This window comes from Phoenix dactylifera, unplaced genomic scaffold (assembly GCF_009389715.1).
Source record: "Phoenix dactylifera cultivar Barhee BC4 unplaced genomic scaffold, palm_55x_up_171113_PBpolish2nd_filt_p 000141F, whole genome shotgun sequence".
Taxonomy (NCBI): Eukaryota; Viridiplantae; Streptophyta; class Magnoliopsida; order Arecales; family Arecaceae; genus Phoenix; species Phoenix dactylifera.
In genome coordinates, this window is record NW_024067697.1 from 921,150 (window position 1) to 993,238 (window position 72,089).

Here is a 72,089-nt window from a genome sequence, read left to right on the forward strand (position 1 = left end):
GATGGGGTTGAACATCGGCCTTTGTGCACATAGTAGCCTTCTGGATGGGCGGAGCCCAGTCCCTTTCTAGGGGGGACACGGCCCTAGGCATAGGATCGGCCGGTCCTACGACTTATATTCTGCTTGCCGCCGAGCATAGTAAGATCCCGCGAGGTGCAGTATGGCTTTCCGCGGATGTAGAATTCCCGCGAGGTGCCGTTTAGTATATAGATGTGAGATGAATTTCTATTCTGGATACTGGCCAGCATTTACATGATCAGTATGGTATCTTATCCTGCATATACATATGACAGTAGGGAGTTGTTACTGGTTCGCCTGGTGCGTAAAACCCACCTCCCGACAGCTGTCTAGCATTTACATTATCAGTATGGTGTCTTATCCTGCATATGCATGTGACAGTGGGGAGTTGTTGCTGGTTCGCCTAGGGCGTAAAACCCACCTCCCGACGGCTGTCTAGTGATGATTTACATATTGGTGTGGTGTCATATTCGATGTATGCATATGACAGTAGGGAGTTGTTGCTGGTTCGCCTAGGGCGTAAAACCCACCTTCCGATAGCTGTCTTGTTGATAATTCAACCTATTGACACCTGATTTATATGATTCAATACTATGACCTGTTGAGCATATTCATGTTATCATACATACTTATTTGATTATTCTATATATGCTCCAGATGAGTTGATTAGGATTGTGATGATTTACTCCTTATTTCTTATGTTGAGTTATGTGTACCCTGTTCTTGACGACTGCTCATATGCTCTTGAGATTTCACCTCGAGCCATGATTATATATTGTCTCATGTGTATAGTACTCTCTACTCCACTCACTGAGTATTCATATACTCACTCCCCAGTTTGGTGTTTTTGATTGCAGGGCAGGTATTGTATAGAGAGGAGCAGGATTAGTGGTTGCGTGCTAGCTGTGCCGCTCCATAGTATAGTATAATGTAGATAGAGGTTTATACCTTTTGGTGTATTATAAACCTTCTATTGTATATAGTGCATAGTTACAGTCATAGATCCTGTTGTGGATATGGGTTTGACCATGGATGGATTGGGAAGTAGGTATATATATGTGTGCAGATCAGTTGTGTGCCTGTGATAATGTATTGCTATATATAGTCCAGGTTTATTATGTGACAGATTATGTGATTGCTGCTCTGACAGGTAGTGTGTTGTATGTATTGAGATAATCCTGACAGGTCACTATAGGAAAAGTGATCATTTTGTGCATGCATCATGCCAAATTTTTCAAGATTTATTGATGATTGATAGGTAGTAGGGTTCTACGCGGTGGCTGGTGGCCTTATGCCTACCCGCACCCTAGGACCGTTGCGACGGCCCGCCGGGAACGGGGCGGGGGTCGTGACAAAGCTTGGTATCAGAGCAAAGATTAAGAAGAGTCTTGTCAGAGCAATAGGGTGAGTCAGGATTAAGTATAGGATTATACTATGGAGCATAGGATTTTTCTGTATGTAAATTTATGAGTCATTTATAATTCAGTAAAATATATTATGACTCGGTGTGTAATAACTGCCCTCTCTCTTGATTCTTTTAGAGACATATAAAGAATACCTCCAAGGAGAGGACCTGCTCATCCTGGAAGGAGGATGGAGCCAGATATAGCATTGGATGCGGGTTCTGCACATGTCGAGCCCCAAAGAGAAAAATCTCCTCCTGCTGATAGATAGAGGGTTGATGATCAAGGAGAGGTAGGAAGTAGAGATGTATTGATGGAACGGTTACTGGCGGAGAATCAAGCTCTGAGGGAGCAGATTGCTCGGGGAAAATCTCCTGCCCCGTCAGTAGTATCCATCCCACCTCCTGTACCTGTGCCAAGAAGTTTGGCCAGGCGGACTCTAGATGATGAGGGGATTACTGTATAGGAATTTCTTAGGCTCAAAACCCCAGAGTTTAAGGGGGAAGAAGGTGAAGATCCTTAGAGATTTCTGGAGGAGACTGAAAAGATGATATGGAGACTGCCCTGTTCTGATGCAAGAGCTATAGAACTTGTAGGGCTTACAATGAAGGAAGATGCCTGGGACTGGTACCAGAGACAAGTGGAGGACAAATTGTACAGTAGGAATCCTCCAACCTGGGAAGAGTTCAGGCAAGCAGTGATGGATGAGTTTTTGTCTCCGGCTGAGAGGCAAAATCGGGCTCTTCAGTTTGAGAGGCTGAAGCAGATGCCCGGAATGAGTGTATCTGAGTACGCTCGTGAGTTCACTAGATTGGGGAAGTATGCTCCTTACATCATCCCCACTGAAGCTGCCAGGATAGAAAGATTCAGGCGGGGTTTGATTTCCCCGCTTTATAATGCAGTACTGGCAGTAGAGGTCCCCACCTTGTCTAGGCTGATAGATAAAGCAAAACAGTGGGAGACCAGAAACAAAGAAGAAAGAGCTGAAAGAGAACAGAGGAAAATAAGTATGGAGAAAGGGCAAAGCAACAGAGGTAGATCTGAGGAAGTAGATCTCTCGGAGGGCCCGACGGAGCAGTCTGTACGCTCAGCTCCACCTGCCCCACGTAAGAGGAAATGGAGGGAAAGAGGTCAATCACAAGATACTTTTCTACCATCAGTACCTCGTCCTCCAGTCACTATGGCCAGAACTGAATCTAGGTTCCAATCATGGCCACTATGTGGCATATGTGGGAAGCAGCACCCTGGCAGATGCAGAATGGGTCAGAGAGTGTGCTACAGATGTGGACAGCCGGGTCATTTTGCCGGAGAATGCCCGCAGGGTGCCATCCAGTAGTTTGTGCCTTTGGCATCCTACCCTTCTGTGCAGATGGACAGGCCTAGTAGTAGAGAGCCTGTAGGCAAAGGCAGAGGTCAAGCACAAACATCACAGCAGAGTGCTGGACCATCTCAACTGTCAGCTCCAGTAGGCAGAGGGCAAGGAAGGGTGTTCACGGTAAATCCACAGGAGGCACAGGCATCAAATGCAGCTGTGACAGGTATGCTTCTCATTGATAAGATTAAAGCTAGAGTGATATTTGATTCTGGAGCTACCCATTCATTTGTGTCCCTTTATTTTGCTAAAAAGTTAGCTAAGGATAAGATATTGATGCATATTCCCTTAGCTATTAATACACCTGTAGGGGATAGTATAGAAGCGAAGTATTTATATCCTACCTATGTGGTAGAGATAGAAGGTAAAACACTCCTAATTTATTTGATTCCCAATACCACACCGAGCAGAATATGAAGAGCAGATACACTCACCCCTTTGAGTAATCAGGTAATTTACTCTTTTAAATTCGAGGACGAATTTTATATAAGGGGGGAGGATGTAATAACCCCAAAATATTTTTTTATATAAAAAAGGATAGAATAGTCCTTTAAAATTGATAATGAGGGGTAAAATTGGAAGGAATGAAAAGATAATGGCATAGTTGTAGATGCGTTGAAGTGGTAAGGATAAAATTGGAAAGGAATCAAAAGTTAATGGCATAACAGTAGATATGTTGAAGTGTTAGGGGCAAAATGAGAATTTAATAATATTAAAAAAAGGGTGAATAGTATTTTGATGTGATTTAACTGGAGGGTTTGAGCTGGCTCACGGGAGTGAAACAGAGAGGAGAGGGGGAGGGTTCTCAGACGACACAGAGAGAAAGAAAAAGAGAAGAAAAAGAAGAAAAAGAAGAAGGAAGAGGGATTCGAGGTGGAAGGGAGTTTCGGTTGCGCTGCCAACTGAAGGGAAAAGTGTAGATCTCCTTCTCCTCTACGCAAAGACCTCGATTTCCAAAAAAAAAAAGGTAAATATCCATCCCTATCTAGTCTTTTGATGATATTAGGCTATACAAAGGGTGGATGTAGTCTAGAGGGGTCGGATAAGGGTTGTAGAGGTGGTTAAAAGAAGAAGAATCGGATTTCGACAAATTTTTCCGGCACTACGGAAAAACTGTGTCGAAGTCCCAACTTCGGCGAATTATTTCGGGGGTCAAACGGCCTCCGATAGTGATGCATATTACTATTCTGGAATCCTCTATGAGCGTAGGATGTTAGGTAAAAACTTTCATAAAATTTGGAGTCTAAAAAGTGGATCAAACTCGGGATGAAGTAACCAACTGTCGGTCCGGGTTACTGTTCATCCGGGTGGAAAATAGGGGATTTCATGCTATAATAGGGTATTAAGCCTAGATCAAGCTAAAAGGGACCTTGTACTCATGCAAGGGAGTTCCTAATACACATAAATGGTGAGTTAATTAATTAAAAAGAAAAAGAAGAAAGAAAAGAAAAGATTTAGGGAACGGAGAAGTTGAATCAATTAAATTTCCCTATGTTATAATTGGCACGTAGATTATGACCCTTGATACAAGACTAAATGTATTGTAAATGCATGTCACAGTTGGGCAAGAAGTTAGGGAGCAAGAAAAAGAAGCCCCCTACTGCCTACCATAAAGTTTTGGAGGCGTATCGAGGCCGTGCCAGATTGACAGGTGAGTGGGAGTCATGTACTTTGCACCATGAGCATCCTTAATTCATTTTCATGAATATCGCCAAGTGTGAATTGATTCCACGTGTGCATATTGATTGATATTGTAGTAGATTCCTCTATAATCTTGTTTCTCCATACTTGATTATCTTGTGCACGCATTTGAGGGAACATTGAGAGGAATTACAAGGGGTGGAAGAGTAGTCAAATTGGATTTGAATTGTGAAATGACTTCTTTTGTAAATTGATTTCATTTCCTCTATTTCAAAGACTTGTAGAGCACTTCTCATGGTATATTGAGTTGCATTGTACTCCCGTGGTTCCTCACTCCCAACCCTGATGTTAGTTTATGATTGGGTCATGATCGAGTGAGTGGTAGTCTTGATCATACTTCTTTTTAGTAGAGTATTGGGAGGGTGCATTATGGCATTTATGCATGGCTTGGCAGTATCTACAGGACTCCTATAGTCGATGGGGTTGAACATCGGCCTTTGTGCACATAGTAGCCTTCTGGGTGGGCGGAGCCCAGTCCTTTCCTAGGGGGGATACGTGTTAGATGTATGCCCTAGAAGCCAATCTGGCAGACACATTATTTATTCTGGGACATAAATTTGTACTTGACTTTATTATTATTGAATATTAAATGGGCATCTTTTCATTCATATTGTTTATGTGTCTATGAATCGTTCAAGAAATTAATAAGATGATGATACATATTCTCAAGAGTTGAGAATTTGAGCCATGTATCATTGGTAATTAATTTCTAAATGCTCATGATCAATGGATCATCACGAGGACGGTGATCGATCCGATCAGTGCACAGATCGCTTTCCTTATGGATGGACGAGACTCGAGTCCACAGTGTAGGGACACTGAAGTGAGAGTGCAGGTGCTTGTTAGAGAACAAGGGTACTGAGCGTGACCAAGACAAGAAGTCACTTGGATGTCTATCTACTCGTCAGTGACTTGCTTGATGTTGCAGTAGTATGACTGGTCCTTTGACCTGCGGTGCTTCGGCTACTCACAGTGAGGTTATTGTAGTTTGACTACACGTATACATGGTCTCTAGCCATATGGGTCCTTGTAGTGTAGATTGGCTGCAGTAAGTTCACTGTAGGAGTAGGGTATGCACTTACATGGAATCTATCGACCTTGATAGAAGAGGAGTGATCCTATGTGATTTGTTAGACTGAGTTCTAAGACCTTGGCCAGGGCAGAAATATAAAGTGGAGAAAGAGTTTTTCACTATCGAACTCAAGTCAAATAAATCTAGACATATGACAGACGACGGGGTTTGACGAGTTTTCCATGACCTCCGATCTGTAGGGATCCACGATAGAAGGACTGTATCATACGATAACTGCACCTAGAGGTTCATCATTCTATTCTGCTGGGTGGCCACTACATACTGCTAGGTGTCACTGGTGGATGGTGAGACTCACAGGGATCATCTCGATGGTCGATAATCCCTGGTGAGTTGAGTTGGAATTGTTTCAACCCATTAAAAGGAGTTTTCAATGATATTGTGATAGAGATCATAATATATCTCACTACCAGTCAGAATGGAACCTATGGGGTCACACACATTAGAGGTATTGACCAATCCAATGGTTGAATGTGATTAGGAATCACAAATAATCAATTAGATTGATAAATGGATAACCCGCTAAGAGTTAGTGGTTGGAAGAAGGAACAATTGCAATCGAATTGCAATTAAATTTAATTAATTAAATTTAATTAATTGGACTTGATCATGAGTCCTACTTGGAGTAGGATCCTTGGAGTCCTAATTGGATTAGGATTTCAAATTAAATTAGAGTCCTACTTGGAATAGGATTTCTAATGTCCTAATTGTCTTAGGGCTGAAATTTGAACAAGTTCTGATTAGATTAGGATTTTCTTAAGTCCTAATTAATTTTAAATTTAATCTAATTAATTTCATGACTCCTAATTGGATTAGGATTGAAGAGTTCAATAGAGTCATGGTTCAATTAAGTCCTAATTAGATTAGGATTGGGAGGAAATTGAAATAGGTCCATACAAGTCCTATTTTGACTAGGATTGGACTCATGCACTAGACCCAAATTAAATCACCCATTAATTTGATTAAGTGGCAGATTTAAATGGATAAGAGGGAGGGGAATATGCCCCTCCCTTTGAGCCATGCGTGGGAGAAAAAGGAGGGGCGCATGCCCCTCCTAGGTGGCATGAAATAGAGATAAGGATGAGCTCCTAAAAAATAGGAGCTCATCTTTATCCCTTTGCAATTAAAAAGGGAGCATGGAATTTCGGCCAAGATGGATGTTTTTCTCCTCATTCCAGCCGTGAGCACCCTCCTCCATCTTCCTCCTTTGAGCCACAATCAAGAGAAGAAAAAGAAAAGCCTAAGACGCCCTCTTCCTTCTTCATCTTGGTTCCAAAAGGAAGAAAAAGAAAAAGGCTGCAGGGCTTTGTTCTTGTTCCTTTGGTTCTTCCTTCTTCTTCCTCCTCTCAAGCCAATCAAAGGTTGATTCAAAGGAGAGGACTTCAGCCATCCATAGCCATCTCTGCAAGGGAGCTAGCACCCCGGTGAGATCCAAAGGCTTCGATCGAGTCAGTACTTCGTGTGGATACCTGTAGAGGCCGGACGCGTGTGCGGCTTCCACTGAGCCTTGATCAAATACCACGTAAATCAGATTTGTGGAGACCATCTACCCGCACAAGGTGAAGATCTGATCTTCTTAATGATTTTAAAATAGTTTAAAATAATTTAATTCTAATCTATCTACAAACGAAAGGTTTTAAAATACGTTCATGCGATGAACAGATCCCGCATATGTTTCTCCGCTGCAATCTGAAAATTATATCGAAATTTTCATGGCATATGAGGGATGCTAACAATACGGCCCTAGGCGTAGGATCGGCCGGTCCTACGACTTATATTCTGCTTACCGCCGGGCATAGTAAGACCCCGCGAGGTGCAGTATGGCTTTCCGCGGATGTAGAATTCCCGCGAGGTGCCATTTAGTATATAGATGTGAGATGGATTTCTGTTCTGGATACTGGCCAGCATTTACATGATCAGTGTGGTATCTTATCCTGCATATGCATATGACAGTAGGGAGTTGTTGCTGGTTCGCCTGGGGCATAAAATCCACCTTCCGACAGCTGTCTAGCATTTACATTATCAGTATGGTGTCTTATCCTGCATATGCATGTGACAGTGAGGAGTTGTTGTTGGTTCGCCTGGAGCGTAAAACCCACCTTCCGATAGCTGTCTAGTGATGATTTACATATTGGTGTGGTGTCATATTCGATGTATGCATATGACAGTAGGGAGTTGTTGCTGGTTCGCCTGGGGCGTAAAACCCACCTCCCGATAGCTGTCTTGTTGATGATTCAACTTATTGACACCTGATTTATATGATTCAGTACTATGACCTGTTGAGCATATTTATGTTATCATACATACTTATTTGATTATTCTATATATGCTCCAGATGAGTTGATTAGGATTGTGATGTGTTCGTCATTTCCTGTCTAACTAAAAATATGCTAGACAGATCATTGTTAGAACCGATGAACAAAAGTTAAATTTAATTCTACTCTTACCTTTCCTACTCGAAGAATAGTGGTTGTAAGAGGTCGATCCACAGGGAGGCGATTGGAGTTGCATAAAAATTAGAACGTTCACTCGGATTTGAAATCGATTTTTGAATTATAAAAGAAAAACATTATTTTGAGGATGTTGATGGATTCTCTAGTCTACCGGAGAATATTTTTTTATAAAAAGACAAGTATTTAGAAATCAAAGAGTATTTATGAATTCATGAAATGTTTAACTATTCAAAGGAGAATTTTTGCATTAAAATGGATGAAGACAAGTGCTAAGAAGATCAAAAGCTTAGAACATAAATTGCATCAAAGAAAATTTAATGTATTGCATCAAAGAAGAATTAAAAGATTGCATTAAAAAAAAACAGAAATTAACTTGAACCTAGAACAAGGATTGCATGATAATAAATGTACTGATTACATAAAAAGGATAATTACAAAAGAAATAAAATGAAGTTTGGAAGCCTAGTGCCTCCTCCTTCTACAAAATAAAACATAAAAAAAACAAAGGAAGGAATAAAAGAAATTAGAAAACTCCTCGTTCTCCCCTCCTCTATTTTTTTTATTCTTTCTTTCAAACCAAAACAGAGCATTTCTCTTTTTTTTTTCCTTCTTCTTCCCAAAAGAGCTCCCCTGTTTCCTTGGACCCGCCGGACACCACCACTCCGAGCTCCCCTCCTCCTGCCGAGAACTCCCCTATTTATAGATCGCCCGAGCCTGGAGGAAGAGAAACGGGCGAGGGATCATGGCCGCTGGGATTCCGGAAGAGGAGGAGGGCGCGGTCTGCGACCGTGGGCGGGATCTCGGCTGCATCACGGCGGAAGCATAGGCGGAGGAGGCTGGATCACGGGACGGTTGCTGGAGGAGGAGGCGATCATCCGAGATCGCACATGGAATGGAAGGCGATCCGGGATCGATGGGAGGATGCCGTGGAAGATGGACGGATGCAGGATCACTTGGAGGAGGCGGTTACGGCTTGGATCCGTGGATGGCGCCGTGGGACCGCTGGGAGGTTGACTGGCCGCGGGATCTCTTGGAGAAGTTGGGAGGCGGACGAACGGCTGGACTGCATTCGAACGGGCGCCTGGGAGGAGGCGTGGATCACGGACGCGGCGTCGGAGGCTGGAGATGTGGACGGCTTGGTGCTGGGATCATGGATTAAAATCGGGAATGGAAGATTTGCTGCGGTTCCTTGACGATGCATCGTGGGATCACTGGAGGGGACGATCGTCCAGGTCCACACGGAAGAGGGAGGAGCTGCAGACGCATGATTTTTGTGAGGAATGAATGCACGGAACGGCTGGGACGGGCTGGATCTCTGCATGCATCAAGGGATCTTGGACACGGAAGGAGGGAGGAGCTGCAGAAACGGAGGAAGAAATGCTGTTGTGAACCGTTGGGAGGAGCGGAAGAAGCCGGGAGGGAGCTGATCTGGATGCGCTGGATGCGGGGAGAGGCGGACTCGGACGGGCGCGAGCTTCGTGGGATGCTAGGAGGAGACGGATGCGGCTGGATTACGGCTTGCATCATACTTGCAGTCCGGGTGTGGGAGGCTGGATCATGGAATGAGCTGGGGTCTCTCGTGATCGCATGGACTGGCTGGACTTGAATTGAGCTCGGGCTGCCGCGCATTGGACTCAAACCCAATGTTATTGGGTCTTTTGGACTCCTTGCACTCAAACACAAATACAATGTTAATTAATTAATTTTATTATTAAAAATTAACTATAATACTAATTATGGTGGTACGATGATTGCGCTTTTGTGCTCTCATCACACCCCCCAACTAGTTTATTGCTAGTCTCTAGCAATTTAGTGCGAAAATAAGAGTGCAAAAGTGTTATTTATTATATAAATATACTAAGATAAATACTCATTTTCGTAGAGCATTACGATTGCACTTAGCACGTGCAACAAGCCTTTAAACCCCTAGGTTACCCTAGTGGACGAGTGTTGTCTCGTGAGGGTTTGCAGTGAAGTTACCCACAAACTTCAATCCCAAAATAAAATTTGGTTTGTGAAATGAAAGTCTTATTTCAAGTACATAACTGATAAGAATTTCAAAAGCACACAAGGTTTTAATTACTAAGTAGCCCACTTTCTAGGTTAGTATGCAATTTGAGTTGAAGTCATTAAGTTTTCCATTAGGGAGTTGTAAAACTTATTTATACTTGAGTGCTCAGTGAAGTTTGGACCATGCACAAGCTAAGGTTTTGGATCTCCAAAATATCGCTAATATTAGTAGTTTTCAAGAATTGGTCGGATAAGACCTATTTGCTGATTCAAAATCATCTTTTCTGCAGGATTTCGAGAGCTGTGGATGTTTACTTTAATACCTCATGGGCTTTATCTGTAATATTCCAGTTTACTCGAATTTTTACAACGACGGCTTCACACTATTGTCTTTCTTAAGATCAATATACAATTTTTTTTATTTTTTTTTTATTTTTTTAATATTTTTTTTGCATTAAAGAGAAATGATAATGTATATATTGTGCACTTTTACTCCTGTGATGATTCCTCCATGTAGCGAGCAATTAGTCGACAATTCTCACACCAGTTGGCATGAGGTGTCGGGCATCAAGACTCCCCTACGGACCTATGCTCGGATTCCTCATCACAAGCCCGCTGATCTTTGACAATAGGTAGCCCTTTCCGATGTACCTGACTAAATCCACCATTTTTTTTTTTGGATCAGAAAAAGATGGTTCATCAGGATTCGAGGTTGCTACCATATTCTTCAACATAATGTCGAACCTATACCTTAGAAAATGCAGGCCAGATGTGTTGGGAAATTCAAAGCACTAATTAGCTTACAACTCACTAAAAGGAACTTAATAAAAAGAACTCACTTTGCACTACTTCCAACTAGTCATTGGGCTCTTAGATTTTATATACCTTGTGTGTTGTATATATTTTTTTTTTCAAAAATTTTAACTAAAAACTCTTTTTTTTTTTAGAAAATTTCAAATGCGTAAAAATACCCCCAAACCTAAATCTAACATTGTCCTCAATGTTAAAGAAAATTTAAAGCAGTAAGAGGACAGAGGAGAAGTACCTGATATGGGTGGGAGAATTGAAAGTTGAGGCAAAATCTCCCAAACCTGCATGTTAGTAATTTATTGATTTTTTTTTTTAATTTTTTTATAAAAGAAACTTACATGTTGGGTTGCCTCCCAAGAGCGCTAAGTTTTATGTCTTCAGCTAGACAATTCTAATTCATTCATGATGTTGCCCAGATAGACAACCCAAGAGGGAGGGTGAATTGGGTTTTAAAATAATTTTGCAATTAAAACGTTGTGGATGACTAATTAATGCTTTACCAAGATGATTAATTAATTGCTATGTGCTGTGAATGAAATGAGAGTAAAAGAAAGAGACACACAATCACAAACACAAGGCTTTTATAGTGGTTCGGAGCTAACCCTTGCTCCTACGTCTACTCCCCAAGTCTCACTTGGGAATTCACTATAACCCCTCGGATTACAGCCGGTTGTTTTACAAGCTCACAACCAAACTTGTTGTTTTACGAGCTCACAACGAACTCGGTCGGTTTTCCCTGGCTCACCGACTAGAACCACCCCGATTGTTTTTTCGGGATCACAATCGAACCCTTACACGTTGGTTTTACACTTGGCTCACCAACCAACCTCTACACCCTTGATTCAATCCCCCGATTGAACCAAGCAAAGACAATATGGAAAGAATAAGAAACAAACAGAAAAACTGAGCTTCTTAAAAAGCAGATTTGCTACAATATAAACTAGAGAGGAGTTAAGAGCCCTCAAATACTTTTGAGTTGGAGTAGAGTAGGGCTTCTTGAACTTTGAGTCTCCTCTGGAATGTCTGGTCGACTTGAATGCAGGAGGAGGCTTCTTTAAAATGCTGGGAAGAGGAAGTTGGATGGAGTTAATGGCGCTCTTCCTTCTTTTCGTTGAAGACAAGTATGCAGAGAATGAATGCTTGAATGGTGCTTCCCTACCTTGCTACAGTCCTCTGTGGCTATTTAAGCCATCCCCACGGAAACTAGCTGTTAGACACCTTTTTCTGCCCGTTCTGCACACTCTGCACAACCTGACAATATGTCCGTTGGGGGTCGGAGTCGACTCGCGCGATCAGGAGTCGACTCGGCTGTAGCGGGAGTCGACTCGGCAACTGTTCCGGATTTGAATTAAAGTGGCCTCTTCGACTGGGAGTCGACTCGACTTGACCCGGAGTCGACTCGCCAACTTCTGGAGCTGACTTGGCATTTTCGGAGTCGGCTCATCCCATGAAGTCCACGGAGCCAATTTTCAACCTGGCCCACTCGAGTCGACTTGACAATCCTGGGAGTCGACTCGGCGCTCAAAGCCCGAACTTCCGATCTTCTGTCTTTTGGCTCGTCCAGTCTTGGAGTCGACTCGGACTGTTCTGGAGTCGACTCGGCTCTCAGTTTCCGAAACATAGCCTTCTGCCTTTTTGGTGTAGCGCTGCCTTGGGGTCGACTCGAGCTGTCTGGGAGTCGACTCGGCTCTCAGAGACAATAATTCGGTCTTCTGTCTTTTTGGGGTTGCGCTGTCTCGGAGTCGACTCGCGCATTGCGGGAGTCGACTCGAATCTCAGAGTCCGAAAACTGCTCTCTGACTTTTGCCTTGTGAACCACTGAGAGTCGACTCTCGCTTTCTTTGGAGTCGACCTACCAACCATCGAAGTCGACTCGCGTTCCACAGGAGTCGACTCGAATCTCAGGGTCGAAATTCGCTCTCTGACTTTTCTGTCTGTAACTCCTTGGAGTCGACTCATACTACTCCGGAGTCGACTCGGTAAACATCGGACTCGACTCGCGCACTTCAGGAGTCGACTCGCTGACAGGTTTTGAGTTGATGCTTTCTGCTCGTCTGTCTGTTCTCAGTCGGAGTCGACTCGTAATGATCCGGAGTCGACTCGAGCCCATGCCAGTGATTCTGATACGCTTGGAGTCGACTCGTAATACTCCGGAGTCGACTCGAGTCTCAGACTTTGGTTCAAACTGACTTCTTAACTTATCCAAAATATTATGAACCAAGTCTAGAAACACTTTAGACAAGATTTTCACTGAAACACTCAATTGAATTCATTAGTAAACAAGAGATATACTCAGATGCTTTGAGCTCATCAAAATCAAATAGGGTTATGATCAATCACTCCACAATCTCCCCCTTTTTGATGATGACAAAACATTGAGTATATGTAAAGTGAATTGCTCAATAAATAAGGAAATAAAATCCATAAATGAATTTAAGTGTCTGGTTATTTAATTTATCCAAGCTTGAAAGGTGTGAAACAATAAATTTTGGAATTAAAGCTCCCCCTTTCATTTGGAATTATATAAGCCTTCATATCATGCAATCAATTGTTTGGCTTATATATATTTAATGATTTAGCTTTCTTAAAAATTCAGATTCTCCCCCTCAACATATGCATTCAACTTTATTTTGATTCTCTGAATTTCCTTTTAATGCATTGAAGTTTTTGAACTGAAATTTTTGGTTTTTAGAGGGAAAATCTGTCAATTTGTTCTTGAGTAGGATTCAGCTAATCTCCGAATATCCCTTGAATAGATTCTGGAAATTACTCCATTAGGAGCCCCAACAGAGAGATAATGAGCCTCGAGGTACCAAATCCACTAAGAACAAATTATGTTTTAATTTTTGATTCTCATTTTGAGTTCTTTTATGTTGATTCCATTTACATATCTACTAAATATTTCTCCCCCTTTTTGTCATCATATCAAAAAGGAGGTAAGCAGAACAAACAATCACTTAGAGATCAAATTGCACACAATTGAAGAGAATATGTCTACTCATTGTATTGATGTGTATGTAAATGCATTTTAGAATACAATAAGTAAAGCAAAAAAGTACATGTCAAAATAACACAAAATGATCTAAGGCTTCGTCGAGGAGGATGCGGGTCCCCGGGGCATGCGCTCTGCAAGTAGTGTGACTGCATTGGTGACGTGCTCGAGCTGTCGGATAATGGCCGAGGTGGCCCTGCTATGTGTCGTATCGAGCTCGGTCACCGACTTCTGAAGTGTGTCCAGTTGTCGATGAGCACATTCGCCAAGCGCTCGGCCCCCTGGGTAGTGGTGCCCATATCCTGTCGGACGTTATCGCGCATCTTCCGAGTGGTGCTCGAGACTTCGCTCATGCTATGGAACTGGGCTTGGACCAGGAACCGTACATTGTCGATCTCTTCCCGCACATGGGCCGTCATCTCAGTCACGGCTGTCAAGGAAGGGACCAACGCTGAAGATGGTGCAGGAGAGGGAGCAGGCACTGAACCCCGGAGCTCCCGAAGTAGATCATCCCGCAGGTCTCTAACTATCTCCTGGCGCAACTCCCGGAGCTGCTCAGGAGCGATCCGGACCTCCATGGGCTGAGGAGCTGAGGAGGAGGGTCCGGCTGAGGTGGTAGGAGCAGAAGTGGAGGGAAAATCAGGATAATCTGAGTCTGGCTCAGGACTAGGGGAATGTCTGGTGGTATGTGTGGAGGTGGAAGACTTCCTAACCCAGGTCCCCTCTACCTTCTGAAACCCCATCCTGTGTAGGGTCCCCGGACGCATGCGATCTGTCCATCGCAATGCGCGAGAGGGTTCCCCCTCAGGAATAGGGATCTCGGCCTCCCTAAAGATAAGGGTGAACATCATGCCATAGGGGAGGGTGAGCCTAGGTCTATCTAGTGGCTCACATAGGTATCTATATATCATCTTGGGAAAGTTTATGGGGGTATCCTGAAGAATGTAGTACATGAGGGCTAGGTCCCTCTCAGACACAAAATCAAACCGTCCGGTCTTTGGGAACAAAGACCGAGAAATGATGCTTAAGAGGAGCCGCATCTCAACTGAAAGTGAGCTGGCGGACACCTCATCTAAAGGGGACTGGGGTGGATGCCCTAGAATGGCCGTAAGGGCCTCAGTCCTATCTTCGGGGTGTGTGGGAGCCACCCCTAACTGTGGAAGGTGGAGGATTTGGGCTATGAAATCCTCGGAAATAAACAATGGGACACCGGCTACAGTTCCCTCTATTCCCCCATTCCCCCTATGGACAGTACCATAGAACTCTCTAATTAGGCCAGGGTATGTGGGGAGGTCTAGGGAACAAAAGTACTCTAAACCCTGGGCCCTAAGTCTATCTCCTATAGTGAAGCCCTCCCGGGAGAGATAGTCGAAATCGACGAATCTCCCGGTGGAGACCGCCTTCCCGGCACACGGCCTCGAGGGAACGGCCCTCGGCGGGGAACGAGCCGGAGGTTGTGGCCTCACGGGGTCGTTCCGAGCCTTGGAACGACGCTCGCACCGGTCGCGGAATGGGGCCTCTTCCGGCTTGGGATAGTGGCTTTGCGAGGCATGGTTGACCTAGAATGGTATGAAATCCTAATGGACGATGAAGGATCAACGGGAAAAGGACCTAGGGGCGGCCGGAGACGTTCTAGGAGTCGGCTCTAGGGTTTTGAACAGTGGCGGCGGTGAAAATAAGTGTTTTCTAAACGATGGAGTTAGGGTTAAAAAGTCGGATCCCGACTGCGAGTCGACTCCACTGAGTCGCGAGTCGACTCGACCTCGAGTCGACTCCAAAATATGCGCGAGTCGACTCTCCTTAGGCGCCTGTTGACCTCGAGTCGACTCCTTACTATATGCGAGTCGACTCCCCCTCTGCTGCCATTGTTTTCGAGTCGACTCCCGTAAATGTGCGAGTTGACTCCCCCTTACGAGCCGACTCTGAAACTTACTCGAGTCGTCTCGAACTCTGGCACGCACCTAAAAATCATGCTATGTTTGTGCCGAATGAGGGAAAATCACTAAGTTATGATCTGATTTGATGATCATTGTAAAGAGACTCTAAATTAACCACGATCTAATCATCAAAATCAATGAACTAGTTGAAAACACCACTAGCATGGATCAATCACTCCTAATCCCCTCCTAAGCACACTAAATCTCTCTTCACTTAGGGGTTTTGTAAAAATGTCAGCTAATTGATCATCAGTACAAACAAAATGTAGTGTCACATCACCATTCAGTACATGATCTCTTATGAAGTGATGTCTTATCTCAATATGTTTATGTGGAGTGATTGATTAAAACCCTATTCGATTTTGATGAGCTCAAAGCATTTGAGTATATTTCTTATTTACTAATGAATTCAATTAAGTGTTTCAGTGAAAATCTTGTCTAAGTGTCTCAAGACTTGGTTCATAATTTTTGGATAAGTTAAGAAGTCAGCTTGAACCAAAGTCTGAGACTCGAGTCGACTCCAGAGTATCACGAGTCGACTCCAAGCGTATCAAGTTCACTGGCACGAGCTCGAGTCGACTCCGGATCAGAACGAGTCGACTCCGACTGAGAACAGGCAGAAAAGTCAGAGAGCAGTTTTCGGGTCTGAGATTCGAGTCGACTCCAGTGGAACGCGAGTCGACTCCGATGGTTGGCAAGTCGACTCCAAAGAAAGTGAGAGTCGACTCTCAGAGGAACACAAAGAAAAAGTCAGAGAGCGTTTTTCGGACTCTGAGATTCGAGTCGACTTCCGCAATACACGAGACGACTCCGAGACTCCGCGACCACAAAGAAGACAGAAGACCAAGTTACTGCCTCTGAGATTCGAGTCGACTCCCAGACAGCTAGAGTCGACTCCAAGGCAGCTTCACATCAAAAGGGCAGAAGACCAAGTTTCGAAAACTGAGAGCCGAGTCGACTCCGAGGAAGCTCGAGTCGACTCCAAGACTGGACGAGCCAAAAGACAGAAGATAGGGAGTTCGGGCTCTGAGCGCCGAGTCGACTCCCAGGACAGTCGAGTCGACTCGAGTGGACCAAATTCAAAAATACGTCCACGGACTTCATGGGATGAGCCGACTCCGAGAAAGCCAAGTCAGCTCCAGAAGTTGGCGAGTCGACTCTGGGTCAAGACGAGTCGACTCCAAGTCGCGAAGGCAACTTTAATTCAAATCTGGAACAGTTGCAGAGTCGACTCCGGAAAAGTATGAGTCGACTCCCGCTACAGACGAGTCGACTCCTGATCGCGCGAGTCGACTCCAACCCACCAACGGACACATTGTCAGACTGTACAGAGTGTGCAGAACGGGCAGAAAAAGCTCTCTAACGGCTAGTTTCCGTGGGGGTTGGTTTAAATAGCCACAGAGGACTGTAGCAAGGCAGGGTACAACCATTCCACTCCAAGTATTCAAGCATTCAACTCTGCAACTTGTTCTTCAACGAGAAAAAGGGAAGATCTGCATTACTGCATCCACCTACATCTTCCAAGCAATTAAAGAAGCTCCTCCTGCATTCAAGTCGACTACACATTCAAGAGGAGACCGAAGTTTAAGAAGCCATTCCTCTTCTCCAACTTAAAAGCGTTTGAGGGCTTCTAAACTCCTTTTAGATTATATTGTCTTTCATCTGCTTTTGAGAAGCTTGTTTTTTTCTGTTTGTCTATTCTATTTACAACTTGTATTTGCTTGATTCAATCGGGGATTGAAATCAAGGGTATAGAGGTTAGTTGGTGAGCCTAGTTATTAAAACCAACGTGTGTAAGGGTTTGATTGTGATCTCAGGAAAACAATCGGGGTGGTTCTTGTAATGTCCGGGCCCAGAACCTACTAGGTCCAATAAGAAATTGGGCCCAGTTAAGGGTTTGGGCCCAAATTTCACTGTGGGCAGTGCTGTAATAATGTTTAAAAAAAAAAAATGAAGGGATAAGACCGACAGGGAAGGGTGACCTCACCCCTGCTGGCAGCCGATGCCGGCGCACCGGAGACAGGGGGCGGCGGCGGCCAGTCCTGGGAGGGGAGGAATGGAGCGGATGGGACCTCTCAGAGGGGGGTCTCATCCTCTAAACAAATATTTAAGCCTCTGCCGGCAACCCCAAATCACAGACCCCCCTAAACACCGAACGAGAGAAAGAGAGAGGGAGTCTCGGTGAAGAAAAGAAGGGAGGAAAGAAAAGAAGAAGAAAGATGAGAGAGGGAAGAGGGGACTCCCGTGTGCGGCCGCGAGCGTCGCCGGCGCCCTGGAAGCTAGGTAAGCCCCTTCCTCCCTATCTTCTAATTTATTCAAGATAACAAAGAAAGAAACAAAGAGAAAGGAAGGGGAAGAAACAGGGCTCACCGCGTGCGGCCGCGAGCATCGCCGGCGTCGCTGGCCTCCGGCGCGAGCACCGCGGCGTTGCAGCCGGCCGTGAGCACCACGACCATCGCGCGGTGTGGCCGTGGGCTCAGTCGCGGGCATCCCGTGACACCGCTAGCTCTCCCGGCGCGTCTCTCCTCTGTGGAAGAAGGGAGGGCCGCCGTAGGCGCCGCCGGTCTCAGCTAGCCTCTCGAGAACTCCGTCACCCTCATCCCGAGCTCGCCTTCCTCCCTTCGCAGGAGAAGAAAGGGGGGAAGGAAAAGAGGGATCGGGAGAAGAAAATAAAGGGAGGAAACAGAAGAAGAAAGGAAAAGAGAGAAGGAAAGGAAGGTTCGGGAAGAAACAGGGAGAAAAGAAAAAGGAAAGAAAAGAAAAGAAAAGAAAAAGAAAAGGAAAAGAAAAAAAAAGACCCTATCGGATCAGATCTGGGTTCGGGTCCGAAACCCGTTAAGCCTAATTGACCTATATGAACCCCATCTGGTTTTAAACCGAGCCCAAAGGTTCCAAATTGGGTAAATTGAACTTGGGCTAGATCCTTGGATGGGATCCAGGCAAGTAAGTTCATAGTGTGATGAACTGAGAAATTATATAATAAATAAATGGGGAATAATGTAAACCCTATGATGTTGTTTTAGGTGATTAAGGATTTGTCACCTGGACTTGAGCAATTTGGAAAGCGAATTGAGGTAAGTAATCTGTCTTAATCCTATCGTAGATCTTGTATTACGTTTTATAAGATGAACCAGTGTTTTTCATACAATTTGAATTGTATGCATGATTAGTGAAGAATGTAAGTAACCTGTCCTAATCCTGTTATGGATCATGTTATGTTATTAATGTTTCCTAAGCATTTATTTTAAGTATATATGTTTCATACATGATATGTTACAATGCATAAGTAACTTTAATGATCCAGAAGCTATGGCTATGTATGCAACATGATGATACTGATATTATAATCATGCATGTAAGTTTAATAAAGTCTTAGCTAGCCCAGAGGCACTATAATGGGCTCAAAGATGCTACTGAGAATGACTGAGCCGCCAGTGGCTGAATAGTAACTGAGCTGCCCCGCCAGTGGCTGAATAGTAACTGAGCTGCCCCGCCAGTGGCTAAATAGTAACTGAGCCTGCCCCGCCAGTGGCTGAATTGGAATTGGGCCTGCCCCGCCAGTGGCTGAATAGTAACTGAGCTGCCCCGCCAGTGGCTGAATAGTAACTGAGCCTGCCCCGCCAGTGGCTGAATTGAAATTGGGCCTGCCCCGCCAGTGGCTGAATAGTAACTGAGCTTGCCCCGCCAGTGGCTGAATAGTAACTGAGCTGGCCCGCCAGTGCCGAGTCTGACTTCGCAGTAGCATCCGAGAGTAAAAGGACCACGGCATGCCGGGGGCACGGTTTCATATGCATATATTATGAAAAATTTTGTGATTTGCACTACTGCATTGTTTAAACTGCATACATATTATGCCATGATAAATTGTGAGATAATACGCATGTCAGCTTCTCAAATCCTGATTTACATGTTTAGCCTACTGGTTGATCCGGTAGGATTATGCAGGATTACTTACTGAGCCGTGTAGCTCATATCCGTTCATTTACTTTTTCTTTCAGATCCTTACCACTGATAGCTGCCAGAGACACGTTAATCTGGTGTCAGGGCTTCTTTCTTTTGGGGTAAAGCAAGAATACTTTTGTGTACATAAACTACATAGAAGCTCTGTATTTGGGTACTGACCAGCATGATGTACTAAGAATGCTTTCATATGAAAAGATTCGGTTGGTTTGACTACCCTGTTACCCCTGTATGAGGCTGCGTGCTACTGTGGGCGATAGTCGGCAATAGCACGGCCGTGTCACGGATCCGGGTCCGGGCCGTGATTTCTTGTGGTATCAGAGCAATAGGTTAATCATGAGTAAAAAAATTTCAAATTTTAATAAGAGCAGGGGTAGTTAAATCTCATTTAGTGAAATTTCGTATAATTGGAAAGAAAGAAAAGATTTTATTGGTTGCATCATCGGTCAGTCACGAAAATTGCTTGACACAAATATTTTGATAGGTGACAATGAGCAACAAAAAGAAAGAAGTTAAGGCTAATACAAAATCATTCTAGGGGCATGATTGTGACAGGTATGATATCAGAGTTTAAGATTTAAGACTACTAAGGATTTTGGTGTTTTGAATCAGAATGCTAACAAGCCATGCCAAAATAAGAATAAGCTATTTTGGAGATTTCTCGATGGAGTAATTTGTATTTTGGATTATGATTAAATTAGATTTTGACTGATGTTAAGTGGAATACTAGCCATGGAATATTAAAGTACATTGTGATTATTTATGTATCAGTGTATAGGTGATATTGGAAGTTTAACTTGGTACTGGGTACTGCGGATGATACTTCTAGTTTGAAGTTAATTATTTTGATGGCAGGATAGGGTTTATTCATAAGTTGTTTCAGGCTTGGACAAGGAAAAGATATTTTTTTTAATATTTTTCGAGGATAAAATCTGTATGACAATTATGCAGGCAACTATTATATAGAAAGAAAGTATATTTGAGAAATGAGATCTAAGAGTTTCCCCTTTGTTTACTTGGAATGCGAAATATTAGATCTTTGCAAATTATAATGCAAGATTAATATTTCAATTGGAAGTCATTTAGTAAATTCCGAGAATAATTTTCAATGTTGAAGAATATTTTAGGCTCAAATGTTCTACATTGGATAAAGTGCAGTAGTTTGTGATCCTGTGATAAATCAATTAAACAAATATTAGTTTGATGTTTTAACAAAAAAAAAAAAAAAAAAAAGAGAGAATGATGATGACATGGGGTCATTAGGAAATACGAGTGGAATCAGCAATAGAGTTGATACGGGAACATGCCCAATAGCACATGATGTTGCAGGAGTTTGTATTTAGTGATCATGCTTGTAAGATTTGAAATAAATTATTTTATCTATAATAGAGGGGCAATTATTAAATGCTTTCATTTATCACTAAGAAGCAAGTCTAAAATTGTTTTATGAGGAAGGTGAAAAATTATGGATGATAATTCCACATATCGTCGTCTAGTGGAAAGAGTACAAAAGAAGAAGATTTTAAATAAAGATCTTACGACAAAAGTATGCATCTCTTTCTTTTAACGAATATGTGAGATCGAGAATCACCTTCTAGCAATGCTAAAATAGGGCAGATTATTGTTCATTGCAATTTAAGGATACCTAATATAAGGGATTGGGATACTAAGGAATAATTTTCAGAAGTTTACATAATTCCGAGCTTAAAATGTTCTAAGATGGCTTGAGGGCTAATCTCTTATTAGGAAAGAAGGCTTATTTTCAATAAATGAAGTTGTTGAAAATGTAAAATTCATTTAAAGTGTTGTCGCTTATTTAAGAGGATCTTATGTTGGGATACCCTTCCTTTACTCGCTCATGGAAAAGTAAAAAGAAGTTTTGGCTAAGTAACATTCGATCAAGATGGAGGAAAGATTTGAAATGCAAATACAGATGAGGAATTGAATAGTCCTGTTTGTAGGCAAATAGTATGTTGATCAAAAGTTATTTGTGAATTCAAAGGAATTTGATCAGAATGCGCAGCGAAAACATAGTGATCTGAATTATTTATCTAAGTTGGCCAGAAGTATTATTCTTTTGATTCGGAAAGTTTTAATAACAAAAGATTTGAATCTGTTTTCTTGTGTAGTAAGATTTTTCTGGATAAATAAAAGGAGAATGTCTGATTTCTGGATAGCAACTGTGCTATCTTAGATTTTCCAGTTTTATGTCATGCTAAGAAACCTCTTAGCATCTTTTGACATGAATTAATAGATCATCGATTTTGATCTTGGATCTAGAATATGTTGGTATGAACCTTCTCCCTCCTAAATTTGAAGCTTGAAATTTTTAATTAATATCCATCCTTTATTCGATTGAAAGAAATTGAGGTTGTCAATTGACTTTGATGAATATCTATCAAGGGTGGATTGAAGTTGTTTATGATCTAATCTTGTGATAGATCGGGTAATCGAGAGCAGTTGATACTTTGACAAAGAAACTCGAAGTTCTTATTCAAAATTGAGATGTAGATTTTTTGTGTATAAGAGAAAAGTTTTGATTTAGATCACCTACCAAAAGAATCAAATCTGAAATGTTAGACCTTATTCTTTTGATAAGATCTAATAATGAACTGTATTGATGAATAGAATTATTGAAAAATTTGAATTAGAATTCTAATGGAGAAAAGTGTTGTTGATTCTCTGAATAATCTGGAGACAGCTATATAATTTCACCAGTGAGTTTTTCTATTGTGGCAATTCCTGGAAGATTTTGAGCATCTTAAATTTAGTATTAACGGATTGATGGTTTCTTAGGGGCTTAGACTGGGATGGCCCCTACACCTAGCTATAACATTTTCAATCTTTCTCTTCGAAAGGGGTTGAGGTTTTGCTAGGATAAAGGTTGATCATTAAATTGTAGGCAAAGTTAAGAGAAGAAAGAGGATTATAGATTATGAAAAGTAATTTGATGCTAATGCTCTCACCTATTTCTATTAACCCGATTATGACCGTTGTGTGGACTTAATCGAGAGCAATTAATTTCTTGGGCCAAGAATCATAGCATTTAAAATCTAAGGTTGGAAGATTAGTCCTCTTTTGAAAGAGATCAAAGAACTCCTACGTGTCATAGATGGAAAGGTTCAAGTTTTGAGATGCCATGACTTTGTATGTCAAAATCTTATCAGTAGGTACTCCCGAGAGAGAGACTAACTGAGATCTCGAGGATGACTCAATGGTTGACTACTTTTAAAAACCAGAACCTAAGGTATGTTTAATTTCGAGGACGAAATTTATTTTAAGGGGGGTAGGATGTAATGTCCGGGCCCAGAACCTACTAGGCCCAATAAGAAATGGGCCCAGTTAAGGGTTTGGGCCCAAATTTCACTATGGGCAGTGCTGTTATAATGTTTAAAAAAAAAAAAAAAAAACGAAGGGATAAGACCGACAGGGAAGGGTGACCCTCACCCCTGCTGGCAGCCGATGCCGGCGCACCGGAGACAGGGGGCGGCGGCGGCCAGTCCTGGAGAGGGGAGGAATGGAGCGGATGGGACCTCTCAGAGGGGGGTCTCATCCTCTAAACAAATATTAAGCCTCTGCCGGCAACCCCAAATCACAGACCCCCCTAAACACCGAACGAGAGAAAGAGAGAGGGAGTCTCGGTGAAGAAAAGAAGGGAGGAAAGAAAAAAGAAGAAAGATGAGAGAGGGAAGAGGGGACTCCCGTGTGCGGCCGCGAGCGTCGCCGGCGCCCTGGAAGCTAGGTAAGCCCCTTCCTCCCTATCTTCTAATTTATTCAAGATAACAAAGAAAGAAACAAAGAGAGAAAGGAAGGGGAAGAAACAGGGCTCACCGCGTGCGGCCGCGAGCATCGCCGGCGTCGCTGGCCTCGGCCGCGAGCACCGCGGCGTTGCAGCCGGCCGTGAGCACCACGACCATCGCGCAGTGCGGCCGTGGGCTCAGTCGCGGGCATCCCGTGACACCGCTAGCTCTCCCGGCGCGTCTCTCCTCCGTGGAAGAAGGGAGGGCCGCCGTAGGCGCCGCCGGTCTCGGCTAGCCTCTCGAGAACTCCGTCACCCTCATCCCGAGCTCGCCTTCCTCCCTTCGCAGGAGAAGAAAGGGGGGAAGGAAAAGAGGGATCGGGAGAAGAAAAGAAAGGGGAGGAGAACAGAAGAAAGAAGGAAAAGAGAGAAGGAAAAGGAAGGTTCAGGAAGAAACAGGGAAGAAAAGAAAAAGGAAAGAAAAGAAAGAAAAGAAAAGAAAGGAAAAGAAAAAAAAAAAGACCCTATCGGATCAGATCTGGGTTCGGGTCCGAAACCCGTTAAGCCTAATTGACCTATATGAACCCCATCTGGTTTTAAACCGAGCCCAAAGGTTCCAAATTGGGTAAATTGAACTTGGGCTAGATCCTTGGATGGGATCCAGGCAAGTAAGTTCATAGTGTGATGAACTGAGAAATTATATAATAAATAAATGGGGAATAATGTAAACCCTATGATGTTGTTTTAGGTGATTAAGGATTTGTCACCTGGACTTGAGCAATTTGGAAAGCGAATTGAGGTAAGTAATCTGTCTTAATCCTATCGTAGATCTTGTATTACGTTTTATAAGATGAACCAGTGTTTTTCATACCAATTTGAATTGTATGCATGATTAGTGAAGAATGTAAGTAACCTGTCCTAATCCTGTATGGATCATGTATGTTATTAACGTTTCCTAAGCATTTATTTTAAGTATATATGTTTCATACATGATATGTTACAATGCATAAGTAACTTAATGATCCCAGAAGCTATGGCTATGTATGCAACATGATGATACTGATATTATAATCATGCATGTAAGTTTATAAAGTCTTAGCTAGCCCAGAGGCACTATAATGGCTCAAAGATGCTACTGAGAATGACTGAGCCGCCAGTGGCTGAATAGTAACTAAGCTGCCCCGCCAGTGGCTGAATAGTAACTGAGCTGCCCCCCGCCGTTGGCTGAATAGTAACTGAGCCTGCCCCGCCAGTGGCTGAATTGGAATTGGCCTGCCCCGCCAGTGGCTGAATAGTAACTGAGCTGCCCCGCCAGTGGCTGAAATAGTAACTGAGCCTGCCCGCCAGTGGCTGAATTGGAATTGGGCCTGCCCCCGCCAGTGGCTGAATAGTAATAGCGTGCCCCCGCCAGTGGCTGAATAGTAACTGAGCTGGCCCCGCCAGTGGCCGAGTCTGACTTCGCAGTAGCATCCGAGAGTCAAAGGACCACGGCATGCCGGGGCACGGTTTTCATATGCATATATTATGAAATTTTGTGATTTGCACTACTGGCATTGTTTAAACTGCATACATATTATGCCATGATAAATTGTGAGATAATACGCATCGTCAGCTTCTCAAATCCTGATTTACATGTTTAGCCTACTGGTTGATTCCGGTAGGATTATGCAGGATTACTTACTGAGCCGTGTAGCTCATATCCGTTCATTTACTTTTTCTTTCAGATCCTTACCACTGATAGCTGCCAGAGACACGTTAATCTGGTATCAGGGCTTCTTTCTTTTGGGGTAAAGCAAGAATACTTTTGTGTACATAAACTACATAGAAGCTCTGTATTGGGTACTGACCAGCATGATGTACTAAGAATGCTTCATATGAAAAGATTCGGTTGGTTTGACTACCCTGTTACCCTGTATGAGGCTGCGTTGCTACTGTGGGCGATAGTCGGCATAGCACGGCCGTGTCACGGATCCGGGTCCGGGGCGTGACAGTTCTAGTCGGTGAGCCTGGGAAAACCGACCGAGTTCGTTGTGAGCTCGTAAAACAACAAGTTTGGTTGTGAGCTTGGAAAACAACCGGCTGTAATCCAAGGGGATTATAGTGAAATTCCCAAGTGAGACTTGGGGAGTGGACGTAGGAGCAAGAGTTAGCTCCGAACCACTATAAAACTTTGTGTTTGTGATTGATTGTCTCTCTTCTTCTTTCTCTCTTACCACTCATAGACATAGCAGTTAATTAAACAACTTGCAATAGTTTTAATTAGTCATCCACAATGTTTTAAAATATCTAAATTATTTTAAAACCCAATTCACCCCCCCTCTTGGGTTGTCTATCTGGGCAACAAGTGGATTCAGAGCCTAAACTCTTCCACCCAAGAGTAAAAGATCAAAATGACAACCCATTTGGATCTTCCCACATTGAGGGTCAGTCCACCCAAAGACCCCCATTCTTTAATGGATCCGACTACTCATATTGGAAGGCTAGGATGAGAATATTCATCCAAGCACAAGACTATGAGATGTGGACCATTGTAGTAAATGGGCCATACATCCCATCCCATATATGTAGAGGGTGTCACGGTACCAAACTAGAAAGGATTGGGATGAACATGACATGAGAAAGGCACAACTAACTCTAAAGCTATGAATGTGCTTTATTGTGCTTTAGATAGAAATGAATTCAATAGGGTCTCTACTTGCAATTCTGCAAAGAGATTTGGGACAGACTTGAAGTGACCCATGAGGGCACGAAATCAAGTCAAAAGAATCCAAAATAAATATTTTGGTTCATAAATATGAACTATTTAAAATAGATTCTAATGAAACAATTACATGCATGTTTACTAGGTTTACTGACATTGTCAATGGCCTAAAAAGCCTTGGCAAGAACTATTACTAACAGTGAGCTTGTCAGGAAAATCCTTCGGTGTCTACCAAGGTCATGGGAAGCTAAAGTGACCGCAATCCAAGAGCCAAGGACCTGAACAAATTACCACTTGAGGAGCTTCTTGGATCCTAATGACGCACGAGCTAACCATGAAACAACACACGAGGAAGAGTCCTCCTATAAGAAAAAGGTAATAGCTCTAAAATCTACTTCATCTACAAGGACTTATCTTGCAGTAGCAGCAGTGAAGAAGAAGAACATGAGGAAGATGATGGTGAGGCACTTCTTGTGCGCAAATTCAGAAAATTCATCAACCACAAGAAGTCCTATCATCAAAGGAGAGGCCCCTCAAATTCCTACCGCAAGGACAAAGGTAAGGAAAGGGAAAATGAGGGAATTCGGGTGTTACGATGCAAGAAGCCGGGTCACATAAGAGCTGAGTGCCCTTTACTGAAAAAGGGGAGCAAAGTACAAGAAAAAGAAGGCTCTTGTCACAACACTATCCGACTCCGATTCATCATCCTCTTCATCAGATGATGAACAAGAAGAGAAGGCCAATTTCTGCTTCATGGCCAATGAAAATGAGGTAACTTCCGACACGCATCTGATTTTTCTTTTGATGAACTTTATGATGCATTTAATGAATTAATGATAGAATATAAGGCAATAAACCTTAAGAATAAAGAACTAAAAATAGCTTATCAATCATACCTACATAAATACGATAAATTAGTTAAGGATAAGGATTTAATCACCAAAGAAAATATAGAACTTAAGACAAGCAACCATCTTTTAACTCAAAAGACTAATACCTTAACTAAAGATAATGAAAAACTAACTAAGGAATTTCAGAACTTAAAAAACATAAACAAATCTTAAATAAGGATCTCACAAAAGAACTTAATGATCTAAAAGCAGAAAATCAAACACTAACTAAAGAACTTAACAAATACAAACCCTTAGTTGAAAAATTTACATATAGCTCTGAAAAGTTAAATATGATACTCAATAGTCAACGAGCAGTATTAATAAAGCGGGTTAGGGTATAAACCAAGAAATAAACAAAACTTCTTAGTAACTTCTTTGTTAAAGCTGGGGAAACTAAAACTAAGAAAATAACCTGCTTTTGTTGTGGGACTATAGGACATAAGGCAAATGTATGTGACTATAGGAAAAGTAAAACAAAAAGGAAAATTAAAAGGGTATGGGTTCCAAAGGAACCAACTTGACTAACCATGAAGGACCAAGAAACTTGGGTACCTAAGATTATATGATCTACTTGTGTAGGAGTGTCTTGCAGCCAAGGTCAACAAAAACTGCTGGTACTTGGACAGTGGCTGCTCAAGACACATGACGGGTGACAAGGATCAATTTTCACCCTTGAAGCTAAGAAGGGAGGTGCTGTGACTTTTGGAGACAACAACCAAGGTCACATCATTGGTATTGGTAAAGTTCAAATCACCCCTTCTACTTATATTGATAATGTTAGATATGTTGATGGTCTTAAGCATAACTTATTAAGCATTAGTCAATTATGTGATAAAGGGTATGATGTTATGTTTAAACCATCACTATGCATTATAACAAACCCTAATGATAATAGTTTAGTTTTTAAAGGAATTAGACGAGGAAATGTATATGGTGTAGGCCTTGAAGATCTTGCAAAACATAACCAATGTCTAGTTGGTTAATGAAACTAAGGATAATGATGCTAGTTGGTTGTGGCACCGTAAGTTAGGTCCATGCAAGCATGGACACAATAACTAAACTAGTTAAAAGAGATTCCGTGATAGGTTTGCCAAAATTAAAAATTTTGAAAAGACAAAATATGTGAAGCATGTCAATTTGGCAAACAATCTAGGAACTCATTTAAATCCTTAAAATGGTGTCTCTACCTCTAGGCCTCTAGAATTATTACACATGGACCTATTCGGACCAACTAGAACAACAAGCCTAGGTGGAAATAAATATGGTCTAGTTATTGTAGATGATTATTCTAGGTACACATGGGTCATGTCCTAGGCACATAAGGATCAAGCATTTTCTGTTTTTAAGAAATTCCATAAAGAAGTAACCAATGCTAGAGATACCTCAGTAATAGCTATTAGAAGTGACCATGGTACCGAATTCGAAAATCAGTCATTTGAGGAATTTTGTAGTAAAAAGTGGATAACCCATAATTTTTCTGCACCTAGGACACCACAACAAAATGGAGTTGTGGAGAGGAAAAATAGAACTCTAGAGGAAATGGCTAGAACTATGTTATGTGAAAGTAACCTCCCTAAGTACTTTTGGGGAGAAGCCATTAATACTTCTTGTCATATATTAAATAGAGTTCTATTGAGACCCATCATAAAGAAAACACCTTATGAACTTTTGAAAAACAGAAAACCAAAGTTAATTACTTTCATGCTTTTGGATGTAGGTGTTTTCTTCATAATAATGGGAAAGATAATCTAGGTAAATTTGACTCTAAATCTGATGAGGGAATTTTCTTAGGCTACTCTACAACTAGCAAAGCCTATAGAGTCTTTAACAAAAGAACCTTAGTTATAGAAGAATCTATACATGTTGTATTTGATGATTCTAGTGACATCTCCTCTAGTAAGAAAGATAATTTTGATGATGATGTTGAAATTCTTGAAGAAAAGATAGATGAGATGGCATTACAAGATGATAATCAAAAGTTGAGTGAAGGAGCATCATCAAGCCAAGAGGCTATTGTGGATCATGGGCTAACTAAAGCTTGGAGGTATGCTCACGGGCATCCTAAGGAACTAATTCTAGATGATCCATCTCAACCCGGTTAGGACTAGAGCATCCCTTAGGAATTTGAATAACCATCTAGCTTTTGTCTCACACTTTGAGCCCAAACATATAGAAGAAGCCGAAAATGATGTAAATTGGATAAATGCAATGCAAGAAGAACTAAACCAATTTACTAGAAACAAAGTGTGGAATCTAGTTGAGAGACCTTCTGAATAATCCAATTATAGGTACTAAATGGATTTATAAAAATAAACTTGATGAAAATGGAACTGTTATTAAGGCAATAAGGCTAGACTAGTAGCAAAGGGTTATAATCAAGAAGAAGGTATAGATTTGATGAAACCTTTGCTCCTGTAGCTAGACTTGAGGCTATTAGACTATTATTAGCATATGCATGCTCTAAGGACTTCAAAACTATTTCAAATGAATTGTAAAAAGTGCATTTTTAAATGGGTATATTAATGAGGAGGTATATGTAGAACAACCTCCTGGTTTTGAAAATCATCAATACCCTAATCATGTTTATAAATTAAACAAAGCACTTTATTGGTTTGAAACAAGCACCTAGAGCATGGTATGAGAGACTTAGCAAATTCCTATTAGAACATGAGTTCTCTAGGGGTAATTATAGATACAACTCTATTTCTGGAAAAAGAAAAACAAGATATGCTGTTAGTACAGATTTATGTTTGTGATATATTTCGGTGCTTACTAACAATCGTCTCTGCGAAGAATTTGCTAACTTGATGCAGAGTGAATTCTGAGATGAGCATGATGGGAGAGCTGACTTACTTCCTTGGACTCCAATCAAACAATCTGAAGGAGGCATCTTCATCAATCAAGCCAAATATATCAAGGAGATGCTCAAGAAGTTTGATATGGAGGGAAACAAATCAATCAACACCCCCATGAGTTCATCATGCAAATTAGACCAAGATGAATCAGGTTAAATTCTGTAGATCAGAAACTGTATCGAGGTATGATAGGATCCTTATTGTATCTTACTGCAAGTAGACCTGATTATTATGTTTTAGTGTTTGCATGTGTGCTAGATATCAGGCTAATCCTAAAGGAATCACATCTAGTTGCAGTTAAGAGAATTTTTAAATATTTAATAGGAACTAAGAATATAGGGCTATGGTATCTAAAGAATCTAGCCTAAACTTAATAGGATACACAGATTCAGACTTCGCTGGATGTAAGCCTTGATAGAAAAAGTATCAGCGGGTCGTGTCAATTTCTAGGAGAAAACCTTATCTCATGGTTTAGCAAGAACAACAAACTCGGTTTGCATTATCTACTGCTGAAGCTGAATATGTTGCAGCCGGGAGTTGTTGTGGTCAAATCTTGTGGATTAAACAACAACTAGAAGATTATGGCATTAAACAAGATAAAATTCCCCATTTAATTGTGATAATACAAGTGCCATTAATCTAACTAAAAAATCCAATTCAGCATTCAAGAACTAAACATATTGAGATACGACATCACTTCATAAGAGATCATGTATTGAATGGTGATGTGACCACTCCAATTTGTTTGTACTGATGATCAATTAGCAGATATTTTTACAAAACCCCTAAGTGAAGAGAGGTTTAGTGTGCTTAGGAGGGGATTAGGAGTGATTGATCCATCCTAGTGGTAGTTTCCACTAGATTCATTGATTTTGATGATTAGTTTGTGGTTAAAATAGAGTTTCTCTTCAATGATCATCAAATCAGATCTTAATTAGTGATTTTCCCTCGTTTGGCACAAACAGCATGATTTTTAGGTGCGTGCCAAGTTAGAGACGACTCGAGTAAGTTTCAGAGTCGGGCTCCTAAGGGGAGTCGACTCGCGCATTGCGGGAGTCGACTCGCATAAATGGCAGCAGAGGGGAGTCGACTCACATATAGTCGGGAGTCGACTCGAGGTCTACAGGCGCATAAGGAAGTCGACTCGTGCCATATTCTGGAGTCGACTCGAGGTCGAGTCGACTCGCGACTCAGTGGAGTCGACTCGCAGTCGGATCCGACTTTTTAACCCTAGATTTGTCGTTCGAAAACACTTCTTTCTCAGCCGCCACTGTTCACAAGCCCTAGAGCCGACTCCTAGGTCGTCCCCAATCCTTCCCAAGTTTTTTTTCCATCGATTCTTCACCGGTCTTTGGGTTTTCATCCCTTCCTAGGTCGTCCACGGTCGGTCCCAAGCCTTCTCTGTCGACCTTTCTCCGTCCTTTAGTTTTTTTCTTTACCCGTCTAGGTCATTATGCCGCGTAAGACCGTAGTCCGGAAGAGGTCCCGACCCGAGGCGTCCCGAGCGGCGCTCCAAGGCGCGGCACGATCCCGCGAGGCCACCCACCTCCGGCTCGTTCCCCGCCTAGGGCGGTTCCCGTGAGGCCATTGGCCGGGAAGGCCGTCACCACGGGAGATATGTCGACTTCGACTATCTCTCCGGGAAGGGTTCACCATAGGTGATAGGCTTAGGGTCCAGGGCTTAAAGTTTTTCCTTACATTAGACTCCCCACTTACCCTGGCTTGTTAGAGAGTTTTACCGGTACCGTCCATCGGGGAGATGGGGGTATCGAGGGCACAGTAGCCGGTGTCCCTCTGTTCGTTACGGAGGATCTCATTGCCACATCCTCCACTTCCACAAGTAGGGGTGGCTCCCACACCCTGAGGAACAGGGTTGAGGCCCTTACGGCCGTTCTAGGGCATCCACCCCAGTCACTCTAGAGAGGTATCCGCTAGCTCACTACCGATTGAGGTGCGGATCCTCTTGAGTATATTGTCTAGGTCCATTTTCCCTAAGACAGGGAGATTTGATTTTGTAAATGAGAGAGACCTAGCTCTGATGTTTTATATTCTTCAGGACACTCCAATCAACTTCCCCAACTCATCTATAGGTATCTGTGTGAGCCCTAGATAGACCTAGGCTCACCCTCCCATACGGCATGCTATTCACTCTTCTGTTTAGGGAGTACGAGATTCCCATTCCTGAGGGGGAACCCTTCGCGCATTGCGATGGACTGATCGCACGCGTGCAGGGACCCTACACAGGATGGGATTTCGGAAGAGAGAGGGGATCTGGGTTAGGAAGTCTTTCCTCACCACACAGACCACCAGACCTTCCCCCAGTCCTGAGCCAGCTCTGACTTTCCAAACTTACCAGATCTTCCATCCACTCCTGCTCCTACACCTCCGCTGGACCTTCCTCCTCGGCTCCACATCCATGGAGGTCCGCATTGATTCTGAGCAGCTCCGGGAGCTGCGGCAGGAGATAGTCCGAGATCTGAGGGATGAGTTGCTTCGGGAGCTCCGAGGTTCGGTGCCTACTCCCTCTCCTGCGCCCACATCTTTCGCATTGGTCCTTCCCTGACAGCCGTGACAGACATGACGGCTGAGGTGCGGCAGAGATATACAACATAAGGACCTTGATACAGGCCCAGTTCCACAGCATGAGTGAGGTACGAGCACCACTCGACGGATGCGGGATGACATCGGCCGTGACATGTCCACCACCACCGCAGGGGCCGAGCGCTGTCGAATGTGCTCATCGACAAGCTGGACGGACTGCAGAAGTCAGTACTCGAGCTGGATACGACACAAAGCAGGGCCATCCAGGCATCATTCGCCAGCTAGAGAACGTGACATGCGGTCCAATCACTCGTGGAGCGCATGCCTCGAGGAGATACATCCTCGAGAGGAGGACCTACATCCTCGAGGAGACCGTAGCTACTTTTTGTATTTTGCTTTGACATGTATTGCTTTACGTTACTTATTGTATCTGAAATGTATTACATACAAATTAATACAATGAGTAGCCGCATTTTCTTCATAATGTGCCTTTTGATCTATGTTTGATTGTGTGTTCTGTTTACCTCCTTTTGATATGATGACAAAAAGGGGGAGAAATATGTATAAAATATGTAAAAGGAAAAATATGCATAAAATATGTAAAGGAATCAATGGAAATCAATAAAAGATAAACTCTTAAAACACACAAATTGTTCTAAGTGGATTCGGTACTCCGAGGCTTCATTATCTCTCTTTTGGGGCTCCTAATGGAGTAATCTCCAGAATCTATTCAAGGGATATTCGGAGATTAGCTGAATCCTACTCAAGAACAAATTGACAGATTTTTCCTCTAAAACCAAAATTTCAGTTCAAAACTTCAAAGATTAAAAGGAAATTCCAAGAATCAAAACAAGTAGAATGCATATGTTGAGGGGGAGAATCTGAAATTTTAAGAAAGCTAAATCATTATTATATATAAGCCAAACAATTGAATGCATGATATAAGGCTTATATAATTCCAAATGAAGGGGGAGCTTTAACTCCGAAATTTATTGTTTCACTCCTTTCAAGCTTGGATAAATTGAATTACAGACATTTGAATTCATTTATGAATTTATTTGATTGTTTATTGTGCAATTCACCTTAATATACTCAATGTTTTGTCATCATCAAAAAGGGGGAGATTGTGGAGTGATTGATTAAACCTATTTGATTTTGATGAGCTCAAAGCATTTGAGTATATTTCTTGTTTACTAATGAATTCAATTAAGTGTTTCAGTGAAAATCTTGTCTAAGTGTCTCAAGACTTGGTTCATAATTTTGGATAAGTTAAGAAGTCAGCTTGAACCAAAGTCTGAGACTCGAGTCGACTCCAGAGTATCCGAGTCAACTCCAAGCGTATCATGTTCACTGGCACGAGCTCGAGTCGACTCCGGATCAGTACGAGTCGACTCCGACTGAGAAAGGCAGAAAAGTCAGAGAGCAGGTTTTGGGTCTGAGATTCGAGTCGACTCCAGTGGAACGCGAGTCGACTCCGATGGTTGGCAAGTCGACTCCAAAGAAAGTGAGAGTCGACTCTCAGAGGAACACAAAGAAAAAGTCAGAGAGCATTTTTCGGACTCTGAGATTCGAGTCGACTCCCGCAATACACGAGACGACTCCGAGACTCCGCGACCAAAGAAGACAGAAGACCAAGTTATGCCTCTGAGATTCGAGTCGACTCCCAGACAGCTAGAGTCGACTCCAAGGCAGTTCACATCAAAAGGGCAGAAGACCAAGTTTCGGAAACTGAGAGCCGAGTCGACTCCGAGGAAGCTCGAGTCGACTCCAAGACTGGACGAGCCAAAAGACAGAAGATAGGGAGTTCGGGCTCTGAGCGCCGAGTCGATCCCAGGACAGTCGAGTCGACTCGAGTGGACCAAATTCAAAAATACGTCCAGGACTTCATGGGATGAGCGACTCCGAGAAAGCCAAGTCAGCTCCAGAAGTTGGCGAGTCGACTCTGGGTCAAGACGAGTCGACTCCCAGTCGCGAAGGCAACTTTAATTCAAATCTGGAACAGTTGCAGAGTCGACTCCGGAAAAGTATGAGTCGACTCCCGCTACAGACGAGTCGACTCCTGATCGCGCGAGTCGACTCCAACCCACCAACGGACACATTGTCAGATTGTACAGAGTGTGCAGAACGGGCAGAAAAAGCTCTCTAACGGCTAGTTTCCGTGGGGGTTGGTTTAAATAGCCACAGAGGACTGTAGCAAGGCAGGGTACAACCATTCCACTCCAAGTATTCAAGCATTCAACTCTGCAACTTGTTCTTCAACGAGAAAAAGGGAAGATCTGCATTTACTGCATCCACCTATATCTTCCCAGCAATTAAAGAAGCTCCTCCTGCATTCAAGTCGACTACACATTCAAGAGGAGACCAAAGTTTAAGAAGCCATTCCTCTTCTCCAACTTAAAAGCGTTTGAGGGCTTCTAAACTCCTTTTAGATCATATTGTCTTTCATCTGCTTTTGAGAAGCTTGTTTTTTTCTGTTTGTCTATTCTATTTACAACTTGTATTTGCTTGATTCAATCGGAGGATTGAATCAAGGGTATAGAGGTTAGTTGGTGAGCCTAGTTATTAAAACCAACGTGTGTAAGGGTTTGATTGTGATCCCGGGAAAACAATCGGGGTGGTTCTAGTCGGTGAGCCTGGGAAAACCGACCGAGTTCGTTGTGAGCTCGTAAAACAACAAGTTTGGTTGTGAGCTTGGAAAACAACCGGCTGTAATCCAAGAGATTATAGTGAAATTCCCAAGTGAGACTTGGGGAGTGGACGTAGGAGCAAGGGTTAGCTCCGAACCACTATAAAACTTTGTGTTGTGATTGATTGTCTCTCTTCTTCTTCTTTCTTACCACTCACAGCACATAGCAGTTAATTAAACAACTTGCTAGTTTTAATTAGTCATTCCACAACGTTTTAAATATCTAAATTATTTTAAAACCCATTCACCCCCCCCCCTCTTGGGTTGTCTATCTGGGCAACAGTTTAGTTCTTGAATGCTGAATTGGATCTGTTAGATTAATGGCACTTGTATATCACAATTAATGGGTATTTTATCTTGTTTAATGCATAATCTTTAATTATTGTTTGATCCAAGATTTGAGACAACAACTCCGGCTGCAACATATTCAGCTTCAGCAGTAGATAATGCAACGAGTTTTGTTTCTTGCTAAATCATGAATTAAGTTTTCCTAGAAATTGACAAGACCGTGTATTTTTCTATCAAGTTACATCCAGCAAGTCTGAATCTGTGTATCCTATTAATTTTAGGCTAGATTCTTTAGATACCTAAACCTATATCTAGTTCCTATTAGGTATTTAAGATTCTCTTAACTGCAATTAGATGTGATTCCTTAGGATTAGACTGATACTAGCACACATGCACACTAAACATGATATCAGGTTACTTGCAGTAAGATACAATAAAGATCTATCATACCTCTAATTAGTTTCTGATCTACAGATTTACCTGATTCATCTTGGTCTAATTTGCATGATGGCCATGGGGGTGTGATTGACTTGTTCCTCCATATCAAACTTTTAAGCATCTCCTTGATATTTGGCTTGATTGATAGATGCCTCCTTCAGACTGTTTGTTTGAAGCCCGGGAGTAGTTCAGCTCTCCTCATGCTCATCTCAAATTCACTCTGCATCAATCAGCAAATTCTTCGCAGAGGCGATTGTTAGTAGCACCGATAATATCATCACGTAATCTGCACTAATAAATATCTTGGTTTTGCTTTTTCAGAATAGTGTTGTATCTACTTACCCATAGAGAATCATGTTCTAATAGGAATTTGCTAAGCCTCATACCATGCTTAGGTGCTTGTTTCACCTAAAGTGCTTTGTTCAATTATTACTGATTAGGGTATTGATGATTTTCAAAACAGGAGGTTGTTCTACATATACCTCCTATTAAATACCCTTTAAAAATGCCTTTTTACTCCATTTGAAATAGTTTGAAGTCCTTAGAGCATGCATATGCTAATAATAATCTATGCCTCAAGTCTAGCTCAGGAGCAAAGGTTTCATCAATCTTTACCTTTTCTTGATTATAGCCTTTGCTACTAGTCTAGCCTTATTCCTATGACAATTCCATTTCATCAAGTTTATTTATAATCCATTTGGTACTATAATTGGATATTCTGAAGTCTTTCGCTAATTCCATACCTTGTTTCTGTAAATTGGTTTAATTCTTCTTGCATTGCATTTATCCAATTTACATCTTTCAGCTTCTTCTATGTGTTGGGCTCAAATGTGAACGAAAGCTAGATGAGTGTTTAAGTTCCTAAGGATGCTCTTGTCCTACGGGTTGAGATGGATCATCTAGAATTAATTCCTTAGGAGCCGTGAGCAACCTCCACGCCTTATTAGCCATGATCTACTATAATCTTGGCTGATGATGCATCTCCAATTAATTTTGATTATTATCTTGTAATGTATCTCGTCAATCTTTTCTTCAGAATTTCCGTATATCATCAAAATTAACTCTCTTCTAGAAGAGATATCATAGAATCATCGAAGACAACATGTATGGATTCTTCATAACTAGGGTTCTTTTATTAAAGACTCTATATGCTTTACTAGTTGTAGAGTACCCAAGAATATGCCTCATCAGATTTAGAATCAATTTTTCTAGATTATCTTTCCCATTATTATGAACAAAACCTACATCCAAAGATATGAAAATAGTTTACCTTTGGTTTTCTGTTTTTCCAAAGTTCATAAGGTGTTTTCTTTATAATAGGTCTCAATAAACTCTATTTAATATATAACAAGAAGTATTAATGGCTTCTCCCAAAAGTACTTAGGGAGGTTACTTTCACATAATGGTTCTAGCCATTTCCTCTAGAGTTCTATTTTTTCTCTCCACACTCCATTTTGTTGTGGTGTCCTAGGTGAGAAAATTGTGTGTTATCCCTTTTTACTACAAAACTCATCAAATAAATGATTTCGAATTCGGTACCATGGTCCTTCTAATAGCTATTACTGAAGTATCTCTAGCATTGGTTACTTCTTTATGAAATTTCTTGAAAACTGAAAAAGCTTGATCCTTATGAGCTAAGAACATGACCCAAGTGTATCTAGAATAATCATCTACATAACTAGACCATATTTATTCCACCTAGGTTGTGGTTCTAGTTGGTCCGAATAGGTCCATGTGTAGTAGTTCTAGAGGTCTAGAGGTTGAGATACTATTTATAGATTTAAAGGAGTTCTTTGATTGTTTGCCAAATGACATGCTTCACATATTTTATTCTTTTCAAACTTTAATTTTTGGCAACCTATCACCGATCTCTTTTAACTAGTTTAGATATTGAGTCCATGCTTGCATGACCTACTTACGGTGCATAACCAACTAGCATCATTGTCCTTAGTTTCTTACAACTAAACTAGATTGTGTTTGGCAAGATCCTCAGGTCTACAACTACACTTTCCACGTCTTATTCTTTAAAACTAAACTATTGTCATTTGGTTTGTTATGATGCATAGTGATGGTTTAAACATAACATTATAACCTCTATCACATAATTGACTAATACTTATAAATTATGCTTAAGACATCAACATAGCGACCATTATCAATAAAAGTAGAAGGTATTTTGAACTTTACCTATACAATGATGTGACCTGGTTATTGTCTCCAAAAGTCACAGCACTCCTTCTTAGCTAAGGGTGAAGAATGACCTTGTCACCGTCTGTGTCTTGAGACCACTATCCAAGTACAGCATTTTTGTTGACCTTGGTGCAGACACTCTACCAAGCAGATCATATAATCTTAGGTACCCAATTTTCTTGGGTCCTTCATGGTTGTCATATTGGTTCCTTTTGGAACCCATACCCTTTTAATTTTTCTTTTAGTTTTCCCTTTTCTATAGTCCATACAGTTGCTTTATGTACATTCCACAAAAGCAGGTTACTTTCTTGTTTTGCTTTCTCCAGCTTTAACAAGAGTTACTCAGAGTTTTTGCTTATTTTTAGGTTTATATCCTAAACTGCTCTATTGATACTGCTCATTGACTATTAAGTTCATATTCAGTTTTTTGAACTATATGTAAATTTTTCAACCAAGGGTTTGTATTTTTCAAGTTCTTTAGTTAGTGTTTGTTTTTCTGCTTTTAAATCATTCGGTTCTTTTGTGATACTCTCATTTATATGTTTTGTTTTTGGGTTCTAATGTTTCTTTGTTCAGCCTTCATTTTCTTTAGTTAAGGTATTATTCTTTTGTATCAAGATTTGGTTGCTTGTTTTAAGTTCTGCATTTTCTTTGGTGATACAATCCTTATCCTTAACTAACTTATCGTATTTATGTAGGTAAGATTGATTAGCTATTTTTAGTTCTTTATTCTTAAGATTTATGGCCTTATATTCAATCATTAATTCATTAATGCATCATACAATTCATCAAAGGTAAATCGAGATGCGTGTTGGATGTTACCTCATTTCATTGGCCATGAAACAGAAATTGGCCTTTTCTTCTTGTTCCTCATCCGATGATGAAGATGATGCGTCGGAGTCCGATAAGGTGGTGACAAGGGCTTTCTTCTTCTTGTACTTGCTGCCCTTCTTTAGTAAGGGACCTCAGCTCTGATGTGCCCGGCTTCTTGCACTCATAACACCAATCCCTCATTTCCCTTTCCTTACTTTATCCTTGCGATAGGAATTTGAGGGGCCTCTCCTTTGATGATAGGACTTCTTGTGGTGATGAATTTTCTGAACTTGCGCCAAGAAGAGCCTCTCATCATCTCCCTCATGATCTTCTTCTTCACTGCTGCTACTGCAAGACAAATCTTTGTTAGATGATGTAGATTTGAGAGCTATTACTTTTCTTATGGGAGGACTCTTTTCGCTGTGCTGCTTCATTGTTAGCTCGTGAGTCATTAGGGATCCAAGGAGCTCTTCAAGTGGAAGCTTGTTCAGTCCTTAGCTTCTTGGATTGCCGTCACCTTGGCTTCCCATGACCTTGGTAGACAGTGAAGATTTCCTGACAAGATCACTGTTAGTATAGTTTTTGCCAAGGCTTTTTAGGCCATTGACAATGTCAGTAATCCTAGTGAACACGCTAGTGGATTGTCTCATTAGAATCCATCTTAAATAGTTCATCACTTATGAACTAATATATTTATTTTGGATTCTTTGACTTGATTCGTGCCCTCCATGGGTCACTTCAAGTCTGTCCAAATCTCTTTTGCAGAATTGCAAGTAAAGAACTCTATTGAATTCATTCTATCTAATGCACAGTAAAGCACATCATTGCTTTAGAATTAAGTTGTGCCTTTTTTCATGTCATGTTCATCCAATCCTTTTCTAGTTTAGGTACAGTGACACCCTCTACATAGATGGATGAGATGTATGGTCCATTTACTACAATGGTCCACATCTCATAGTCTTGGGCTTGGATGAATATTCTCATCCTAGCCTTCCAATATGAGTAGTCGGATCCATTAAAGAATGGAGGTCTTTGGGTAGACTGACCCTCAATGTGGAAAGATCCAATGGGGTTGTCATTTTGATCTTTTACTCTTAGGGTAGAAGAGTTTAGGCTCTGATACCACTTGTTGCCCAGATAGACAACCCAAGAGGGGGGGTGAATTGGGTTTTAAAATAATTTTGCAATTAAAACGTTGTGGATGACTAATTAATGCTTTACCAAGATGATTAATTAATTGCTATGTGCTGTGAATGAAATGAGAGTAAAAGAAAGAGACACACAATCACAAACACAAGGCTTTTATAGTGGTTCGGAGCTAACCCTTGCTCCTACGTCCACTCCCCAAGTCTCACTTGGGAATTCACTATAACCCCTCGGATTACAGCCGGTTGTTTTACAAGCTCACACCAAACTTGTTGTTTTACGAGCTCACAACGAACTCGGTCGGTTTTCCTGGCTCACCGACTAGAACCACCCCGATTATTTTTCCGGGATCACAATCGAACCCTTACACGTTGGTTTACACTCGACTCACCAAACCAACCTCTACACCCTTGATTCAATCCTCCGATTGAACCAAGCAAAGACAATATGGAAAGAATAAGAAACAAACAGAAAAACTGAGCTTCTTAAAAAGCAGATTTGCTACAATATAACTAGAGAGGAGTTAAGAGCCCTCAAACACTTTTGAGTTGGAGTAGAGTAGGGCTTCTTGAACTTTGAGTCTCCCTCTGGAATGTCTGGTCGACTTAATGCAGGAGGAGGCTTCTTTAAAATGCTGGGAAGAGGAAGTTGGATGGAGTTAATGGCGCTCTTCCTTCTTTTCGTTGAAGACAAGTATGCAGAGAATGAATGCTTGATTTTCTGAATGGAATGGTGCTTCCCTACCTTGCTACAGTCCTCTGTGGCTATTTAAGCCCATCCCCACGGAAACTAGCCGTTAGACACCTTTTTTCTGCCCGTTCTAACACACTCTGCACACCTGACAATATGTCCGTTGGGGGTCGGAGTCGACTCGCGCGATCAGGAGTCGACTCGGCTGTAGCGGGAGTCGACTCATGCTTTTCTGGATCGACTCGGCAACTATTCTGGATTTGAATTAAAGTGGCCTCTTCGACTGGGAGTCGACTCGACTTGACCCGGAGTCGACTCGCCAACTTCTGGAGCTGACTTGGCATTTTCGGAGTCGGCTCATCCCATGAAGTCCACGGAGCCAATTTCAACCTGGCCCACTCGAGTCGACTCGACAATCCTGGGGAGTCGACTCGGCGCTCAGAGCCCGAACTTCCGATCTTCTGTCTTTTGGCTCGTCCAGTCTTGGAGTCGACTCGGACTGTTCTGGAGTCGACTCGGCTCTCAGTTTCCGAAACATGGCCTTCTGCCTTTTTGGTGTAGCGCTGCCTTGGGGTCGACTCGAGCTGTCTGGGAGTCGACTCGGCTCTCAGAGACAATAATTCGGTCTTCTGTCTTTTTGGGGTCGCGTTGTCTCGGAGTCGACTCGCGCATTGCGGGAGTCGACTCGAATCTCAGAGTCCGAAAACTGCTCTCTGACTTTTGCTTGTGAACCACTGAGAGTCGACTCTCGCTTTCTTTGGAGTCGACCTACCAACCATCGGAGTCGACTCGCGTTCCACAGGAGTCGACTCGAATCTCAGGGTCGAAATTCGCTCTCTGACTTTTCTGTCTGTAACTCCTTGGAGTCGACTCATACTACTCTGGAGTCGACTCGGTAAACATCGGAGTCGACTCGCGCACTTTAGGAGTCGACTCGCTGACAGTTTTGAGTTGATGCTTTCTGCTCGTCTGTCTGTTCTCAGTCAAGAGTCGACTCGTAATGATCCGGAGTCGACTCGAGCCCGTGCCAGTGATTCTGATACGCTTGGAGTCGACTCGTAATACTCCGGAGTCGACTCGAGTCTCAGACTTTGGTTCAAACTGACTTCTTAACTTATCCAAAATATTATGAACCAAGTCTAGAAACACTTTAGACAAGATTTTCACTGAAACACTCAATTGAATTCATTAGTAAACAAGAGATATACTCAGATGCTTTGAGCTTATCAAAATCAAATAGGGTTATGATCAATCACTCCACACATGATAAATAGGGTCGGTCAGAAGTGTCTCCTCAACTTCTGGACTCAGATACTCAAGGTATGGTTTTAAACGATGTCACTGACTTGAAAGGACCTACCATCCTTGGTATTGCATATTACTACTGCAGCATGCGGGTGCACTTTCTCTACTGTGTATGGGCCAGTCCAGCGAGATTTAAGTTTTCCAGGGAATAGATGTAATCGAGAATCATATAGAAGGACTTTTTGTCCTTGGTGAAATTCCTTACGAATGATCATTTTATCATGCATGATCTTCATGCGATCTTTGTACTTTTTGGCACACTCGTAAGCATCGTTTCTAATTTCTTCAAGCTCATCGAGTTGAAGCTTCCTATGTTCTCCTGCTTTGTCAAGATCGAAATTTAAATGTTTAATAGCCCAATAGGCCTTGTGCTCTAACTCAACAGGTAAAATGGCAGGCCTTGCCATAGACAGTTCTATATGGAGACATTCCAATTGGTGTTTTGTAAGCCGTCCGATATGCCCACAGTGCATCTGTTAGCCTAAGAGACCAATCCTTCCGAGATGTATGAACAGTTTTTTCAAGGATGGTCTTGATCTCCCGATTGGAAATTTCGACTTGTCCACTTGTTTGTGGATGATATGGTGTACTGACCTTGTGATTAATGTTGTACTTTCTCATAAGGGCTTTAAAGATTTTATTACAAAAATGTTTCCCCCCATCACTAATGATAGCACGAGGGGTGCCAAAACGAGCAAAGATAGATTCTTTAAGGAACTTGATCACCACTTTGTGATCATTGGTCTTACACGCGATAGCCTCAATCCATTTTCATACATAGTCAACTGCCACAAGAATGTACTGATGCCCAAACGACATAGGAAAAGGACCCATAAAATCAATACCCCAAACATCGAAAATTTCTATAATTAAGATAGGGTTCAGGGGCATCTCATTCTTTCTCAAAAGTTTTCCTAATCGTTGACATCGATCGCAAGATTTACAATAGTCATGCGCATCTCGAAAAAGTGTGGGCCAATAAAATCCGCACTGCAAAACTTTTGCAGCAGTTTTCTTTCCACTAAAATGACCACCACAAGCATGGTCATGACAAAAGAAAAGGACATTCCTTTGATCGTGTTCAGGGATGCATCGTCTGATGATTTGATCAGGACAGTATTTGAACAAGTATGGTTCATCCCAAAAATACCATTTTACACGAGCTAGGAAGCGGAATTTCTCTTGTTTGGTCCATGAACGGGGCATTCGTTCAGTAACTAGATAGTTGACTACATCAGCATACCATGGAACATTGGTATGGGAAATCATCATTAATTGTTCATCAGGGAAGGTCTCGGACACAGGTAATGATTCTGCAGATGACTCAACAATTAGTCTGGACAAGTGGTCAGCTACTACATTTTCAGATCCCTTTTTGTCTCGAATTTCGAGATCAAATTCTTGGAGCAATAGGATCCAACGAATGAGCCTTGCCTTAGCATCCTTCTTTGTGAGAAGGTACTTAAGGGCGGCATGATCAGAATAAATAAGAACCTTAGATCCTATCAGGTAGGGGCGGAATTTATCTAGAGCAAAAACAACTGCCAACAATTCTTTTTCAGTGGTGGAATAGTTGAGTTGGGCGTCATTTAGAGTTTTGCTTGCATAATGAATAACATGGGGAAGCTTCTCTACTCGCTGACCTAAGACAGCACCTATGGCATAATCGGATGCATCACACATGATTTCAAAAGGATGACTCCAATCAGGACTCCTTATGATGGGTGTTGAAGTTAATTCAGACTTTAGTCTTTCGAAAGCAGTTATACAAATTGGCGAAAAATTAAAAGTAGCATCTTTCGCCAACAAATCGCATAAGGGTTTCGACAATTTACTGAAATCCTTGATAAAGCGGCGGTAAAAACCTGCATGCCCTAAAAAGGATCTGACTTTCCTAACAGTTTTGGGAGGTGGCAATTTAGCAATTAATTCTACTTTGGCCTTATCCACCTCAATTCCCCTTTGTGACACAATGTGTCCTAAAACAATACCTGATTCTACCATGAAATGACACTTCTCCCAGTTAAGAACTAAGTTTTTCTGTTTACAGCGTTCTACAACAAGTGTCAAGTGGTGTAGACATTCCTCAAAATTGGATCCAAATACAGAAAAATCATCCATGAAAACTTCTAAAAATTTCTCCACCATGTCGGAGAAAATACTCATCATACACCGTTGGAATGTAGCTGGTGCATTGCATAGCCCAAAAGGCATGCGACGATAGGCAAAAGTGCCATAAGGACAGGTGAATGTGGTTTTCTCTTGATCCTCACGTGCGATAGGGACTTGGTTATATCCAGAATAACCATCGAGGAAACAGTAATGGAAGTGGCCAGCTAGCCGTTCTAGCATTTGATCGATGAAGGGTAGAGGAAAGTGGTCTTTCCTAGTCATGGCATTAAGCTTCCTATAGTCGATGCATACTCGCCATCCCGTTTGGACTCGAGTAGGGACTAACTCATTGTGATCATTTTTCACCACAGTGATGCCAGACTTTTTAGGTACCACTTGAACTGGGCTTACCCATTGACTATCAGAAATAGGGTATTTAATCCCTGCATCTAAAAGCTTGATGACCTCGGCTCGAACTACGTCCTTCATGATTGGATTAAGTCGCCTTTGTGGTTCTCTAGAAATTTTTGCATCTTCTTCTAGATGGATTTTATGTTGGACCACAGAAGGACTAATCCCCTTAATATCAGCTATAGACCAACCGATAGCTTCCTGATTCTTCCGAAGGATACTTAACAGCTTCTCTTCCTGTTCTTTAGTTAGATTCGATGCAATTATAACAGGTAAGGTCTTGTTTTCTCCAAGAAATGCATACTTCAAGTTTTCGGGAAGGTCTTTGAGTTCTAGTTGTGGAGGTTTGACATTGGATGACACTAGCTGAGATTCCGAAATAGGCAATGATTCAAACTTGGTGGCCCATCTGCTAGTATCCATCACAGGAATGGAATCTAACAATGCATTAACCTCTTGACTTAACTCGCAATCTTGACCAAAATTAGCCAAACATCTTTCCAATGGGTCAGAATAACTCGACTCTTCAAAAGAACTGCTAATTATATTCTCAATCATGTGAATTTCTTCCAAATCGTCCATCTCAGTTGACTGACTACTACTATGAAAAACATTGAGCTGGACAGTCATGTTCCCAAAGGCTAGAGTCATTATTCCATTTCGGCAACTAATCACAGCATTTGAAGTGGCCAAAAATGGTCTACCTAGGATCACCGGAATGTGACTTTCTGGATTTTTTTACTGGTTCAGTTTCAAGGACTACAAAATTCACAGGGTAGTAGAATTCATTAACTTTTACAATCACATCCTCTACAATTCCTTTGGGATACTTCACAGTCCTATCTGCTAATGATAAGGCAATGGTTGTGGGTTTTAATTCCCCCAAACCTAGTTCGGTGTAGACAGAATAGGGTAATAGGTTTACACTTGCTCCTAAGTCTAGTAGGGCTCTCCGAATGATAGTGTCTCCTATTTTAATTTCAACAGTGGGGCAACCAGGGTCCTTATATTTTGGGACAATCTGTTGTTGAATAAGAGATGAGGCTTGTGCCGCCATCACAGCTTGCCTAGGAATACTGGTTTTCCTTTTCACCGTGGTTAGGTCTTTTAAGAATTTTGTATAGGAGGGGATCTGTCTGATGGCATCTAGGAAGGGTAAATTTATTTGAACATTTTTAAAGACTTCCATGATTTCATCGTACTGAGATTTTTTCTTTGAGTCTTGTAGTCTACTAGAAAAGGGAGCCCTAGGTGTGTAAGTTTCTATTGGTTTCTCCTCTATTCCTTGTGTTCCCTGTTCTTGTGCCTTTTTTGGGTGGGGTTTGGTTCATGTTTTTCTTCTTTTTCTTGCACAGGAAGTTGGACTTTGTTGTCCACTTGCTTGCCAGACCGTAAAGTGGTAATTGCCTGGACTTCATGGGTAGGGTTTCCATTAGAATCAATCTGAAACTGGCCTCTCGGCCCTTGATTCTGTTGTCTACTAGGGTTAGGTACTGGTTGACTGGGCAATTCACCTCTCTTCCTATCCCCTAGAGAGTTAGCTATTTGGCTCAGACTAACCTCAAGTTTTGCAATCACTTGCGCATGGAATTGATTAGTCTGGGTTTGAGCTATGTTGGTCTGTTGTTGCTGTTGGATGAAGTCTTGTTGCTGCTTCATCATGTTAGCCATCATGGCTTCTAAAGATGTAGTTTGCTAAGGGATAGGGGCACTATAAGTAGGAATAGGTGGAGCTAATGATTGGTTTATTTGTGATGGACCTATCCTGGAAAAATTCTTCTGAAAACCTGGTGGACCACCTTGATGCTGAATAGGTTCATTTTGCTTGTATGAGAAATTTGGATGGAACCTATTATCAGGGTGGTAGACTGGGCTGAATGAATTGGGAGTGGGCTTCTTGAAGGCACTATATGAGTTAAGAGCATTTGCCTGTTCAGCCTTAATGTTGGGTAAACTAGGACAACACTCCACTAGATGCTCAGAACTATTACACAAGATACATAAACTATATGACTCGTGATCCACTTTCATGATGGGATTTAACTCTTTATATGAACTGGAACTAGTGGAAACAGTGAAAGCATCAAACTTTTTGCTTAAGTTGTTCATGCCAGTCACCAGATTGGACATGACATTTTTGAGTTCTGGGTCTGCTTTCATTTCATAATTACCTGGTTTTCTAGACCCGAACTCATCTCTATTTACTTCCTCACCATAGCTACTCCAATTTTGTAAGTCAACAAGAAATTCATAGGCTTGATCCGGGGTTTGGTCCATGAACCTACCTTTGTGCATCGACTCGATCATGTTTCTATGTGCCGGAGGTAGTCCTTTGTAAAAGAAATGTACTAGATCAGCCTTGTCAAGCCCATGGTGGGGGCACTTGACCAAAAGATCATGGAATCTTTCTCATAGTTGGAAAAATTCCTCCTCAGATTTTCCTCTAAAAGTTCTGATTGCATCTTTAATTTTTTCAGTTTTTACCATGGGATAGAACTTAGCCATGAACTTCCTAGATAGTTGTTCCCATGATGTGATGGAATTTGAAGCTAGGGAATACAGCCATGCAGCAGCACGATCCTCTAAAGTCATGGGAAATAACCTTAATTTAATACCCTCTTCATCTAAATTTTGATTTCTAAACGTTTGACAGATTGTCAAAAATTTGTTTAGATGAATGTAGGGTTGTTCACTCTCGAACCCATGAAACTTGGGTAACATGTTTATTGTTGCAGCCCGAATCTCGAATTGGGCTGCATTATTAATTGGTAATACTATGCAAGTAGGGGGACTAGCGGATGCGGGTGCAAACAATTCATTTAGGGTTCTAATATGTTCACCCATTGTAGAGATCGACGGTTGGTTTACAGTTCGCAGGTTGTGATGAAAAGTTCTGTCAATCTCAGGATCAAATGGGGTTAACTTATCCCTTAATGACCTTCTACCATGCATACATTTTCCACAACTTAATCAGACTCGACTCCTACAATGAACGAAATCCTAAAAGAAGAGAAGGGCTAGAAACAGATGACCACAACCAACACCACACAACAATTTGACCCTATTAGTCTTAGAACTAAGTGAGGTTTAGTAGCTTCTTAAATCTAGTTGCACAGAGATGTATCAGGTTAAAAAGTTCCTGAAATTCTCTCCTAGATTAGACAGCCCCTAATCTCCCTTTCAGATTAAGCTTGAGCTTACCAGTTAAGCAATCCAGTAATCAGTGACCAGGAAAGTCCCGGGGTGTGTGGTGGTGCCAGAAGGGATACACCGATACCATAATACCCGTAACAGTTCTCACTGTTGTAAAACTTTCCTAGACATCACCAATTACTAAATTCTCACTGGAGTGGCTTTCAGCCGCTTCTCGATTTGCCTCCCCGGCAACGGCGCCAAAATTCTGTTCGTCCTTTCCTGTCTAACTAAAAATATGCTAGACAGATCGTTTTTAGAACCGACGAACAAAAGTTAAATTTAATTCTACTCTTACCTTTCCTACTCGAAGAATAGTGGTTGTAAGAGGTCGATCCACAGGGAGGCGATTGGAGTTGCATAAAAATTAGAACGTTCACTCGGATTTGAAATCGATTTTTGAATTATAAAGGAAAAACATTATTTTGAGGATGTTGATGGATTCTCTAGTCTACCGGAGAATATTTTTTTATAAAAAGACAAGTATTTAGAAATCAAAGAGTATTTATGAATTCATGAAATGTTTAACTATTCAAAGGAGAATTTTTACATTAAAATGGATGAAGACAAGTGCTAAGAAGATCAAAAGCCTAGAACATAAATTGCATCAAAGAAAATTTAATGTATTGCATCAAAGAAGAATTAAAAGATTGCATTAAAAAAAAACAGAAATTAACTTGAACCTAGAACAAGGATTGCATGATAATAAATGTACTGATTACATAAAAAGGATAATTACAAAAGAAATAAAATGAAGTTTGGAAGCCTAGTGCCTCCTCCTTCTACAAAATAAAACATAAAAAAAACAAAGGAAGGAATAAAAGAAATTAGAAAACTCCTCGTTCTCCCCTCCTCTATTTTTTTTATTCTTTCTTTCAAACCAAAACAGAGCATTTCTCTTCTTTTCTTTTTCTTCTTCTTCCCAAAAGAGCTCCCCTGTTTCCTTGGACCCGCCGGACACCACCACTCCGAGCTCCCCTCCTCCTGCCGAGAACTCCCCTATTTATAGATCGCCCGAGCCTGGAGGAAGAGAAACGGGCGAGGGATCATGGCCGCTGGGATTCCGGAAGAGGAGGAGGGCGCGGTCTGCGACCGTGGGCGGGATCTCGGCTGCATCACGGCGGAAGCATAGGCGGAGGAGGCTGGATCACAGGACGGTTGCTGGAGGAGGAGGCGATCATCCGAGATCGCACATGGAATGGAAGGTGATCCGGGATCGATGGGAGGATGCCGTGGAAGATGGACGGATGCAGGATCACTTGGAGGAGGCGGTTACGGCTTGGATCCGTGGATGGCGCCGTGGGACCGCTGGGAGGTTGACTGGCCGTGGGATCTCTTGGAGAAGCTGGGAGGCGGACGAACGGCTGGACTGCATTCGAACGGGCGCCTGGGAGGAGGCGTGGATCACGGATGCGGCGTCGGAGGCTGGAGATGTGGATGGCTTGGTGCTGGGATCATGGATTAAAATCGAGAATGGAAGATTGGCTGCGGTTCCTTGACGATGCATCGCGAGATCACTGGAGGGGACGATCGTCCGGGTCCACACGGAAGAGGGAGGAGCTGCAGACGCATGATTTTTGTGAGGAATGAATGCACGGAACGGCTGGGACAGGCTGGATCTCTGCATGCATCACGGGATTTTGGACACGGAAGGAGGGAGGAGCTGCAGAAACGGAGGAAGAAATGTTGTTGTGAACTGTTGGGAGGAGCGGAAGAAGCCGGGAGGGAGCTGATCTGGATGCGCTGGATGCGGGGAGAGGCGGACTCGGACGGGCGCGAGCTTCGTGGGATGCTAGGAGGAGACGAATGCGGCTGGATTACGGCTTGCATCATACTTGCAGTCCGGGTGTGGGAGGCTGGATCATGGAATGAGCTGGGGTCTCTCGTGATCGCATGGACCGGCTGGACTTGAATTGAGCTCGGGCTGCCGCGCATTGGACTCAAACCCAATGTTATTGGGTCTTTTGGACTCCTTGCACTCAAACACAAATACAATGTTAATTAATTAACTTTATTATTAAAAATTAACTATAATACTAATTATGGTGGTACGATGATTGCACTTTTGTGCTCTCATCATGATGATTTACTCCTTATTTCTTATGTTGAGTTATGTGTACCCTGTTCTTGACGACTGCTCATATGCTCTTGAGATTTCACCTCGAGCCATGATTATATCTTGTCTCATGTGCATAGTACTTTCTACTCCACTCACTGAGTATTCATATACTCATTCCCCAGTTTGGTGTTTTTGATTGCAGGGCAGGTATTGTATAGAGAGGAGCAGGATTAGTAGTTGCCTGCTAGCTGTGCCGCTCCATAGTATAGTATAATGTAGATAGAGGTTTATACCTTTTGGTGTATTATAAACCTTCTATTGTATATAGTGCATAGTTACAGTCATAGATCCTGTTGTGGATATGGGTTTGACCATGGATGGATTGGAAAGTAGGTATATATATGTGTGCAGATCAGTTGTGTGCCTATGATAATGTATTGCTATATATTGTCCAGGTTTATTATGTGACAGATTATGTGATTGCTGCTCTGACAGGTAGTGTGTTGTATGTATTCAGATAATCCTGACAGGTCACTATAGGAAAAGTGATCATTTTGTGCATGCATCATGCCAAATTTTTCCAGATTTATTGATGATTGATAGGTAGTAGGGTTCTACGCGGTGGCTGGTGGCCTTATGCCTACCTGCACCCTAGGACCGTCGCGGCGGCCCGCCGAAAACAGGGTGGGGGTCGTGACAGAAATAAAGATCACAAGAAGCACAAAATCAACTAGAATCACTCCCCGGCAACGGCGCCAAAATTTGGTGTGATGTCGCAAGCAACCAAAAATAAAACCTATACCCCTAAAAATATATATGTAGTAGTGCGAGTAAGGATCGTTCCCATGGAGAGTATCTAGTCTAATTTTATGCTACTTGAACAAGGATGGGGGGTTTGAGTATAACGAAAAAAATAAAACAACTAAAGAAGAATTTAGATTAAAGTATTGAAATCAATCAAAAGAACAATTCTTGGTCGAAGTCAACATCCACCATCGAAATTTTACAACTGATCATTGATGCAAGGATATATCAATTTGCACTTTGAATGTCCACCGTTAGAAATATTTTTCTATCTCTTCTTAGTCATAGTTAATTAAAAACAAGCGATCTAATTAACCCTAACTACTAAACAACCTAAGACAAGCGCTAAAGATTTAATCTAGTAGCAGCCTTAAGAATTAGAGAGATCGATGAAGCTAAACAATACAAACACAAGCGGTTGCATTTGATTTAGCCGAGTATTCTTCCTAAGATCTGAAAATTTCTAATGCAGCAAATTATTAGATCTTAGTTGCTTCACAGATTAGAGGGATCAAACAATTACGGATTTGATATCTAACCTAGCAGTAGATTGCAACGAATAATAAACTAGTAGGCCTCCTAGTAATTAAACGAAAACAATCATGAAAATATGCACAGAAGGACATTCGACATCAAAGCATGAATTGAACAATGAAAACAAATTCAGATCTCACAGTTTTATTGATTCCGAGGCTTCTGTTTCCTTAGACCAATAAAAGCTTTAGCCACGCAGAGCCATGGATGCAAACTTCCAGGGAGAAAAGAGAAAGAGGAGTCCTCCAAGAGAAAAGAGAAAGAGCCCCCCGTGCAACCCCCTTTCTTTCACCTTTATCCCTTCCAAAAAAATCTCCTAACGAATATTCAAATCTGACTAATTATGAAAAATAAAATAAAGTCCTAATATAACTGGGAAAGTGGTGTTTCCAGCTGGAATTTTCGTGCATCAAATCTGGAAACTTCTAAAAATTGACCGAGTCAAATCCGCGTATTGCCGGCTAAGGACGTGCAGCAACTTCGAGACCAATTTTGACCTTGATAAAGCCAGTATCTATCAAAACTCAAAACATAAAAGTTGTAGAGAGTTTTCTTGGCATTCCACAGCATCTTGAATCATCTCAATCAGAGCTCAAATGTAAAAGTTATGCTCAGATTACGAAGTAATATCGAAACTATCCAAAATCACCCAATTAGCTTCGTTTTGTACTTAACGCTTCCATTTGCATCCTAAATCAAAATATAAGAATAATGAGTATATTTAGGCACAAAATAAGTATACAAGACTAAACATTAAGAAAGAAAAATATGACATTTTGCATTCTCATCAACTCCTCATTCACATGAGTCGTCTCCTCAAACAGTTCAAGAGACAAAATATTTTTAAATAGGATTTAAAAATCGATTGCAAACCACATATCAAATCAACTAAAATTCAACCAACAACAAGCAATCAAAATATGCAATTTAACATTCATAATCAGTCATCAAATGGATCACAAATGCATAATTCACCTCTAAATTTACAAAAGACTTTTTCATTAAGAGGTTTAGTGAAGATATCTGCAATTTATTTATCAGTACTTATAAATTCTATTTTTATATCTCTTTTTTGAGTATGATCTCTTATGAAATGGTGTCTGATTTCTATATGTTTAGATCTTGAGTGTTATATGAAATTTTTAGTCAGATTTATGGCACTAGTGTTGTCACACCTTATAGAAATTTTATTTTGTTTTATGTTATAATCCTCGAGTTGTTGCTTAATCCATAGAATTTGGGCACAGCAACTTCCTGTAGCAATATATTCAGCCTTAACTGTAGATAGTGCTACGAAATTTTGCTTCTTGCTAAACCAAAAGATTAAGTTTGTTCCAAAAAATTGATAAGTTTCACTTGTATTTTTTCTGTCTAATCTACAACCAGCAAAATCATCATTTGAATATCCAATTAAGTAAATTGTAGATGTCTTAGAATACCAAAAACCTAAATGTTGAGTTCCTTTTAAGTTTAGTTTTATGGTATTCTAAGACATCTACAATTGACTTAATTGGATATTCAGATGCTAATTTTGCTGGTTGTAGATTAGACAGAAAAAGTACAAATGGAACTTGTCAATTTTTTGGAACAAACTTAATTTCTTGGTTTAGCAAGAAGCAAAATTCCGTAGCACTATCTACAGCTGAGGCTGAATATATTGCTGCAGGAAGTTGCTGTGCCCAAATCCTATGGATTAAGTAACAACTTGAGGACTATGGCATAAAATAGAATAAAATTCCTATAAGATGTGACAACACTAGTGCCATAAATCTGACTAAAAATTCCATACAACACTCAAGATCTAAACATATAAAAATCGAGATCATGCTCAAAATGGGGATATAAAAATGGAATTTATGAATACTGATAAACAAATTGCAGATATTTTCACTAAACCTCTTAATGAAGAAGCCTTTTATAAATTTAGAGATGAATTATGCATTTGTGATTCTTTTTGATGACTGATTATGAATAATAAATTGCATATTTTGATTGACTATTGTTGGTTGAATTTTAGCTGATTTGTTATATGGTTTACCATTGATTTTCAAATCATATTTAAAAAGATTTTGTCTCTTGAACTGTCTGAGGAGACGACTCATGTGAATTAGGAGTCAACTTATGTAGTAAGGGACGACTCTTAAGTTAAAAGAGTCGACCCCTAACTTACAAGAGATGACTCTTAAGTTAAAAGAATTGACTCCTAACCTACAGGAGATAACTCATTAGTTGAATGAGTCGACTAAAGTGGAAACTATTCGAAACGGATTCTAAAAAGCTTTCTCTCTCTCTCTCTGAAATGTTGAATCTAAAACGTTTCATACCCCTTAGATCGCCTTTCTATCTTCAAACTCTCCTTCAAACAAAAACCTTCAAAACCCTAGAAAACCTTTCTGAGGTTCTGATTGATCTTCCAATGGTGAGAATAAAGCAAGTGACATCCGTACCAAAGAGGAAGAATGACGTTCCACAAACTGAGAGGAGAACAAAGGCTAGGGCAGAGAAGGAAATAAATCTACAAAGGCAAGTAACACCACCACCTCAACCCGTTACGGCCCCTCTGTCTCCTCCTTCCTCAGTTTCAAAGCAAGGTCCTCTCTCCATAAGGAATGTCTCTACCGGAAGAAGAGTGGATTTTGAATTTCTAGAAAAAGAAAATTTTTCCTTAGGGCAGAATCTAAAGGATATGGGTTGGAAATATCTATGCTCACTGAATGTGCCAACCTACCCAGACCTGGTACGAGAGTTCTACAACAACGCCAAATATGGACAAGGATAGATCTCATCCAAAGTAAAAGATATCCCTATCTTGATTACAGAAGAGATTCTTAGAGATGCTCTTCGGATTCCAAATGATGGAGAGAATGGAGATCATTTGGAGAATAGAAATGAAGGGATAAGTACCATTCTCAATAAGAAAATCACAGAAGATTGGACTGAAATCAGTGCCAATCAACTGAATGCTGAGATGCGTCTGCTGCATCACATGATCAACAAAATGTTCTTTCCGAAGATAGAAAAATTTGATCATGTTTCAGAAAAGGATATACTAGTAATGCATCATATTATACAAGGATTCCCACTGAACCTACCATGCTTGATGATCAGATACATGGAAGCTCAAGGACAGAGAAAAGGAGCTTCACTTCCTTATGATATGGTCTTAACTCAAGTCTTCAGTTACTTCAATGTGAATCTAGAAGGGGAGACCAAGAAAGAATTACTGTCATCAGATGTTTACAATGACAAATCATTGAAGAGAATGGGATTTGTCAAAATGGAGGGAAAATGAACTCATAAAAGGAAAGAAATTCAAGATGGAAGTGGTCAAGATACTCCTACACCACACAAAGGCAAAAGAATTCTTACTCAAGAACCTCCAACAGAGCCTCCAGTCAGTCAACCTCCTCCAATCCAAAGGCCATCAGATCCTCCACTCAGATTTGAGAAATGGCAATTAAAATTTATTGGAGATAACATTATAAAAGCAATGTTCAATTCTTGAGTCTGCTAGAATTCGGTTGTTGACCTCATTGACTTGGTAAAAGAAGTAAAATCTGAACTGCAAGGATTGAGGCAACTAGAAGCTAACCAACAAAGAAGAATTACTGAGATTGAAAAACAGTTGAAAGCACAAGAAACTTCTGTTCAAGGCTCTATACAAGAACTAAAAGAAGAACACACTCAGCTTACTGGCTCCATCTCTGCACTAAACAGCAAGATTGAGAAGCTGATGGAAGAGCCAAAGGAAGATCAGTCTGGACCTTCATCTTCAAAACCAGAACCTTAGATTAAACCTAACCTGAGCTTAGACTGAAACCCATGTTTGCAAAATATAACCTTGTACTGAGCTAAATTTCATGTATTTTTGGCACACCTGTATACTGACTGATACCAATTGATACCAATTGTAATCTTTTTGATTTATCAAGGGTACTTCATTTACCAAATGCAATGAATGCTTACCTTTCTTAAAATATATGTCTTTATTGGTTTGTATACTGCTCTGATACATATTGCATCTAATACATATGAAAATCTTTAATTAATCCTTAATGTTGGTATCAGAAATTATTTTTAGTTTCCTTCCTTTTGTTGATGACAAAAAGAAGGAGAAATATGAAAAGAATTCTATGGTCTGAGAAATGAGAAATAAGAAATGTGGAAAGAATTAAGAATACCAAGCTCTACATTAAAGATAATATATAGAGGAAGATTTAAATTATGATGGTATACTATGATACTGCACTATCAAAAAAACTTAAGAAAAGATGAAGAACAAGAACTCTGCATAATTCAAATATTTGTAATTGATAGGGGGAGACTTTTCTCCTTAATTTGTTAAAATTATGCATATATCTCTGAATGTCATACTTGCTCTAAACTTCATTACAAAATTCTGATAATTACTGTGAAACTTATTGCAAAATTTTTTTTAACTCAATGGTTTTGTCATCATCAAAAAGGAAAAGATTGCCAACCCTAAAGGATGAATTTTGATGATTACATAACACTTGAGATAATATTGTGTACTAATGATATTGGCTTAATTGTGAAGTTTTTTAAGTCAAGAAAAATCAGAAGAAATGAAGCACTGCAAAATCATAAGTTCTTCGCAAACACTTCATTGGATATGTTCTAATAGGAAAATGATCTTAATCTAATCCATGGAGATCATAGATGAAGTCTAAAGTTTTCTGTTTGAAAAACTTGAGTCAACCCCTAAGCAAAAAGGACAAGTTTAAGTTGATTCTGGTATGTTTTATTCAAGAAGCACAGTCAATGAGTCGACCCCCACAAAACATGAGTCGACCCTTGTATAGTTCAAAGTAAACAAAAAGCTTTTACCGCCTGAGACAAAGTTTGAAGAGTCGATCCTTGTTCAAAATAAGTCGACCACCGAAATTGAAGAGTCGACCCCAGTTCAGTTTCAGCATCAGCCAGAAAATTATAGTATGAGTCGACCCTTGTGTTTAAAGAGGCGACCCTGAAGAAGATGAGCCGACCCTTAAGGTTAAAGAGTCGATCCTTCGAAGATGACACAGCAAGACCTGTCTCAATATCTTGAAGTGCCGATCCAAGATAAACATGAGTGTACCCCTGAGTTATATGAGTCGACCCCTGAGTTATATGAGTCGACCCCTGTACTGCTGGGACCACAACGGGAAGCTTACAACAACTTTTGTCTTCTTCTGTAACAGAAAAAGATTCTCATCAGAACGGAAAGAAAGAAATTCAAATCCCGCCGAAGAATTTGTCTATAAATACGAGAAAACCTCAGAAGGAAAACAACAAGAAAAGAAAAAAGATTCTATTGAAAACAAAAAGAAGAAAAAGAGAAGAAAAAGCTTAACAGTTCATCATCCTCACCGGCATTTCATCTGAAACCTTCTCCCATGAGGAAATCAGTCAAAGCTTCTCACGGAATCGAGAAGAGCAGCTGTTCGAGCATTGAAACATCCTTCCATAGCCAACCTCTTCATCAGCTTCAGCCTTCATTTTTATTGTTTCATTCTTTATATTCTGAAGCTTTGAGTTCTCTAATTACAACATTCATTTAGTTGGATTAGCTGTTGCTATAACAGTTTCATTCATTTGAAACTTGTAAAGGCCCTTCCAAGCCTTGATTGAAAGTTGCTGAATCGGAAGTATTCAGCAAGGGAGATAGTTTTTGGTTGGTTTGTCTAAAAATCAACTGGGTTATTTGTGAGCCCGAAAAAACAAACGGTGTAAAGTTTTTGGTTGGTTTATCTGAAAACCAACTGGGTTGTTGTGATCCTGGAAAATAAAAGGTTTTCGGTTGGTTGCCTGGAAAAACCAACTGAATTTTTGATTGTGAGCCCGGAAAACAATCAGACTGTAATCTGCTGGGTTATAGTGAAATCTCAAGCTAGGCTTGAGGAGTGGACGTAGGTGTTGGAAGTACACCGCTATAAACCTTGGTGTTTGCGTTTGTGGTTTTCTCTCTTCCTCCACTGCATATTCCGGATTGCTTTTTTCATCTTATTCACTGCTTCATTTGTGCAATTTTATTTCCGCTGCAAGTTATTGAAAGATAACAATAACTCATATTCTATTCATGTTTATTTTTTAAAACACCCAATTCACCCCCCACTGTTGGGCTGCACCTCTGGGCAACACAAACATCTCTAATAGAAGATTTAGTCCTAATGTCATGTGAAGGATCACCAATTATGAAGTTTTTAGGATGACTATGTGCATACCTCCATTCTTTTGGTAAACTAGTTTTACCTTTAAGCATTTGATCTTCTTCTTCTTGATTTTCTTCATGTTCTGAATTTTTAGATGCAGAAACATCCTTTAGGGTTAATTCTTTGATTTCTTTATTGAATTCTCCTGCATCATCATCGAGATCTACATTCTTTCTTGAAGAAAGGTCATTAGATTCATCAAAAATAACATGTATTGATTCTTCTACAACTAGAGTTCTCTTATTAAATATTCTATATGTTTTGCTTGATGAAGAATATCCAAGAAAAATAGCTTCATCTGATTTGAAATCAAACTTTTTCAAGTTGTCTTTACCATTATTTAGGACAAAACAATTTTAACCAAAAATATGAAAATATGAAAGATTTGGTTTCTTATTTTTCAAAAGCTCATAAAGGGTTTTTTTTAGAATAGATCTAATAGTAACTCTATTAAGAACATAATAAACTGTATTTATAGCTTCAGCCCAAAAATATTTACGTAAATTGCTTTCACATAGCATTATCCTAGCTATTTCAGTTAGAGTTCTATTCTTTCTCTCCACAACTTCATTTTGCTGTGGTATTCTTAGTGCAGAAAAGTTATAATCAATACCATTTTCATTGCAGAAATTTTTAAAGTCATGATTTTCAAATTCTGTTTCATGATCACTTCTGATTTTAATTGTTTGCAGTCCATGTTCATTTGAAATCTTTTTATACAGTTTAGTAAATGCTGAAAATGCTTCATTTTTGTGTGTTAAAAATAGAACCCATGTATATCTAGAAAAATCATCTACAATAACATAGATATAATGTTTTCCACCTAGGCTTGCAGTCCTAGTTGGTCCGAACATATCCATATGGAGAAGCTCGAAGGGTCTGGTTGTGGAAACAACATTTTTGGATTTGAAAGAAGTTCTGGTCTGTTTTCCTAAGTGACATGTAGAGCAAATTTTATCTTTTTCAAATGATAATTTAGGCAAGTCGAAAACAAGTTCTTTTCGGATAACTTTTGAAATTAAATCCATGCTAGCATGAGCTAATTTTCGATGCCATAACCAGCTAGCCTCACTATTTTTGGTCTTCATAGCTACCAAACAATCCATATTTTTCATAAGTATTTGATCTAAATCAACCAAATACACATTTTCATATCTATGTCCAGTAAATATTATACCACTGTCATTAGTACTAGAAACTAAGCACATAGATGATTCAAAATTCACAGCATATCCTTTATCACAGAATTGATTAATGCTTAGTGTTGCTGGAAATTGGACCCGGGGGCGACCGTCGGCCGAGGAGGAGGAGCTCCGGGAGGGCTTGGCGAACGGCGGCGATCCAGCGATGTGCGGCGTCCTCCGAGGGACCTGCAAGAAGCCGGTGGCCGGATTTTTCCGGCGCCGACCCTCCGATGCTTAAGTCAGAGAGGGCAAGTGTATGAGCGGGAGTAGAAATCAATAGTCAGAATCTCAATCTCCCGGCCCCCACTAAAATGGAAAAATTTCCCTTTTATAGAGGGGGCTGGGTTACCTGTGATGTGATGGGGCAAACGATCTGTCGTACGATTGGGCATGCAGTAGAAATTAATGCTCGATCGTGTGAATTAATGTTGTTACCGTTCGAGATTAGGCCAAAGCTCTTAAGTCGTCGTGGAGTCATGCCATCATTCATAACCAAGCAGGTTTGCCGTAAGAGGCTTGATGTCCGTAGGCAACGGGAGCCATGCGCTTTAATTGTTGAGTAGGCTGAGGGCCTGCAAGTGCCATGCGCTTTGATGGTTGAGTGAACAGGACGCCTGCAGGACCCATACACATTAATTGTTGACGAAGGCAACACGTAGTCTTTCGGTCGCACTGCAGGGGGATGTGACCTCAGCGCGCAGGTTGGGCGTTTTCGGGCTGGTAGAGCTATTCAGGTGCTTCCAGGTCGAAGGGGGTATGCTTGATCGTCTACAATCGGAGGGGATCTACTCGGTCGGCCCCCGCTCGGGGGGGACCTGCTTGATCGGCTCCCACTTGGAGGGGATCTTCTCGGTCGGCCCCCGCTCGGAGGGGACCTGCTCGACCGGCCCCTGCTCGGAGGGGACCTGCTCGACCGGCCCCTGCTCGGAAGGGTCTGCTCGGGCAAGCGTGGTGACATATTTTTCCCCCAACACTATCCCCCAACTTCTGAGCTCGAGCTGCTCGCAGGTTCGAGCACGGAAAATAGTTTTGGCTGCGTTAATGTGGATTAGGAGAATTTTGAATTATCGCGCGCTTCAAGGCGCCTTTAATGGGCGGCGTCTCCTTTTTCGGAAACGTTTCATCAGGAGTACCTTTTCATTTTTCGAAGCGTCCTCGCATTGTGGGCTCATGATGAGACCACACGATCCGATGAGGCGCTTCGATATTCGAAGGGTCAGCTCGAATTGAATGCAGAGCAATAATTCTCAGGGTTGGCACGTGTCATGATCTACGCGGGAAGCAGTGCTCCGCTTCGCAGATCTGGGCCATCAGAAGGGTTTATATATAAATCCCTCCTTGGCCATCTCTAATTTCTCTCATCATCTTCATCCTCTTCCCATTTCCTTTCCAGCCCGAGGCAGCCGGTCTTCCATTACTCCCGGCGAACTCCCACAGGTGTCCCCCTTTTCATCTGCTCGGAACCCCTTTTTCTCCCTTCTTCCTCTTCCTTTTTCCTAATGGGTCTTGGTCCGAGTGAAATCGGGTCCACGATGAGTGAGCTAGAGGTTGAGATGGCCGAGCAGAGGATTCTTGACGCCGTTCGCAGCCTCGGGAATGGCATTCTTCTGAGCGGCCTTGTGAGTGAGGACGCTCTAGTCAATGTCGGTCTGAGCTCGGCGCGTCCTCAGGGTAAGGGCAGTAATAGAAAGGTTTTCTTTCTTCTTTTCTTTTTTTCTTTTTCCGCAATATTTTACGAACTTATCTTGCTCGTCCTTGCAGATATTGCGAAGATGGTGACTAAGAGCGAAGCCTTATATGCTCGGTTCCGAAAGAAGGCTGCCGAGCTCGGAGGAGAACCGCTCGAGCCGAAGAAAAAGGCAAAGATCTCGGCTGACGAGGCCGCCGAGAAGAGCGCTCTTCGGATTGGGTCCTCCGAAGCTGCTCGGAGGGGAGGCTCGAGCTCCAAGCCTGGGAGCTCGGCTGGAGCCACTAGGGCACTTGCATGCCCGGCGCCGATCTCGCAGGTCCCTGGTCGGCCTCCCGTCCGACCCGAGGGCCCGTCATCCGAGCCAGGTAGCAGCCAAGGGGCCGCGAGGCCGCCTTCGCCGGAGGCGACAAGGTCTGGCCTCCCCGACCCACCGGAGAACGAGGGCCAACAAGAAAGGCGGCCCTACATTCTGGAGTGGACGGTGTCCGAGGGCGACTTAGCCCTCGAGAATATTGAGACGGCGCGGCAGATCTTCCGCGTCGTGCTCCTTCCCGCCGACAGGGCGAAGATTCAGGCTATGAGCCTGAATAAATTTTTGGAGTCGACTCGCCTCTTTGCTGTTCGGGGAAGTCTTCATCGCTTACTGTTACTTATTCCTTACGCTTTTAGCTTTTATGCCCTAGTTTTATCCTCTGCCTAATTTCTGTCTTGCTTACAGCACCTCCACGAGATCGAGACCTTGATCTCGATCGGTGCAGACTACAAGGAACGAGCTCGTCGGTGTTTACGGGCGCAAGAGGAGGCCGAGAAAAAGCTCGCGGAGGTGGAGCTCCAAAAGAAGGAGCTTCTGCTCCGGGTGGGGACCGACGAGGATGAGATCAAGCTCCTGTCCATGGCGCTTGAGGAGGAGAAGGCCGCCCATGCTCTGATCAGGTCAGAGCCGCGGTCGACTGGGGCTCGCCTGGCAGATGCGCAATCTCTGCTCGCCATCCGCGAACAGAGAGTAAAGGAGGTAGAGCGAAAGGCCAAGCAGCTCGAAGCTCGGGAAAAAGAGGCCCAAGAGCGGGCTCAGGATGCCGTCCGACTCTTCCGAGAATCGAAAGAGTTTCATGAGCTACTCGAGGAGGAAGCCATGAATGGCCTTATCCAGGGGTTCAACGACTTCCGCAATCAACTGCGCCAGCTCTGCCCCGATTTCGATCCCAACCTACTTCAGCCCGGAGCTGGAGTCGAAGGGCTCGGGGCGGGGTAGTGCGAAACGGCCGGAGAGGCAGCTCCGGAGGCTGCCCCGAAAGAAGCTGCTCGAGGAACCGCTCCCGAGGGTGTCGCGGCTATCCCTAAGGTCGCGCCCGAGAGCACTGAAGGTGGCGAGGTCGGGGCCACTTCCGAGTCTTGGTGATCTCAAGATTTGGGAATGTCCGGCCCACGTCAAGCGACAACAGGCGGACAAGTTAGAGGATAGGACAATTAATGCTCGTTTTATTGGATATCCTTAAAGAGTCATTAGGATACGATTTTTTGTCCCAAAGGATCACAAAGTGTTTGTGAGCCTACATGCTATCTTCATGAAAAATAGTTTATCCTTGATAGAGACAGTGGGAGGAAGAATGAGCTCTAAGAGAAAGTCTCTGAAGAGCAATGAGCCATTGTGCCTATAGAACCTATTCATATTGAGCCAGTACATGTTGTACCTCCTTCACCTCGTACATTTAGTAGGATCTTCCATCCTCCTGAAAGGTACTTAGGTATACTTACAGAGGATGTAGAGAAAGTGTTTCTCATGGGAGATAGGGATCAAGGTAAGGATCCCAATACCTACAAGAGGCGATGTTAGACATCGATTCCGAGCAATGGCTGGAAGCAATGAAGTCAGAGATGGACTCCATGCATTCCAGCCAAGTCTGAACCTTAGTAGATCCACTAGAAGGTATAGTACCTATTGGATGTAAATGGATCTATAAGAGAAAATTAAGTTCGGATGACTAGGTAGAAACCTATAAGGCAAGGCTAGGGCGAAAAGTTATAGTCAGTGCGAGGGCACTGATTATCAGGATACTTTTTCACCTGTAGCCATGCTGAAGTCCATTCGAATATTGCTTGTTATTGCAGCATAATATGATTATGAGATACTGTCATGGTGATCACAAGGTTTGCAAACTACAAAGGTCCATCCATGGATAAAAGTAAGTATCTCGGAGTTGGAACACTCGTTTCAACGATGTAATCAAATCGTTTGATTTCATCAAGAACGAGGAGGAACCATGTGTTTATAAGAAAGTTAGTGGGAGGGCCATTGCATTCTTCGTATTGTACGTGGATGATATCCTTCAAATTGGGAATGATATTCCCATACTAACTTAGGTCAAGGTTTGGTTGTGTAAGGAATTCTCCATGATAGACCTTGGGAAAGCATCCTATATTTTGAGAATTAAGGTCTATAGAGATAGATCTAAGAGGATGCTTGTCCTATTACAGAATATGTACATAGAGGGAGTGCTGAAGAGGTTCGGCATGAAAAACCTCTAAAAGGGAATTATTACCCCTTAGGCATGGAATAAATCTCTCTAAGAAGATGTGCCCCAACATATCTGAAGAGATTCAGCGGATGAGCAAAATCCCTTATGCTTCGGCTATAGGGAGCCTCACATATACCATGCTATGTACGTGACTTGATATAGTACATGCTATGAGTGTCACGAGCATATATCGGTCAAATCCAGGCAAGAAGCGCTAGATAGCTATGAAGAACAGTCTTAAGTACTTGAAAAGAACTAAGGTCATGTTCTTGGTCTTTAGGAGAAGATCAGAGTTGAAGGTAGAAGGATGCACACATATTGATGATAGAAAGTCTACATCAGAATATGTGCAATAGTGGTTTAGTTAATTGGAAGAGTTCCAAACAACCGATCATTGTAGATTCTACCCTAGAAGCTGAATGTTTAGCCGTATCTAAGGGTGCAGTGGAAACCTTCTGATTTAATAAGTTCATTGCTGAGTTAGGTGTAATGTCATCAGATGCCATAACACTCTACTGTGATAACAAAGGCACCATAGCACTAGCTAAAGAGCCAAGGTCTCACCAGAAGCCGAAGCACATAGAGCGGCGGTTTAACCAAATAAGTGACTACCCAGAAAAGAAATAAGTAGATGATCAGAGAGTAGACTCCACAGGAAATGTGGTGGACCCATTCACTAAGCAGATAAGTCAGCAGAAAACTGAAGCACATCTTGAGAAGATGGGGCTTAGGTTTATGGCTGATTGGCTTTAGTGCAAGTGGGAGATTGTTAGAAGTATGCCCTAGAAGCCAATTTGGCTGACGCATTATTTTATTCTGGGACATAAATTTGTACTTGACCTAATTATGAATTTATTAAGTTGGGTATTCTTTTCATTCATGTTCTTATGTGTCCATGAATCGTTCAAGAAATTAATAGGATAATGACGCATATTCTCAAGAGTTGAGAATTTGAGGCATGTGTCATTGGTGATTAATTTCTGAATTGCTCCTGATCGATGGATCATCACGAGGACGGTGATCGATCCGCTGAGATTAGTGCACAGATCGCTTTCTTTGATGGACGAGTCTTGAGTCCACAGTGTGGCGACACTAGAGCAATTGTGCAAGTGCTTGTTAGAAAATAAGGGTACTGAGCGTGACCATAGCAAGTAGTCACTTGGATGTCTATCCACTCGTCAGTGACTTACTTGATGCTGCAGTTGTATGACTGGTCCTTTGACCTGCGATGCCTCGGCTATTCACAGTGAGGTTGCTGTAGTTTGACGAGCACATAAACATGAGCCCTAGCCAATTGGGTTATTGTGGTGCAGATTGGCTGCAGTAGGTTCATTGTAGGAGTAGGGGTGCATCTAGATGGAATCTATCGATCTTGATAGGTTAAGAGAGATCCTATGTGATTTATGAGACTGAGTTCGTAAATCCTCGGCCGGGGTAGTATGTACAGTGGAAAAGGAGTTTTCCATTCTCGAACTTAAGTCGAATAAATCTTGACATATGACAGACGATGGGGTTTGACGAGTTATCCATAACCTCCGTTCTGTAGGGATCCATGATAGAAGGACTGTATCACACGATAACTGCACCTAGAGTTCATCATTCTATTCTGCTGGGTAGCCACTACATACTGCTAGGTGTCACTGGTGGATGGTGAGACTCACGGAGACCATCTTGATGGCCGATGATCCCCGGTGAGTTGAGTTGGAATTGTTCCAACCCATTGAAAGTAGTTTTCAATGATATTGTGATAGAGATCGCAATATATCTCACTACCAGACAGAATAGAACCTATGGGGTCACACACATTAGAGATATTGACTGATCCGATGATTGAATTGTGATTTGGAATCATAAATAATTTATAATTATCAATTTGATTGATAATTGGTAAACCCACTAAGAGTTAGTGAGTTGAAGAAGGAATAATTGCAATTTAATTGAATTTAATTGAATTAATTGGATTTAATTAATTGGACCTGATCTTATTAAATATGAGTCCTACTTGCAGTAGGATTCCTAGAATCCTAATTAGATTAGGACTTCAAATTAAATTAAAGTCCTACTTGGAGTAGGATTTCTAAAGTCCTAATTGAATTAGGACTGAAATTTAATAAGTCCTAATTAGATTAGAATTTCTTAAGTCCTAATTAATTTTAATCTAATTAATTAAAAGACTCTTAATTGGATTAGGATTGAAGAGTTCAATTGAGTCATGGTTCAATTGAATCCTAATTAGATTAGGATTTGAAGGAAAAAGAAAATGGGTGCACTCAATCCTCTTTGAAAGAGGATTAGACCCACCTTGTACATGGCCCCACACCCCACTTAATTGGATTAAGTGGGCGTGCATGAAATAGGGAGAAGAGGGAGGGGCTACGCCCCTCCTTTTGGCTGAATACGTGAAGAAAAAACGAGGGGCGTACGCCCCTCCTCTTTTCTTAGAGATAAGGATGGGAGCTCCTAAATTTTAGGAGCTCCACATGCCATATATAAGAGAGAGAAAGGGGGCAGCACCCTAATTTTTCCTCCCCCTCTCTTTTCAGCCGTGAAGGACCATCTCCTTTCTTGGGTTTTCAGCCGTGATGGCCCTCCCTTCCCTTGGGTATTCAGCCGGCAAACAAACAAATAAAAAAAGGGAAACAAGGGGCGGCCCACATGATGGATCTCTCTTCTCCTTTTTGTGCTGTGAGAGAGCCTACCCCTCTATTGGTTTTTGTGCCGTGGGAGAGCCTCTTTCTCTTGGGTTTCAGCCACCATCAAACAAAGAAAAAGGAGGCATGTAGCCCTTCCTCCCTCTCTTCTTTGGTTCCAAAAGAAAAGAAAAAAGGAAAAGGCTGCAAAGGGGTTTTGCCTTCTTCCTTTTGATCCATCCTTCTTCCTCCTCTCTAAGGCAATCAAGAGTTGATTCAAAAGAGAGGATTTCAGCCATCAAAATGTATCTCTGCAAGGGAGCTAGCACCCCGGAGAGATTAGTGAGTTTGGATTGGTCCTCTGCCTCGTGTGGATACCCGTAGAGGCTGGACGCGTGTGCGGCTTCAACCGAACCTTCCAACAAATACCACGATCATCAGATTGCGGTGAATATCTACCCGCACAAGGTGAAGATCTGATCTTTCTAATCATGTAAAAAGTATTTAATCCTAATCTATATACGAACATCGGTTTTAAAATAAGTTCATGAGATGAACGGGATCTCGCGCATTTCTTCCGCTGCGCACAGAATTTTTTTGAATTTTTCTGCGGCGTGCGAGGGATTCCAACAGTGGTATCAGAGCCATGGTTGCATAGATTAAGATTAGGATTAAATGATTAAGGCATAATAGATCTGAAAATTTAAAGATTATGCTTGCTGAATTTTTCTGCATGCAGAAAATATTCTGTGATGTTATGTGATGGCATGTAAATCAGATTTTCAGATGCCTACGTGCATCTTATATTGATGTATTAGAGATCTGCGTGTCTCATGAAAAAGGGTTGTAACTATTATTTAATTTTATTTATTTTTAAAGTTATCTGGGATATAATCTGTGATGTGTTTGCATGTCAATGGTTGATCGGTGCATGCCTCTACAAGCACGATTTGCGCAGATCGAGATCAAGGGTTGATTGGAGATGGATCAAGGAGTTGATCGCAATTGGACCAAGGGTGCTCAAGATCGAATCAAGAGTTGAAGACGATCTAACCAATTGACGTGCATGTACTTGTACTATGACCCCATCCTGGATCCATGATCATCACCAGTTTAATTTTTGTTATTATGCCTGGATGTTTATGTTTATGTTTATGTATAGTGGTTAGATAATTATTTGCATGAGATGTAGATAATTAAATAAAAGAGACCTAAATTAAATCTCCTCGAAAAATATTAAGTCCATAGGTCTTCCACCGTAGTAGAGCTGCTAAGGTCTTTCCGGCGTTGATTTGTCTCGGCTGGATACAGTGGGCAAGTTGCATCGGGAGACTGGACCTCTCTATTAGGCATGAGATGTTGTAGGGGTAAAGATAGGGTTGGGCCCAATAACTGTTAGGCGAGGGACCCAATGACGGCTTTGATTCTGTGGTTATACGGTGGGTCCGACTTAACTAAGGAATGGGGCCAATAACTGTTAGGTGAGGTCTTCATTACTTAGAGACCTGATAGCGCTACAACTTGCTTGAGAAGCATTGTACAAGAGTTGTACACTCATCATTTATATGTCACCAATAACTGTTAGGTGAGGTGGCATGTAAATTGGTGGGACCGTAGTACCCCACTTAAAACCTAGAGTCGCAAGGTTTCCGTTTCTCTACCAGAGAAGTGTGAGAGATTCGAGGAAATAGTGGGAGGTGTATTTGTTTTTAAAAAAAAGGCCCTAAAACAAATAGAGTTTAAGTACAAAATTCTAACTAGAATCTTTACTCTTTGAGGATTATAAAGTCAGCTTCTAGACTCTTAACTCATATCCTATAGATCAACCGTTTGACCAAACCCAATTATAAAAACTGGCTCAGCAAATTTCAAAATAGTTTTGAATTGTGAGAAATTAGGGGATATGCTAGACCATGGAATCCCTGTGTTACCAATCCGTCTGATTACTGGTCAGCGTAAGACGCATGCTAAGTGGACGAACAATAACAATAAAGTTAGGTGCTGCATAATGGCATCCATCTCCAATGAATTACAATGCCAGCATGAGAACATGAAGACCGCCAGGGACATATTATATCACCTACAAGAGTTGTATGGTGAACAGAGTCAGAGTATGTTTTAAAGTGTCTAAGAGGCTCTTCAAGACCAAGATGCGTGATGGGCAGTCTGTCCATGATCATGGTTTGACCATGATAAAGAACTTAGAGGAGCTTGAGAAGCTCGGCATGACCATGCATAAGAAATTGCAAACGGATTTGATCCCGCAATCCCTTCTAGCTTCATATGAATAGTTTATAGTAAATTACCATATGAACAAGATTGTATGCACCAAAATAGAATTGTTAAATAAAATTGGTAACTACCTTAGGGACCTTGAAGAGTTCAAGGGGCATCATTCTTGCTGTCGAGTTGGTTTCTACTTCCAAGAGAGAGTCTACTTGGAAGAAGAAGAAACCTGTGAAAAGGCAGAAGACCGAGAAAAGGCCAAGTAAGGAAGTTCCAAGAAAAAGGCCGATTGCAAGGGAAAGTGTTTTCATTGCATCATAAGACGGCCATTGAAAGAGGAACTGTCCTACATACATGGAAAGCATAAAGACTAAGAAGGGTGACAGACCTTGAGAAGGTATGCCAGATATGCTCATTATTAAAAGGATACTTAGGGACTGTTACTTGTTGCAAGCAGAAATTTGATTTCTGTATCTTGTTTAGCACAGAAAGATTTTTATAAGACTATTGTTCAATTTGTTTGAGAAATAAATTGGATGCATATGGTTTTATGATTGACCATCTCTATCCCTTACATTTGGATGTACCTGTGAATGTATCTGAGCAAACAGTGAGTACAATAGGATCCAAAAGGATCTAGAGATGAGATAAATCTAAAGTATTTGTGGCACCTCAGGCTTGGTCATATAGGAGAAGACAGAATAAACAAATTGAAGAAATATGGGCTTCTGAGCTCATTGACTTTCGAGTAATATCCGATTTGTGAATTCTGCCTTCAAGGAAAGATGACCAAATTATCCTTTTTAGGACATGGGAGAGGTCCACTGCGATACTTACCCTAGTACACACTTATGTGTGTGGCCCATTCGATGTGCAGGCTAGGAGTTGTAATTTTTTACTTCATTTACCGATGATTACTCACGATATGGATATGTGTATGAGACACAAATCTGAAATTTTTGAAAGGTTCAAAGAGTTCAGATATGAAGTAGAAAAACAAACAGAAAAACTCATTAAGGTTCTTTGATCAGATCGAGGAGGTGAATACCTTAGTGGAGAGTTCTGTGATTATCTCAAGAAGAATGGAATAGTTTCATAATGGATCCCTCCTGGTACACCTCAGCTTAACGGAGTGTCGGAGAGGAGGAATCAGATCCTATTGGATATTGTCAGGTCCATGATGAGCTTCACTGATCAACCCTTGTTTCTTTAGAGAGATGCCCTACTTTCAGCAATTTACTTAGTGAATAGTGTTTCCTCTAAGTCTGTTCCTACCACATTGTATGAGATATGGCATGGTAAGAAGCCGAGTCTTAGTCATCTCAAGATTTGGGGATGTCCGGCCCACGTCAAGCGACAACAGGCGGACAAGTTAGAGGATAGGACAATTAATGCTCGTTTTATTGGATATCCTTAAAGAGTCATTAGGATACGATTTTTTGTCCCAAAGAATCACAAAGTGTTTGTGAGCCTACATGCTATCTTCATGGAAAATAGTTTATCCTTGATAGAGACAGTGGGAGGAAGAATGAGCTCTAAGAGAAAGTCTCTGAAGAGCAATGAGCCATTGTGCCTATAGAACCTATTCATATTGAGCCAGTACATATTGTACCTCCTCCACCTCATAGATTTAGTAGGATCTTCCATCCTCTTGAAAGGTACTTAGGTATACTTACAGAGGATGTAGAGGAAGTGTTCCTCATGGGAGATAGGGATCAAGGTAAGGATCCCAATACCTACAAGAGGCGATGTTAGACATCGATTCCGAGCAATGGCTGGAAGCAATGAACTCAAAGATGGACTCCATGCATTCCAACCAAGTCTGAACCTTAGTAGATCCACTAGAAGGTATAGTACCTATTGGATGTAAATGGATCTATAAGAGAAAATTAAGTTCGGATGACTAGGTAGAGATCTATAAGGCAAGGCTAGTGGCGAAAGGTTATAGTCAGTGCGAGGGCACTGATTATCAGAATACTTTTTCACCTGTAGCCATGCTGAAGTCCATTCGAATATTGCTTGTTATTGCAGCATAATATGATTATGAGATACTGTGATGGTGATCACAAGGTTTGCAAACTGCAAAGGTTCATCCATGGATAAAAGTAAGTATCTCGGAGTTTGAACACTCGTTTCAACGATGTAATCAAATCGTTTGATTTCATCAAGAACGAGGAGGAACCATGTGTTTATAAGAAAGTTAGTGGGAGGGCCATTGTATTCTTCGTATTGTACGTAGATGATATCCTTCAAATTGGGAATGATATTTCCATACTAATGTAGGTCAAGATTTGGTTGTGTAAGGAATTCTCCATGATAGACCTTGGGAAAGCATCCTATATTTTGAGAATTAAGGTCTATAGAGATAGATCTAAGAGGATGCTTGTCCTATTACAGAATATGTACATAGAGGGAGTGCTGAAGAGGTTCGGCATGAAAAACCTCTAAAAGGGAATTATTAACCCTTAGGCATGGGATAAATCTCTCTAAGAAGATGTGCCCCAACATATCTGAAGAGATTCAGCGGATGAGCAAGATCCCTTATGCTTCGGCTATAGGGAGCCTCATGTATACCATGCTATGTACGTGACTTGATATAGTACATGCTGTGAGTGTCACGAGCATATATCGGTCAAAACCAGGCAAGAAGCGCTAGATAGCTGTGAAGAACAGTCTTAAGTACTTGAGAAGAACTAAGGTCATGTTCTTAGTCTTTAGGAAAAAATCAGAGTTAAAGGTAGAAGGATGCACACATCTTGATGATAGAAAGTCTACATCAGAATATGTGCAATAGTGGTTTAGTTAATTGGAAGAGTTTCAAACAACCGATCATTGTAGATTCTACCCTAGAAGCTGAATGTTTAGCCGTATCTAAGGGTACAGTGGAAACCTTCTGGTTTAATAAGTTCATTGCTGAGTTAGGTGTAATGTCATCAGATGACATAACACTCTACTGCGATAACAAAGGCACCATAGCACTAGCTAAAGAGCCAAGGTCTCACCACAAGCCGAAGCACATAGAGCGGCGGTTTAACCAAATAAACGACTACCCAGAAAAGAAATAAGTAGAGGATCAGAGAGTAGACTCCACAGGAAATGTGGTGGACCCATTCACTAAGCAGATAAGTCAGCAGAAAACTGAAGCACATCTTGAGAAGATGGGGCTTAGGTTTATGGCTGATTGGCTTTAGTGCAAGTGGGAGATTGTTAGAAGTATGCCCTAGAAGCCAATTTGGCTGACGCATTATTTTATTCTGGGACATAAATTTGTACTTGACCTAATTATGAATTTATTAAGTTGGGTATTCTTTTCATTCATGTTCTTATGTGTCCATGAATCATCCAAGAAATTAATAAAATATTGACGCATATTCTCAAGAGTTGAGAATTTGAGGCATGTGTCATTGGTGATTAATTTCTGAATTGCTCCTGATCGATGGATCATCACGAGGACGGTGATCGATCCACTGAGATTAGTGCACAGATCGCTTTCTTTGATGGACGAGTCTTGAGTCCACAGTGTGGCGACACTAGAGCAATTGTGCAAGTGCTTGTTAGAGAGCAAGGGTATTGAGCGTGACCATAGCAAGTAGTCACTTGGATGTCTATCCACTTGTCAGTGACTTACTTGATGCTGCAGTTGTATGACTGGTCCTTTGACCTGCGATGCCTCGGCTATTCACAGTGAGGTTGCTGTAGTTTGACGAGCACATAAACATGAGCCCTAGCCAATTGGGTTATTGTGGTGCAGATTGGCTGCAGTAGGTTCATTGTAGGAGTAGGGGTGCATCTAGATGGAATCTATCGATCCTGATAGGTTAAGAGAGATCTTATGTGATTTATGAGACTAAGTTCGTAAATCCTCGGCTGGGGTAGTATGTACAGTGGAAAAGGAGTTTTCCATTCTCGAACTTAAGTCGAATAAATCTTGACATATGACAGACGATGGCGTTTGACGAGTTATCCATGACCTCCATTCTGTAGGGATCCATGATAGAAGGACTGTATCACACGATAACTGCAACTAGAGTTCATCATTCTATTCTGCTGGGTAGCCACTACATACTGCTAGGTGTCACTGGTGGATGGTGATACTCACGGGGACCATCTTGATGGTCGATGATCCCCGGTGAGTTGAGTTGGAATTGTTCCAACCCATTGAAAGGAGTTTTCAATGATATTGTGATAGAGATCGCAATATATCTCACTACCAGACAGAATAGAACCTATGGGGTCACACACATTAGAGGTATTGACCGATCCGATGGTTGAATTGTGATTTGGAATCACAAATAATTTATAATTATCAATTTGATTGATAATTGGTAAACCTACTAAGAGTTAGTGAGTTGAAGAAGGAATAATTGCAATTTAATTGAATTTAATTGAATTAATTGGATTTAATTAATTGGACTTGATCATATTAAATACGAGTCTTACTTGCAGTAGGATTTCTAGAATCCTAATTAGATTAGGACTTCAAATTAA